The sequence below is a fragment of the Solanum dulcamara genome, chromosome 9 (genome assembly GCF_947179165.1).
Source record: "Solanum dulcamara chromosome 9, daSolDulc1.2, whole genome shotgun sequence".
Classification (NCBI taxonomy): Eukaryota; Viridiplantae; Streptophyta; class Magnoliopsida; order Solanales; family Solanaceae; genus Solanum; species Solanum dulcamara.
This window is the reverse complement of record NC_077245.1, coordinates 32,180,016-32,252,104: the sequence shown is the minus strand read 5'-3', so window position 1 is coordinate 32,252,104 and position 72,089 is coordinate 32,180,016.

Here is a 72,089-nt window from a genome sequence, read left to right as displayed (position 1 = left end):
GAAGATGAACCAGCTATCGACCTAGTAGGCTGAGCTGCACCACTTGAGTTACCCTTAAGTGGGAAATCTCTCATAAAATTACCTTAACGGTCGCAAGTGAAACAACTACCTCTATTCATCTGTGAGCCCAAGACCCTGGAGATTTGTTCAGCTCCTATATACCCTGCACTATCAAGTCTCCTGCCTACAAACTGTAGGGGTGTACTTTGAGCCGGCTGAGGAGGATATCTGTTATACTATTGAGATTGCCTGCCTCAAAACTCACTATAATAACCAGTTGGCTTAGTTCTCTTCCACTGGTATCTGTTATAATCTTGATCAGACTGATGCCCTCTGTACCGATCCTCCACCCCTTACATGTACGCCTGTACTCGAGCAATATCCATGCTCGTCTGAGAAGCCATCACCATACAACTATCAATTAAGTAATAATCTAGGCCCATCATATATCGATGCACCCTGTCCTCCATGTTAGCTACAATAGTAGGTGCATGTCTCGCTTATGAGTCAAACTCAAGGCTGTAGTATATAACACTCCTACCATTCTGTTTTAACTGTAAGAATTTATCAACCGTGGCTCGCTTAATTTCTGGATGCAAAAAATAGCTAAGAAAGGCTTCTACAAACTCATACCATTCAACTGGAGGAGCACCCTCGCCTCTCGACAATTCCCAAAACTCATACCAGTTAGCGTCTACGTCACGTAACCAATATGAAGCCAATTCCACCGACTCAATCTTTGAGGCCCTAATGATTCGCAGTTTGCACTGCATCTGCTAAGTGAACTCATATGGATCTTCTGTAGGTATCGACCCATGAAATTCTAGGGAATTGCAGGTTAGAAAGTCACGGACACTCAAACTTTCCTGCCTATTTTTATCATCTAGGCCATGCCTTCGAGCCTGTCATGCCACTAGTTCGGTTAGCAACTGCACTGCGTTTCCCATAGCTCTATCCTCTTCCCCTTGCTGTAGGGCTGGAGGCTCCGCTACTAGGGCATCAGAACCTGCATCTCCTACTGCCTTAAACTCCCCAGAAGGTGACGATGTAGTAGAGCTCTTCGACTAAGGCACAATCCTTGACATAGACTAGACAAGATCCCTAGTAACTCTTAAGGCCCAACTGGTTTCTCCCATCACTGACTTGCCCATCTGGGTGGTTGTTTCTTTTCATGGAGGCATTACTCCAAACATTAGGGTAGGTTAGTGAAAGGTCATCCTAAGAATATAGCTCTATCGCAAGATCTAAGACAAGAAAGAAAAGTAACAAATTAAATGTCTTGTAGCCTCCTCTTTAAAAATGTGGTGCACCACATACCAATAAACAAGACTCTACTAGACACGGTTTGTAGATATTCCAACGACCAAACCACTCTGATACAACTTCTGTCATGACCCAACCCCATAGTCCATGAAGGGTGCCCGGACTGGGCACTCACATATACCACTACTTACTATAAGTAGACCTATCTCTTATTTGCGTCATTAGGAATCAACAAGCACGATAACATATAAGACAACGAGGCTTTCATGACAAAAGGGAACATCCCTAAACATAAGTTTTATAGGCATCACTCTACACACACATATACAACCTACATACATGTCTACAGACCTCTAAGAGTAAGAACAGTAACATAAGGCGGAACAAGGCCCTCGTCATACCCGTAAACAAATAAATATAAACATCGAGAGTTAGTACTAAAACTAGGCTCCGGCATAATGTAGCACTTCTAAACTGCTGAGTAGAACTCATACGCTGGCGGATCCCTAAAGTATGTATTTGTACCTGCGAGCATGAATGTAGCCCCCCAAGAAAGGGGGGTTAGTATGACATAGGTACTGAGTATATAATCATAGACATCATAAGGAAATTACTGTTGGCATAGGGATGCAGGGGCAAGTATGACATCTAATCATTTAGTGCACCTATAACTTATAACATAAAGTCATACATACTATCATCACGTATTATACCCGACCCGTTAGGGGACTTGGTGTAACAATTACATCACTGTGTTATCATAAGCTTCTATATACTATTAGAGCTATCTCATATAATAATGTTGAGGAACGTATGGCCTGATCCATATACCATATAGTAATGCCGAGGAACATTCGGCCCAATCTAGATACATATAATAATACCGAGGAATATTCAACCCGATCTATATATTATATATACATATATACCCAACCCTCTATTGAGGGACTCAGTTAGTTGTTCATGTCATTGCATTATTATGTTCTCATATAGCGTACCCACCCCTCTAGTGAGGGACTCGGTGATAGAAGAGTTACCGTATACACGATTAGAGTAGTGAGTAACCATATCTATTTTAGATCGTATTTGAGAATAGATGGAATACTCAAAATGTGTTATTATTCAAAAACCAAGAGAAGAGTCATATGAAGTACCTTTTGATTATCACTATAGATTAGGTCAAAATGAAACTTTTGGAATCATATTCCCCTATCAAGTCATCATCAAATATCTTTTGGGAATCAAGAAGTTGTCTATCCTAGTGGCTTTAAAAAGAGGAACTTCCTTGGTATCGTACACACTTAATCTATTTGTTTCATAAAGATCATTCCAAAAAGAAAGAAAGATTAACTTTACATACTTACTACTTCCCAATGTATAGAAAAACATGAGAAGCAATAGCTCAATTATCGTAAGATTTCCAACATTAGAAGATGAATAAGAAACACTTAGGAAAGGAGTAACCTCCGAGATTGTAGCATCTTTTACGTACATCTAGGACATGCCAAAAGAAGAGAAAGGATAGACTTTATATACTCTCTACTTTCCCTCATGGAGTCATCAGATACATATATCATCATATACTTATGTCGAGACATGTCAAAAGGGAAGAAGGGTATCTTTACTTACTTATGCCAAAAACATGTCAAAAGAAAGGAGGTAGCTTCACATACATCTTTAGAGATTAATTGTAACCCAGCTTGCCTTTATATCTCCTTAACCTATTTAACATGAATGTAATACTAAGATTAATAACCTTTCATTTTCAAATTTCCAACTCTACACCCAAGTATTCATAGGAATCATTCCCTTATCCCTTTCCCTTGACTAGTTTATTACTAGTTCCAAAGTTACCGAAACTCGGGAAGCATCTCCCCAATAACTTGCCCTATCCAACTGCTAATCTTAGAAGACATATTACCAAAAACAACCAGCCGCTATATATACAATCAAATCACTTCAACATTACTCAATACAACTCCAAACAACTACCTCAAAACTATAATACCAAAATAGAGTTTTTAACCTTTATTTCGTAAAACCTTTAACAATACGAAATGGAGGGTTGTGTGGATAAAACGAAAATCACCCACAATCTTTTTAGAAAAATTTCCAGAACTTCAAAACACAACCAAACCATCTTCAACCGAAGCACCACAATCACAACACACTACTTGACTTCTATTTAACTATAACGACTTCAATTTAGTTTATTTCTAACGTCAAGCATTCTTATGAAATTTTTCCACTTCCAACCTTATTTAAGACATGTAATATACATAATAAACACATCATAAACTCCAGTTTGAAAGGAAAAACCTTACCTTGCCTGAAACTCACCAAGACTCGTCAAACCTCACCTCGAAAGTTCTTTTAGCGCGGCTAAAACTTCGTGGCTGTTTTTTAACCTTTTGGTGATGCTCCAAGCCATGAATTTACATTAATAATAGCTTTATACAATCATTATATAACCTATATAATTAATTCATAAAATGAAATCATAAAAGTTACCTCTTTTCCCCTCTTGGCCGCCACTATTTTCTCTCTAGTTCTAGGGTTTCTTCTCTTCTTCTTTTTTTCTAGAATTTTCATGAATTTTGGAGATAAGAATGACATTTTTTGATTAGAATGAATCATAAAACATATATATATATAGACCACTTTATGAGGTGACATGTGTCAACCCCTAAGTGGTGACACATGTCAAGCCCTCATTGGGCCAACGAACCACATCCTCCAACCATGAGTATCCACATAGCATGTGGGGTCCACCCACTTGATCCAGCTGCTTCCACATGGCACTTCCAGCTGCTTCCATGTGGCACTCTCTAATGGTGCAATTTTTCACCTTCTTTTCCCCCTCATGGGTTCCTAATCTAATCTTACTTATGAACCTATGTAATCCTTGCTACGTAAACTTGGTATGTACTCAAGTAGAGTAAGTATGTAAGCTTTCTATGTTGGTAGCATATGCAAGTAAGTCGAGTCCTATGACTCATTATTTGGTCTCCAACTTCTTCCCAATTCTTACAACCCTATTTCCAATCCTCTCTATTATAGTGTACCTTATTCTCCCTTTATTAGAGTTATTTGATGGAGTTATAGATTATCCGGCTCACATGGTGAATTCTAAGAAGCTTAAGAAGCTTTAAGAAGCTTAAGAGCCTTTCAACAACCTTAAGAAACTTATGAAGCTTAAGAACCTTTCAAGGTACAAAAGTATGGGGTATAACAAAGGGCATGCCGATCATTTAAGGAATGTGTTGCAAATTCTCAAGGAACTTCCGCTGTATGCAAAGTTTAGTAAATGTGAATTTTGGTTAAGGTCAGTTGCCTTTCTTGATAAAATTTTCTCTGGTGAAGGAATTATTGTTGATCCAAATAAGTCTAAGGCAATTAAGAATTGACCTAGACTATTGTCCCCTTCTGATATTCAGAGTTTCTTGGTCTTAGCCAGCTAGTATAGATGGTTTGTCTAAGGTTTCTCTTCTATTGTGTTGCACATAACTACTTTGACTCAAAAGAAGGTAAAATTTCAATAGTCCAAGGCAAGTGAGAAAAGCTTCCAACGATTAAAGGATAGACTCACCTCCATTCTAGTGTTGAATTTATGGAAAGGTTCAGATGGGTTTGTTATATATTTCGATGCTTCATGAGTTAGTCTTTCTTTTTGTTCTAAAGACCCATGACTATGTTTCTAGGCAACTCAAGGCCCATGAGAAGAACTACCTAACCCATGACTTAGAGTTAGCAGTAGTAGTATTTGCTTTAAAGTTGTGGAGACACTACTTGTATGGTGTCCATGTGGATATTTTCACTAACCACAAGAGTTTGCAATATGTGTTCACTCCAAAGGACAGGAACCTTCGACAAAGGAGATGGCTTAAGCTGTTAAAAGATTATGATATAAGTGTGCTATACATATGGGAGAGGGAAATATTGTTGCCAACACTCTTAGTATATTTTCCATAAACAGAGTTGCCTATATTGAGAATGAGAAAAAATATCTAGTTGGGGATGTTCACAGATTAGCCCATTTGGGTGTTCGATTGATTAATTTCGAGGATGGTGGTTTGATTTTTCAAAATTGTTCTGAATCATATCTTATGGTGGATGTAAAGGAAAAACAAGACAGTGATCCTACTTTGGTTGAATTGAAGAATACGGTTATCGAAAAAGACATTAAGGCTTTTTCCCAAGGAGATGATGGTATTTTGAGATACCAAGGCCGATTATGTATTCCTAATGTTGATGACTTGAGAGGTATGCTGTTCGCAGTATTCTATTCATCCGAGTTCCACAAAGATGAATCGAGATTTGAGGGAAGTATATTGGTGGAATGGCACACAAAGTGATATTACAGAATTTGTGGCAAAGTTTCCAAATTGTCAACAAGTGAAAGATGAGCGTAAAAAAATAGGAGGTTTGGAATCAAGACTATAAGATCCCGAAAGTCAAAAAGTTTGATCAAAAGTAAAACTCAAGAAAACATTGATTAACCTCAAGTTTACCAGTCCCTCTACAACTCATAGGGGAAAGTCGTAGAGTGATCTCTTTTGCTTGTTCAAGAAATATCTTTGGAGGAGACCTATGACTAAATAGGATGAGTCATAGTCCCATTCATGAGTTATAACATTGAATTATATCAAAAATTCAGAGGATTAGAATTTGTAGGTTTTTAGGCATGTATGACGAATAGGGTCTACAACACATAAACCCATTGAAGATTCAGAAGAACTATTTGTAAATGCAACTTTGGAGACTCAACACTTCAGTGATTTTAAGACAACTCGAGTTGACGAGTCCTAGAAGTACTAACAAATTGTAGAACCTAATATGTAGGGTCAATTTTCAAAATTTAATGAGGGATAATATTATCTTTTCCTAAGTTTGATTCAATAAACCTAGACACTACTGTGGCCAAGTTCAAGCCTATAACTACCAAACCCTTCAAAATTCCCTCTATTCTAACATTCATTCTTCTAAAATTCTCTAAGGCAAGATCAATCAAAATTCCCTCAAGGTTCTCTCAAGGCTCTCCTATAAATTTCCAACATAGGGTTTCAAGTTCCTAAAGATTCTTATCCAATTTTGAGTTTATTTAACCAAGTTATATGGAAATTTATCCATGGGTTTCTTCCACCCATTAGGTCCCAATGTTTTCTTCAAATATCTCCATAAATTTCATTGGTTTCTAACCCTAAGTTTTATTAATTGCATTAGACTATTTCAATTTCATTTTTATTTCTATCAATGATCATTCTAAGCATGTTTTTACATTAATTGCATGATTTTAAGTTGAATTATAAATGCCCATGCATATAACTATTTCAATCATGATTATGAAGTTCAAAGATAAGTAGCAAGAATTTTGATTATGAAGTTCTATGATTTTCAAAGAAAAGCTTTTATGAATGAAGTTTAGATTTATGATTGAATGATGAAAGTTATGATGATGGTCAATGATGATCCAAGAAAGTGTTATGGTGTGATAAGTATAATTCTCTCACAATCAGGTTTAGATGGTGATAAGAACAACTCTCACCAAAGTTATGAGTTCCTATGAATAACTAAAGTAATGAACTATTCCAATAATTATTTTCATGTTGAAGTTAAATGATGATGTTTTGATGTTTCTAATGAATTTCATTGCGATAGTGACTAAGCACCGAGAGGACTTCTAGGTAGGGTTTGATTTATTAACATAGTTTGTTACCCAAGGGAATCCTAGTAGCAACCTAAAGTCCCAAACTACATTGCCCCCATAGGTTCCCTTTATGTCCTATCTAGTGGATCCATGTAGATCTTGAAGTTAAACTTATTCTCATGGAGTCTGCCTTGGAAATTAGCCTCTCTTTTGTCGATGTGGGAGTTACATCGAATTCCATGTTATAACTCACATGGTCCTCAATGCCGATTAAGGGTCTTATCCCACACAAGTTCTACGAAATGTTGTAAGTTTTTCTATGACGTTTATGATGCATTGACCATAAGTTTTTATTATATTTCAAAAGATTTTAGGTTGTTTCATTCACATTATGATTGGTCGTGCATCCTATGACATATTACTCATGTTCTATTCTTTTTTCATGCATATCTGACAAACTTAGTCCCTTATATGTAGTAACACATATTTTGCCTACATTATCTCATAATGTAGGGGCCGACAACCACATTCTTCCTACTCTTGGCTAAAGTTAACTTAACACTCTCAAGTTGTCATTGGTAAGTCCTCATTTATCGAGGATAGGACTTTCTTTTATGTTAATTACTTTGACTTTCTTCTATGGTTCAGGCGAGCTATGAGCTTGTCCTAAGCCCCCATCAAGTATAGACTTAGAGGCATGTTTAGATGATTAGAAGGATGTTGTCCATTTTGGACATCGAGCTGAGTTTATTTTCTATTTGAACCTCTATGTTAAGTTGTTTCTTCTGCATATTTCATTATGTTTAATTGCCTTGAGTATGCTATCTATGTTAAGATTGGTTGGTTGAGATCCTTCAGGTTTTTGATTACCGTGTCACATCTAGGCCCTAGGCTCAGGTCCTGACAAAGACATTGAGATTCCTAATTAGAAGTAGGAAGATTTGAATATGGGCTTTATTATTAGTTTGCCTCATACTCGAAGGCAACATGACTCTATTTAGGTGATTCTGGACCAAATGACTACATCGGCTAATTTTCTTCCAATTAAGACTTCATTTACAACTAAAGATTATGCTAGATTGTATATCTGAGAGTTGGTTAAACTTCATGGTCTTCCATCGTCTAGCATTTTAGATCGAGGTACTCAGTTCACATCCTAGTTTTGAAGATCATTTCAAAAGGTCTTGCTAATCAAGTATAGCTTAGTATAGTTTTTCACCCTCAGATAGATAGTTAGGCTGAGCGTACCATTCAGACTCTAGAGGACATATTGAGAGCCTACATTATTAATTTTAAAGGAAATTAGGATGATCATTTGCCATTAATATAGTTTTTCTATAATAAGAATTATCACTCTAGCATTAAGATGGCTCTATTTTGAGGCTTTGTATGGTAGGAGGTGTAGATCTCCTACGGTTTGGTTCTAGATTGGTGAATTTGCTTTGATAAGACCAGAGTTGGTATTTGAGGCTCTGAAGAAGTTTAGATTTATTAGAGAAACATTAAAGACATCTCAAAGCTGAAATATGTCCTATTCGGATGTGAGAAGAAGAGAGCTTGAATTTGATGTTAATTATTGGGTTTGCTTGAAAATTTCACCTATTAATGATGTAATGCTTTATGGTAAGAAAGGGAAGCTAAGTCCCCGCTAGGTTGGCCCATATCATATTTTCGGTGTATAGGTAATATGGCTTATGATTTGGATTTACCTTCTTATTTGTCATCCGTTCATCCGGCTTTTCATATGTCTTTGTTGAGGGCACGTAAGCCGATGAGGCTGCCATACATATAAAATTTTACAACATTTTAAGTAGACCCAGCTGAACAATACTTACACATACAACTCACATATATATGTATGTAGATCTTTAACAATATCAATGACAATATATGTCAGGAAAGGGCCCCCGCCGTACCCCTAAATAACAAAATAATACTATACATCAACGACCAGTGCCAAAACCTAGGCTCCAATACAATGGAGCCTCTTCCAGCTGAGCTGAGCGGGATCCTAAGATGACGGACTCCCAAAACCTATATCAATACCTGCAGGCATAAAACGCAGCCTCCTCGATAAAAGGGGTAAGTATGACATATGTACTGAGTATGTAAAACATAACACAATACGACTAGAGGCATATCTAAAATAGAGAAGCAAGGGATAAAATATCAAATCAGAAATTTGTACCTGGGGAAGTAAAATCATGCATGCTCAATTTTTACAATATAACCGGCCCTATCAGGGGTCCAGTGAATCATATTTGTCAAACCATCATAGTCCCAGTTCTATCACCACCTTATTACAACATATCATATATATATATATATATACTATTTCTATCCCTATAGTGAGAGCGTGATGAACAATGTAGTGAATGGTACACATTTACTATTCCCGACCCGGGCGAAATGAAAGAAGTGTTACAGTATACACGAGTAGAGTAGTGAGAAACAAAATACAGTTTAAATCATTATCAGAGACTCAATGAAGTCATCAAGTAAACCATCACCTGGAGATCAAGGTAGGAGTGTAATTATGTCAAGTGCCCTATAACTGTCACTCGGGGCTGTACCAATTAGGATCTCAGGGACCCTAGACATGTACTAGAGTAATGCTAACCACTTATGAATCCAGAAGTATTTGTCATTATTTAGTCTCTCAGACTAGGAGCCTGGATAACTATTACCTCATTAACATATATAAGTTTCCAGGGAACTTTTTTTTTGTTTTGTTTTTTTTTGCTCCGTGAATTAATTATCTAGGGTGTACCATGATGTTATTTTTTATTTTTTATTTTATTTTTAAGTAGCACCCCAAGCCTTATTATACATAAAGTAAAAGATATAAGAAGGGGGACATAAAACCTTACCTCCAAACCTAAGTTGGTTTGTAAGTCGGCTAACCTACTAAGGTTTGCTAACTCATCCCTGATACAAAAAGTTGCTATTTACTAACTAGAAAAAGATAAACTTATGAGAGGACTCCTCTTTGTACACTGTGACTTAGAAAAAAAATTAAATGAGGGAGACTCTCCCCTTCCATTAGAATACAATAAAGTAGCCTATACTAGTCCTATTCAAATAAGCTACATATCAACATACCTAGTATGAACAAGAGAAAGTATACAAAACTTCTATTTCGCATGGATCGAGAAAATTCTTTTCATCTTTGTTTTTCTTAATCTTGTCATACCAAGATTGTCCAAGAAGTGGAGGAATTAAGTCCCTGCAGCTTTGCAAATACTTAGTCTAGGAGCTATGAATGCTCCTCTTGTTGAAGAGTGAAAGCTGAAGATGTTAATATCCAAAGGATGGCCAAAATGCAGCTTTAGTTCTGTCCCAATGTAGCTTAGTATTTCAGGAGTTGTTGTTGTTTAAAGTTGTTGTTGTAAGTTGCAGCTAGCATCCAAGGGATCCCAACTGCAATATCTTTGGAGTTGCTGCAGGAGTTGAGTTTGCTGTAGCTGAGTAGTTTATTGGTTGGAGTTGGTGTTGTAGCTCTGCAAATGCAGATGTGTCCTTTCTAATCCACCTCAGCTCCAGCAACCTGCATCTTTTGTAGATCTGTGAAACTATTGGTTGAGTTGTTGTAAGTCTTAATGTTGCAATTCTAGAGGTTGGTACAGGTTTTTGGTTATTGAAGAGCTTGTTGTTGTGTGGAAACATACTGTAAGTCCATAACCAATTGTTGTAGCTCCTTAATGTACCTACAGTAACAAACAAACAAAATTACAAACAAGAACTTGTAGGTGTTCCTTGTGTGTTGGAGGTTGCTTGGATTTTTATTGAAAGGAGTTGTTGTTGGATCCTGCTGGCCTTCTTGTTGGGAGCTACAATTGTGCATATTTGCACTAATACTATGTGCTGGATCTATAACTTAGTGTACCTGCATAAATAAACAAACAAAAACAAGAAAGGAATTGCACAAGCTAACAACAAGAAAAAGAGATCCCAGATTACTTTGGAGATATCCTAATTATTTGCTGAAGCTTATTGCATCTCTTGATATTGTTGCTGGTTCATGTATATCTGCTGCTTAGTGTATCTTGTTAGGGAAAACTTCAACATTTTGTGTGGATTACCAAGGATATGTGTCTGTAGTAGCCACCTCAAAACAAAAGCTACATCTCTGCAAAATTCATGCATATCACGGAAAAAAGAAAACTTCTAAGTGATGATTGAGATGTTGCAGTTTTGCAATGTATTGCTTCAGGTGTATTGGTTATTGTAGGTTGTTGGATTATGAAGATGTTGTTATTGGGTGCTCCAAGTTTTCAAGTGTTGCACTATGCCACTTTTGTACCAAGGTAGAAATAGGACTGGGCCTTCAAGTGTTGCAGGTTTGCATGTACCTACACATCCAGGAAAGGGAAGAGTAGAAGAAAAAACTAATTTATTCCTTACCTATACTGGTAAGTTGGTTAGTCTAGGAAAGCAATAAATAAGGGAGACTTCCCCTCTTACAAAGGTCCTAACTATGAAGTCTTCAAAGTAGTTATAACTATGTATAGTAATACCAAGTTGAAGAGGTAGTTACAACAAGAAGGAAAAGATTCAGGGAGGTTTCTTGATTCTCTTGAGCCTTCTTCTTTTGAAGCTAGTCATACCCAACTTTTCAAGTTCTAAGTGTGCTCTAGCTTGTTTAGGGAGGTCCTGATTGGTGAGGTAAATTTCTGGAGAAGTGCATTTGTAACTGTGCTTTGACAAAGCATCAGTAGTGGAATTGGCTTCACTAAAGGTATGGTTGCATTTGAAGAGTTGGAATTAGTTAATGATGTTATTCAACTTATCCAGGAGCTCTTTGATGGACCAGGGGGTTTTGCTTATTATTGCAGCCACCTGATGAGAAGCTTAGAGTCCACTTCCAGCTCTACTTGGGGGTGTCCAAGCTGAAGGCACCAAGAAAGGCCAAAGATAGCAGCTTCAATCTCAGCTTGGTTGTTTGAACCTATACCTAAAGGGACAGAAAAGGCAAAGATGAGATGTGAATGAGCATTTCTAAGAATTCAACCTCCACCTATGTTGCCAAGGTTATCAAGGGCACTGCCATCAGTGTTCAATTTGACCATGTAGCCAGTGGTTTAATCTAGCTCACAAGAGTGATTTTGATAGCATGTGAACACTGATCAATCAAAAGGACCAGTTCCTTCCAGCTGATTGGCCAAGTAATATAGGAGAAAGCAGTGTTGAGCAAGTTATGAGTATCTTAGTAGATAGAGAACTTCACTCTAGCAATATTGGAAATTTTTTCACCGTATGTAGAGGCAAATCTGTTTTTCCAAAGGTTCTAACAAATGAAGATGGGGGTAGCTTGTAAGATTAGCTTGTGGGCCTGATTCTTATGCTTTGATGCCTACCATCTCATCAATAGGGTTCTAAGGGGTACGTACTCCTTAATAATGCCCAAAGAATCAGAGAAAAACTTCTAAATATTAGTAGCAAAGGATCCAGTAACAAAGTTGTGATCAATGGTGTTTGGCCAGGAGTGTAACAGCAATAGCATTGAGTGGGACTTTGCCAAATCTGGTAAGCTTCTCATTGGTGGGAAATTTCCCTTTAAGGGCTCTCCATACCAGGAAGGAATATTTAAAGGGGATGAGCTTGTGCCAGGTACAAGTGTTGAGTCTAGTCTTGGGCCTTTTGTCTCTAATAAGGTCCCAAGCAGTAGAGAAACTAAACTCCCTAGTGATGTTAAGAGTTCAGCAAGGTTGGTCTTGTTGGAGGGGTTGATAGTTGATGTTGGTAGCAAGAATGGTAGAAACAAATTGTGGATGGGCTTTTTGAATGATAAGATCAATATTCCATTGGCTATTGTTGATGAAGGATGACACCTAAGTATTGTTGAACCTGCAGCTACTAGAAGAGTAGTGTGCTAAAGGACTAACACCCAACAAGTTGTCCTTACAAAAAAGACAAGAACCAGACAGAATTTGCCATTGAATATGGCACTTTATGCTATGCTTGTTGTGCATTAGATGCTTCCAAGTAAGGGACTGACTAGTATGCCATTTCTTGGTGATGATATTAGCCCTCTAACAACACTTGGCTTTAATGAATTTTCCCCATAAAGTGTTCTTGGTTCTAATAATCTACCATTGCTTGTATTGAAAGGATTTAGCCACATCAAAGATTTTTCTAACCCCTATGCCCTCCTCATCATAAGGGAAGCTCAGGTTCTTCCAGGAGGACCAGTGGTACATCCTCTTATCATTATTCTAGCCCCAGAAAAAATTAGCAATGATACTCTGAATTTGTTTGATAGTGGTAAAGAGAGGGGTACTAGCTGAAAAAAGGTATATTGGCATAGTTTGTATGACATGCTTGACAAGTATAGCTCTTCCTCCATAGCTCAAGATATTTGCATGCCATCGAGTGATCCTATTAACAACCTTTGCAATGAGGTTTGAGTAGTAGATAACCCTTTGCCTACCAATATAAATCGGATATCCCAGGTAAGTTATGGGGCTATTCTTTTAGTTAAAACCAGTAATACTCTTGATCCTCTTTACAGTAGAATGGAAGAAATTGGAAAGGACCATGAAATGGATTTTGTACTTATTGATCAATTGTCCAGAGACCTTTTCATAAGCACCTAAATTCTCCATGATGAGCTACAGAGTCTACTTTTTACAAGAAGCAAAAACAATGATATTATTAGCAAAGCTAAGGTGATTGATCTGAGGACCCTTTTGAGCCATATAGAAACCATGGAATTGAGGGTGTTGATGAAGCTTATTCGTGAGTCTAGACAGCACTTCAGCACCAAGGATGAATAAAGCAGGGGAAAGGGGGTCACCCTATTTAATACCCCTAGTAGAATGGAAGAAACCATGCCTTGAGCCATTCACTATGACTGAGTACCAAATATCTGACATAATTCTCCAAGCCATGTCTATGAATGTTTCACCAAATCCCATTCTTCTCAAGACCAGATAGGTGTAGGACCAAGAGACCCTATCATAAGCTTTGGCCATGTCAAGCTTGATCACAACACTGCCTCCAATGTTAGGCTTTTTGATCTGGTGGATGATTTCCTGGGCAAGCATGATGTTCTCAGAAATGCTCCTATTTTTAACAAAGTCTGTCTGGTTGAGGGAGATAAGGATAGGAAGAATAGGGGCAAGTCTTAAACATAGAAGTTGTGAAATGATCTTGTTGGTGAAATTACTAAGACTTATGGGCCTGAATTCAGTGATTTTGGTAGGGGTGGTTTACTTTTAGGAGAAGAACCAGCAAGTATGGGTAAAGTACTTAGGTATGGTTTATCCACAAAAAAAGGAAATGACAACCTTAAGAAGTCTTCTTTGATGATATCCCAGCACATTTGGAAAATTTTTCCATTCATCCCATCAGAACCAGTAGCTGAATTGGGATTCATGGCAAACACAACAGTCTTCAGTTCCTCTATAGAAGCCAAGGCTTGGAGTTCTTCATTTTCCTTGTCAGTAACCATAGGAGGGATATATTGAATAGCCTACTGCTGGATATACTTCTCCTCCCAAGTAAATATTTATTGAAAGTGCTCACAAGCTACTTCAGCAATTTCAGCATCACCTTAAACCCAAGAGCCATCCTCATTTTGGATCCTGTGAATGTACAACTTTCTCCTCCTTCCTCTAATCAAAGCATAGAAATATTTATAGTTCATATCACCTTCTTTGAACCATTGTAGTTGAATCTTCTGTCTGAGAATAGCATCTTCCATTTTAAGATATCTAATGTACTCAGCATTGATGGCATAAAGCTTGGACCTATTTTTATTAGAATTCATGTTGATCAGGTTATCTTCAGCTTGTGTAACTTCCTCCTCATACTCTTTAACCTTAGCATAGATGTCTCCAAAATGATTTCTGGACCAACTACTAAGAGTAGTAGCAAGTCTCTTTATTTTTTGGTGAAAGACCAACATTGGATTACCTTCTAGAGATCTGTTCCAACAATTCTGAATAATATCCATAAAGGAAGGTTGCTTAGACCAACAGTTTAAGAATTTGAAGTACTTGATGGGATTGTGATGTTGATCAATCATTTCCAAAAGCAAGGGACAATGATCATAACCCACAAAAGGGAGATGAGTAATGGTATTATGGGGCATGGTTTCCATCCATTTATCATTAACCATTCCCCTATCTAGCCTCTTCCAAATTCTGAACATAATGCCCCTCTGATTGCACCATATGTATTTCTGACCATTGAAGCCAAGGTCTTGCAAACCATAAGCCTCAATAATTCTAATGAACTTAAAACTCTTTCTCATATTATACATGACACCTCCAAGCTTTTCTTCAGGGTCAGTGATAATATTGAAATCACCTAGGTTACACCAAGAAAGAGGAGTAGATGACTGCTGCAGGAAACTATCCCATAGAGGCCTTTTGAGATGGTCCTTACAATGATAGAAGTTCTACACCCACATTACAAGAATCATATGACTGAACTATTCTTATGAACAAGTTTATGAAGTATGACTATGAAAAGCCTATGATTTTTGACAACTATGATTTATGATATGATATAAATTCCGTGGGATATTGACTTGTATCGAGAGGATTTTGAGGTGGGGACTCAATCCAAGGGGTCCTTAGTAGCAATCTCTAGTCCCTTAACTACATTGCCACTATAGTCTGCCAAATGACCTAGTAAGATGATCCATATATAGAACTTGTTCATGTTATATGAAGTCTACCTTGATAAGTAGCCTCCCGCTTTTTGATGTGGGGATCATCGGATTCCAGCTAATAGCTCGGATGGTCTTAATATCAGTTACAGTTATTTCCCACATATGTATAGTTCTTATGGTAATGATATTTTGATCATTGACCAATTAGTTTAATGTTATAATGTTCTCATGACTTATTTCATATTTTAGATATATTAATCTCGCATCTCATGATTTATATTAACTATGTCCTATGTTTATTATTCATGCATGTTCTCTCATACTTAGTGTGTTTTATGTACTCAAGCATACTTTTTTACCCCACACTTTTGAACCTTGACACGTGTCCCTAATCGTCTTGAAAGTATCCATGAGACCCTTACTGTCCACATATACCAAACAACTCTAAGGAAAGAAGATTGTGATATCTCGCGAGAAGAAAGGTTGCAAATAGAGTCATAAGAATCTGAAAAGAGTTGGAGGCTAAGAAATGAGTCGTAGGACTCGATTTACCTACATAAGACACTAAGTTAAGAGTCTTATACACTTAAGTTGCTTAAGTATATATCAAGCTTACGTAGTTCGGATTACATCAGCTCTGAAGACAAGACGAGATTACAAACCCATGGGGGAGAGGAGAAGGCGATATATGAAAGCAAAAGGACGTGCCACATACCAGCCTAGGGAAGTTCCACATGGCAGCAGGTGACCCACCTGCTTGGGGTCAAGTAGGTGACCCACCTACTTGGGGGTGGGCCCCACCACGGATACGTGGCAGGCTTGAAGGCTAAGGATGGATCCATGGTCCAATAAGGGCTTGACACGTGTCACCCTTAGGGGATGACATATGTCACTTCCTAAGGAACCATATATATATGTGTTAATGACTCATAAGTGATTTGGAGTCCAAAAAAAAATCAGCCAAACATAAAGACAAAACGTGAGAGGAAGAGAGTACTATGGCAGCCATGGTTCAAGGAGAATTAAGCTTTACAATTGGAAGTTTGGAAGAAAAAGAAGAGAAAAACGTTAAAATGGAAAGGAAGGAGGGCTACGGGTTTGGCCCTTTTGGGCAAAGAAGTAACACAAACAACCCACTCAATTTCAACGCGTTTGGAGAAGTTCTGAGTTGCGCTTTGACAATTTTGGCTAAATTAGGGTAAGGTAAGGTTTCTCCTTTCAATTTGGACTTTATGGGGTTTTTATGGAGTGTATTATACAACTTTTTTGTGGCTGGAAACATGAAAAAAGTATAGAAATGGTTGGCGTTGAAGACAATCCAAATTGTAGTCATTATAGTTGAATTGTCGTCGAAGTTAGGTGTTGTTCTTGTGAGTTGCTGCTGCAGTGGTGTGATGTGTTGTTGCAGTGCCTAAATATGTTCTAATGTGGGTTAGTTTCTACTGGTTGAATCCACATGACCCCTCGTTTCGTATAGTTAAAGGCGTTACAAAATAAAGGCTAGACGCCCTATTATGATATCATATTTTTGAATAAGTCATTTGGAGTTTATGTTGTATATTGTTGGTGTGAATTACTGCAGGTTTTTTTTTTTTGATGTAGGTATTAGGGACCTAATTGGAAATTTGGATAGGGTACATTATAGAGAGGTGCTGCCCAATTTTCGTCGACGCCTTAGCAAATAACAGAACTAGTCGGGGAAACGACTACGGAAATAAATTCCAATAATACTAAAGCGTAACCTAGGGTGATGGAAAGTAAAATGGGTTTATATTCATATTAATTTCATGTTGAATAGGTTCAACGAACGACAAGGCAAACAGGATAAGGAATAATTCAGGCAAGGTATGTGAAGCTTTCTTTTGGCATGTTTTTGGCATAAGTATTTAAAGCCTATCTTGTTTCTTCTTTTGGCATGTCTTCAAGTTAAGTAATGAATGATATGATATTGAGGGTAAATCTACTCATAAATGCCAAGCATAATTCACGGTCCTCATTTACTTCTTGATGAAAGCACTCATACCATAATTGAACTAGGGCTTCTCAATCCTTCCATATGTCAGGAAGTAATGAGTATGTAAAGCTATCCTTCCCTTCTCTTGGCGTGTCTTAGTCCTAAATATGATGTGTATATAACATGTGGGGACGAATCTACTCACGAATTTCCGAATATGATTCACGACCCCTACCTACTTCTGGAGGTGAAAGCTCCTATGCTAATTGAGTTAGTATCTCTCATGGTCTCATAGATAATGGAAAGTAGAGGGTATGTAAAGATAATTCATTTCTCTTGGAATATCCTTGATAGGAGTGCAATATGTATATCTGCGTATGCAAGTGGGGATAATCCCATTCATAAGGACCTGAGCATACCTCCTGATTCTTATCCACTGTAGAACACTAGGATGCCTACGATAGGTGAATTATTGTCTCTCAAACTCCTTTGGGATACGAAGGGAGAAACAGGTGAGGCCTACCCTTTATTTCATTTGAAATGTATTAAAGAAAACGATACATGATACGAGCTCTAAAGTAAGTCCATTCTTAAGCTCTGAATACGCTATATGTCTCATATTCACTCCTTGGCAGGAAAACTCTCATCGTAGTTGATCTACCTTTCTTGAACCGTCTATATGTCGATTAATAGTGGGACTTAGAGCTCCTATTCCTAAGGACTCTGTGATGACAGATGCTTATAATTTCCTTAAGGTGGTTGGCATTACCTTAAAATATGTCTATAATTTCTGAGACTTCACTTAATATAGTCCTAGTGGCACTCAAAGGGCACCTGAGACGATTATTTTCCTGATACACAAATGATAGTTCAGTATGATTACCCTAGTGAGTCTCAGATAATGATCTACCTATATATGATAATTATGACACCGAGTCTCCTAAAGGGCTGGGTACGGTATATGATGATATGATGATAACACCGAGTCCCCTAAAGGGCCGGGTACGGTATATGATGATATGATGATAACATTGAGTCCCCTAATGGGCCGGGTAAGGTATATGATGATATGATGATAACACCGAGTCCTGTAATGAGAAGGGTACGGTATGTGATGATATGATTATAACACCAAGTCCCCTAAAGGGCCAGGTACGGTATATGATGATATGATTATAACATCGAGACCCATACTGGGCCGGGTATGGTATGATATATAATAATAGATAGGCATGCATATGAAAATATAATAATGTAATCGTACCATATGACACAATGACGTATGCAATGACATGGTAACACCGAGTCCCCCAGCGGGCCGGATACGGTATGTGAAGATGGTGTACATGCCCTTATGTTATAAGATGTAGGTATAGTGCCTTATTAACTGTTATACTTGTTTCCTTCATCCCCATTTCAGTTATTCTCTTAGTTTTGATGCGTATGCTTTATATACTCAGTACATATATCGTACTGACCCCCCGTTCCCCGGGGGATGCATTTTATGCCTGCAGGTACAGATGTTCATTCTAGAGATCCGTCAGATTAGGAGTTCCTCTCAGCTATGTCGGAAGGGCTTCACTGTTCTGGGTCTTAATTTTTTATACTAGTCACTTAATGTATATATTTTTATATTCAGGGGTACGGCGGGGGCCCTGTCCCACCATATGTTGCTGTTACTATTTCTAGAGGTTTGTAGACATATGGATGTGGGTTGTTTATAAGTTTGTTTCGACTATGCCTAGACGGCATGTTGTAAATGTTTTAATGTTATGTCAACCTCGTCGGCGCATGCCTTTTCATGATATGATACGAATGAAAGAGGCTATAGGCACATGAAAAAGTTTTAAACTATTGGGGTTTTTGGTGTATAGTATCACATCACACACGATTCCACTCAAGTGTAGCTGATAAATATGCATAAGAGGGTCCAGGTCAGACCCCAGTCGCATCCTACGGAGTTGGGTCGTGACATTCATCCTCCTCATGCACATGGCTAGATTCATCGTACTTTTGTGCTTGTAATGAGTCCTAAGAGTTTTGAGGACATAACACTTTGTTTTTTATGAGATTGTGACTTCTTTGGTTATTATATTAGGTAATCTAGTAGCTTATCTTATGCCATATTTTTTATTAAAGGCCTGTTAAATAGCAAGAGACAATGTTGTCGCTTTCACATTTTGAGACTTATGGTTTTATTGAGATGTTGCATATGTATCTTTGATCCTGCGTATTTCCTTTATTTAGCTTACGTATGCTCATTAATTATATGTTTAGAGTCTTGGTTGGGGTTCTTTTGGATTCTAATCGTCGTGTCATGGCAAGCCCCTAGTTCGGGCCGTGATAACTTGATATAGCATGCTGGACTCCCTAGGACACATCAAAACTTTGTACTCTGATACCAAATTTGTCACAACCCAAACAAGGGTCTAGATGTGATACGGTGATGAGGATTCCCGAAAAACCCCCAATCAAGCCTCTTAGCATATCATAAGCATACATAAGGTAACAAATAAGCAAAAACTTATAAAATTCCAAGAACATGGCATAGCTATAAAGAAGTCAGATGACATAGACTCCATACACGTATATCCAACATGCATATATAGGACTATATAGGCTAGGACTATGAAATGTTCGTAGCTCACCCTCCAAAAAGTAATGAAATGCCATGAAATAGTCTCATTGTACCAACATAGTCAAAGAATAAAAAAAAAGATAGTTTTCCATTGAAGCATGAGGACTCACCACACAATCTTCAATAGGTCCCCAACTAGCCACGAAAAGAGGATGGAGTGCCCATCCCTACATTGTGATATAATGTAGGCAACGGAGTATGTGTTACTACATTTAAATATACTAAGTAAGCAGGCAATGCAATGCATAATAAACCATGTTGTACAAATGACCTGTTCAAATAGCATGAAAAAGTAATTAGTAAAATCATAAGTAACCATAAGAAGGATTAATGCATCATAAACCATAAGAGTATTATATAAAACTAAGGGATAGGATTAGTCAGTTTAAACATTATACAAACCATACATATACAACAACAACAACAAACCTAATATAATCCCACCATATGGGGTCTGAAAGGTTAGAGTGTACGCAGACCTAACCTCCACCTTGAAAGGTAGGGCGACTGTTTCCAAAATACAAACCATACATATGTGGGATATTAAAAGTCATTTTGAGAGTTATAAGCCTTTGTGAGAGATATTATTAACCTACATAAATCATTGAGCTATAACATGGAGTCCGGTGTTTACCTCACACACCAAAAAGAGAGGGTCCATATTTGCCAAGGTACGAACCATTATGCCTAAGTGTATCCACTAAGATATTGAGGAATCAAGCCTCATCTAACAGGTTTACCCTTTCTAAGAAAGCAAGCCTCTACTAACTGGTGATCCTTTTTTCTATGGTGGTATGTAGTTATGGGACAATGGGATTTATAATAACAATCTCATACCTCCTCTAATGGGTGGCCATATATCACAAGGTCCACTCGGTGCTAGGTTAGGTCTCAATGGAATATCATATATAGTATATCATAAACTCGTTCATAAGAATTACTCACTATCATGTGATTTATATAATATGTGTGAAGGCTTTCATCATTATGAATCCTTTTCCATAAAAAGTATTGTTAGGGTATTAAGTCACCCTCTTCATAAAACTTGCTTGAAACATTATTAAAATATCATTCAGGACTTTGTATAAGTCGTTCACAATCATTTACTGAAAATCCCTTATTGAAAAGCCCTTAAAATTCCATGATCTAGAATTATAATTTAAAATAAGGTGAAAACATGAATATATGATCCATTGACTTGAAATTCATCAAATTGGATTGAAAACATGCACGATGATAATACTTTTTACCAACCTATACATAATTCATAAAAATAATATCAATTGGAAGCATAATTAAAAATACTCATAATCCATTTATCTTCTAGGATACTTGACCTAAAAATCCTCTGAGACAATTTTTTCAGTGTTTAACCTTCTAATAACAATTTCCAACATTCAAAAACCCAGGGTGTTACACATCTGCTCAGGATGGATTGCCGGGTCAGCATTTCAAACTGTGGTGGAATATCATTATCAACAACATTCCTTTAGTTCAAAGTTCTTTTGGAAGACATGATATAAAATTGTGAAACATGCCAATTAGAAAGATATTTCATAGAATTAAACTATATAGCACAAACTATAGTTTGAAAGAAGTGAAATAATTCCTAAAAGTCTTATAGCCTCCTTGTTATAAATATAGCATGCTTCACAACGATAAAGAGGACTCTACCATATTCGGATTAATAGATATCCTAAGATTCTCGAGCTCTGTGCTTTGATACCAAGTTTGTCACTCTCTGAGTCTACACCCCTAGGCATGGAAGACACTCAGAAATCATTTCTTGTTCCTAAGCAAATTCTTGTGCTCGCTAACTAACTAAGAAAAAGATTTACTTATTACAAGCATACTCGGATGGGTATAAATAAGTATAAGAACTTAACTTCTCAAAATAATATCCAGTACTCACATATATATATAACTCAATGTTTTGAAAATATAACTCAAATAAATAAAACCGAATAAATTTCAACTCTATCCTACTAGTCTATGAATAGATACTGGTATAGTCCCACAACTACCTCAAGATGTAATACTAATACTGAAATGAAAGATTGAAATAAAAACTCAAGAGTGCCTCAGAATATAAAGTGGTCTCACCAAAATGTTGGATGGAAACTTGATGTTCAACGATACGCCTATTGAGGATTTGTATCACATGTGTCTACATTAGAAAATGGGGCACCGCTAAATAGAGTTAGTACATGGAATGTACGGTATGTAAAGTAGCTGGAAAGAACTTACTCAAACATACTCAACTCAACTCACAGAAGTCAACTCTAAAATAGCTCAACTCAGTAAAGCATGTAATATATGTAAAAGAGTGCTTTAAAAGGTATACATAAGAAAATGCAACTCACTGTATAAAAATATAATATTTTACTCTTGGGGAGTTTCTCTAACAGAAAATCATCAATTATTAGATACATGGTGAAATAACGAACTATTGTTGTTGCCACAACCATCCAATACCTTTCCATGGTAAGGGACACAACTCATCTCTAGATCTAATAAAAAGTCCTCTTTAGGGACTATGAGGTGCTACTCAAATGAAAGGTACAATCCTATCCTATGCTGACTACGTACGTACTTATTGAGATTCGCGTTGTTCTAATATCTTACCCAAATTGGTTCTCAATACTATTTCTAAAAATTTATTTACTTTGCTCATATCTCAAATGAGTGTATGTACTCAATTAACTCATTTAGTATTTTTTAGACTTAGGTCAAAACTCAACTCTTCTCAACTCATCTCTTCTTTTTAAAATAAATATGATCTCAACTCAGTAAATGCATTTGAAAGAATAATTTAACTTCTTAACTCATCTCAAAATAGGTGTTTAAATGTACTAATAATCATGCTCAAACTAATAATTAAGATATTTCTCAAATCTCAACTCATGCTCAAACTGATAATTAAGAGACTTCTCGTATTGAACTCATGCTTAAACACTTTCTCAATTAAATGATGAACATAATTGTCCTTTAAATCAAAACAATGCGTAATATAATTAATCTCAACTAGGGTTCATGTGAATTAAAATATGAAAAATGTCTCAAGATACTTAACTTATGAAGATTATCAAAGCATAATCAATTATATATAAGAACTTAGTAAACTTTATAAAGATTACTCAAGAATTAAATTTTTCGAAGTTGAAACTCAAACTTGACTGAATGAAGATTTAGGGCATGATAACGAGCTTAGTCCAATGTTATGATAGGCTTATATACCTGGAACACAGATTATCTAAGTGAAATTATAAGATCATGCTTGAAACTCTTGAATCCTAGCTCTTCTACTTCTCTCCAATTCTTTCTCTGAAAAACATCTAAGTGTTAATGAAAGAAAAACCCCATTGGATACTTATAAGGGACTGATTTTAGTACCAAAATGTATTGGGTTTAGTTTGGGAAAGGTGGGAAACAGAACAATGTTTCCCTTATTTAAAACTATTTGGGCCGCTAAGAGCCCCGTCCTAGGGACCGTAGGAACTCCTATAGACAATAGGTCCCTTTTGTAGAAATCGAGGTCAAATTTTGGACCTCACTAATGGGTCTACAACAAAGTTTCTATGAGTCTTAGACCCATTGACAGGTCATGGAGGACCATTCATGGACTTTGACTAGAAATTAGGCTTGGTATAGACCCTTTTCTAGAGCTTGTACCTACTCTTATGGGTCATAAAAACCACTCATGGGAACTTGTTGTTACACACCACACTCTTGATCTCAGAATGTCTCTTAAGTTACTTAAACATTATTATGTGAGCCGGATAAGCTACGAAACTATCAAAGGACTCTAACGAAATGAGAATGTGATACCCCATAGTAGAGAAGGTTGGAAATAGAGTAATAAGAATCTGGAAGGAATTGGAGGCCAGGTAATGAGTCGCAGGACTCAATTTACCTACGTAAGCTCCTAACTTAGAAGTCTTACATACCTAAGCTACATAAGGATATGCTAAGCTTACGTAGTATGGATTACGTAGGCTCTTAAAATAAGATGAGATTACGTGGTATCCAATGAGAGAGTGACATATGGCATCACTTCAAGCAAGGAGGTGACCCACCTTCTTGGGGTCAAGTAGGTGACCCACCTACTTGGGGGAGGTGGGCCCCACTATCACGTGGCAGCCCCTCCTTTAATGAATGGACACGGTGGCCCAATAGGGGCTGGACATGTGTCTCCCTCAGGGGATGACATGTGTCACCCCCTAAGACCACATATATGTATGTATATGTAACATATACTTCATCTTTCATTCATTAAATCTTCAGCAAACAAAAAAAAGAAGAACAAACCCTAAAGTGGAGAGAAAAACGTGACGGCTTGGAGCAAAAAAAATAAGTTAGTCCCGATTTCGTTCTATAAATTAACTATCCATCATATACCAAGATAATATGGAGGTATTATAAGTATAAAATTATGTCTTGGTGGAGACAAAATGGATAGCAAACTGTCTGCAACTGTCAGCACGCTAAAGAGGTTTCCGAGGCATAATTTTGGCTAGTTTTGGCCAATTTCGGGTAAGGTAAGGTTTCTCCTTTAAATTTGGACTTTTTGGGGTTTTTATGGAGTGTATTATGTACCTTATATACTGATTTAAGTATAAAAAAGTCATAGAGATGCTCAGCGAAAGAAATAATCTAAAGTGAAGTCGTCGTAGTTAAATTATAGTCGAAGTGAGGCATTGTGTGTTTGGAGGCGGCTTCTGGTTGTGTGGTGTGTGTTGAAGGGACTAAATGAATTATAAAATATGTGGGGGATCATATGGTTGCATCCACACAACCCCCCGCTCCGTACGGTTAAAGGTTTCGCAATATAGAAACTAGAAACCCTATTTTGGATATCGTACTTTCGAGCGAGTCATTTGGAGTTTATGTTGTACATTGTTTGTGTGAATTTCTTAAACATATGCTGCAGGTTGTTTTTCTTGGTTTACTGTAATGTTTAGGTATCTAATTGGGAATTTGGATATGACACGTTATAGGGGAGGTGCTGCTCGATTTTCGTTAACTCTTTAACTAGTTAAGGAACTAGTCGAGAAGGCGATCGAGGGGATGAGTTCTATAAATACTCATGTGTAACCTAACGTGATGAAAAGCCTAAGGTTGTTGATAATTGTATTTCTCCCATGTTAAATAGTTTTGGAGGACGACGACGTGGACGTGATTAAGGGAAGTCCGGAAAAGGTATGTGAAGCTTTCTCTTGGCATGTTTTGGCATAGGTATGTAAAGCTATTCTTCTTTATTTTGGCATGTATTATATATAAGTTATGAATGGTTTGTATATGGAACTTGGGGATAATTCCCTTCGTAAATCTCTGAGTACAGTTCATAATTCTTATCCACTTCGTGATGGTAGAACTCTTGTAATAGTTGAGCTATTTCCTTTTTAAGGCTTCTATAGGATAAAAGGTAATATATGTAGAGCCTATAGACTCGTATTCACTTCTAAATGCTAAGGCTCTTAAGGTAGCTGAGCTATCACCCTCGAGCCTTCTGTACATGAAACAGTAACCGGATGCATGGGAAGCATGAACTATAACTCCTATTTATTTCTTAATATCAAAGATCTTGAAGTAGTTGAATACTACCCTCAAGTCCCTATATGATTAATACTAATTGAATATATAAGCTCCTGTACCTAAGAACTCTATAATGACAAGTGTCTCTAATTGCATAAGTCATTTGATATTACCTTAATAAAAGTCTAGGACTCTTGAGACTCCGTCGATATGGCCCCTAATGACATTTAGAGGATACTTGAGATGATGATCATTTTGAGCCTCATATGATAGTCCATGATGATTGTTATGCTGAGTTTCACATGATGAGCTAATTGCATATCATTCCTTGCTACTCTACTCGTGCAGCCTGTTAATACATCACTCACCACATCCCTGAAGGGCCGGGCAGAATAAACTTACCGCGTCCTATGAAGGGCCGGGCAGGATAAACTCACCGTGTCCCATGAAGGGCCGGGCAGGATAAACTCACCGCATCCCATAAAGGGCCAGGAAGAATAAACTTACCACATCCCGTAAAGGGCCGGGCAGGATAAACTCACCGCGTCATGTGAAGGGCCAGGCAGGATAAACTCACTGCGTCCCATGAAGGGCTGGGCAGGATAAACTCACCGCATCCCATGAAGGGCCGGGAAGGATAAATGCACCACATCCCATGAAGGGACGGGAAGGATAAACTCACCGCATCCCATAAAGGGTCGGGCAGGATAAACTCACTTCATCCCGTGAAGGGCCAGGCAGGATAAATTCACTGCGTCCCTTGAAGGGCTGGGCATGATAAATTCACCGCATCTCATGAAGGGCCGGCTATGATAAATGATAAAATGTTGATTCACTGCATCCCATAAAGGGTCGAGTATGATATATGATGAAATAATTATTCACCGCATCCCATGAAGGGTCGGGCATGATACACGATGAAATGATAGCTTCACTAAGTCCCTCACTGAAGGGCCGGATACATTCTATAGACATGCATATGGAAATATAGTGACTAACTTGTACCACCAAGTCCTATAGCGGGCCAGGTATGGTATGTAAGGAAGATATACATGCTCTCATGTCATAAGATGCAGGTAGAGAAATTCGTTAACTATTATATTTGATTCCTACATCCCTACTTCAGTTGTTAGCTCATTTATGTGTTGTTATGCTTTATATACTCAGTACATATATCGTACTAACCCTCTTTATTCGGGGGGGCTGCGTTTTATGCCCGTAGGTACAAATGTTCATTTTGGAGATCCATTAGCTTAGGGTTTCCACTCAGCGATGTTAGGAGCGCTCCACTATTCCGGAGCCTAACTTTTGATACTAATCATGTAATATGTATATATTTATTTGTCCAGGGGTACAACAGGGGACCTGTCCCACCACATGTTGTTGTTACTATTCATAGAGGTCTGTAGACATATGTACATGTGGGTTGTTTATAAGTTTGTTTTGACTATGCCTATATGACATATTGTAAATATTCTTATATTATGGCAGCCTCGTCGGCTCGCGTGCTCTTTCATGATATTATACGAATAAAAGAGGCTATATGTACATGAAAAAGTTTTAAACTATTGAGGTTTTTGTGTATAGTATCACATCACACATGGTTCAACTTAAGTGTAGCTGATAGATACACATAAGGGGGTCTAGGTCAAACCCCAATCACGGCCTACGGGGTTGGGTTATGACACTTGTGCACATTCTAGTAGCTACTAGAATGTGATACTAAGGTCTATTATTCATCCTACGGTTCGTGAACATCTTACAGTTCGTAGCTCTAGCTAATAGGAAATAGTGTCAACTCTTGAAATTTGGTTGTGTTTAAGAGTCCAACTATCCCATCCTATGACTAGTAGAACCTTATACAGGCCATAGAGTAGGTCGTAGACCACTTGCAATATTTTTCTTCTCAATTTTTCATGGTTCTCAGAATCTATCTAATTTAAAATAGTAGTGACTGTTACTCAAGATCTTCTTTTTCAACAAAGCTAGGGTTTGAAGGATTCAAGTCTCCTATTCAAAGTCCAAGGTAGAATTTAGTGAAGTATGTAGGAATTTTATTCGTGAATCCCTTTCCATCCATGGAGTGCCAAAGAATCTTTAAATTTACTTTATAACTTCACCAAAAAATACAAGGTTTTGATGATTGCGCATTGTGTTCAACGATTGGCTTTTATTTACTTCTATTGATCTTATTATGCATGATTTGATCTTGATTAAAAAATTTTAAGAATTGTTACTTGAACCCATGCATTATGCTTATTCTATTATTATGAACTATGTTTTGATAACATGCATGCATCATGAATTGAAGAAACACTGATTTAAGGATGATTTTTGATAAAGTATCGAGTATGTTTTATGAAAACAAGGTTACTTCAAATTAAAGTATTTCTCATCATGAAGGATTTGAATGATTTTCTATGAAAAGATTATCATAATATAGGTGATTTACGTAAGTGTTTTTTATGACTATGTTATGAAATCATGATCTATTTAAAGGATCTATTGTTATGATTCAATTATGTTATGATGAACTTGTATTACTAGATTCTTACTATTTTCAAAGATTGTGATACATTTATGTATGATATTTCATTGGGAGTTTACTTAGCATCAAGAGGACTTTGGGATGGAGGCTCACCCGTTAGTAGAGAAAACATTATTTAGTAGCAATCCCCTAGTCCCAAAACAATGTGCCCACATATGATTTCCTAATTGGAAAAATCAATTTACGCTAGTGGATCCAGAAATAGATCATGTTCATGAGTCGTTCCTTGCAAGTAGGAAGGTTATCTTCGGTGTGGAGAAGAAACGTGACTTTATGTTGTAGATCACATGGTTTATTTCAGTGAATGGTATATTAGATAGAAACTTATAATTTTTATTTATGTTATGCTTTGATTATGATTTCTTAAGAGTTTTACATTGACCATGTTTCACGTTTCTAAAGATATTTTAAAGATTATGGCATGCTTTAGCTTGGTTATTGCATTATAATATTTCCTATTATACATTGCACATTCTTCATACTCAGTACATTCTATAGTGTTGTCTTCATACTTCTTTTACCTATATTATTTTATAATATAGGTCACTACGCTACATCTCATGCTTGTAGTTAGTATTGGATCTTATCAGTGTTATACTGCTTTGGTGAGTTCTCATGTTCGAGGGAACAACCATATTATTAGTTTTGTTATGTCTTTTCAGACTTCTTAAAATTTTCATATTATTTTGTGAGCTAGGGATTATCCTATGCCACCCCTATGATAGTAGAAGCTATGTTAGACTTAGTATGATTTTTTCATTATCTCTTGTTATACTCAGATTCTTCTTATATTGAGATTGCTATTTTGATACTTATCTTCCGCTTTTCTAATTACTTGTTTATGTTGCTTATCTTAGTGTTATGCTTATGTCAAGTGGCTTGTTTAGGATCTTTTGAAAACCTACTCACCATGTCACGTGTAGGGGGTATCTTGGGTCATGACAAAATTCATATCAAACCTCTAAGTTCAAGTGTCCTAGAGTGTCTTACAAGCCGCATTGAGTAGAGTCTTGTTCATCAATGTAAAATGCGCTACATCTATGAATCAGAGAGTACGAGACATTTAAGAATCTTCACTTGTTCCATCACTATTATGTTGTGAAATATGGTTGAATTCTATAAAGTTTCCTTCTAACTCATTTGCTATGTGTTTCGGAATCAGGCCTCCAAGAAGAGCTCCATTAAGAAGGAATGTGAATCAAAATGAGGATTAATAAGCACCTCAAGCTCTGATTGATCCCTTGGTCAAAAAAGTCACTCATGTCATGTTTAGGGCTTTTTTCAAATGCTTTCCCTAGATATGATGTAACATTCTAAGAGAGAGATAGTGGCTACCATGAATCCAAACGTTGGTACAACAACCACAAGGGTTTGAGTCTTTGATCGGATGAATCCTTTAGAATTATAGGGCTCTAAAGGAGATGAAGATCCGCAAGAGTTCATTGAGGGAATCCAAAAGATTATCAACATCATGGGTTTTCTCAATTGAAGGAAAAGATGGATATTGATGCAAGTCTTTTGTATTAAGACTAGTTAAATGGTTCTTTTCTAGATCGATTATTTCCCCTTGATATGACAGACGCTAAAGTTTAAGAACTCATAAACTTTGAACAAGGAAACATGAGTGTAAAGGAATATGCTTCGAAGTTTACTCGATTGTGTAAGTATGCTCAGGCAATGGTAGTCGACTATAGAACTAACATGAGTAAGTTTATTTTCGGGGTCTTGAAAAAGGTTGTCAAAGAATGTAGAATCATTATGTTGATCAAGGATATGGATATCTCAAGGTTGATGACTCGTGCTCAATAAATTAAGGAAGAGAAGGTTAAGAAGAGGGGTAGAGATCTAAGAGGGCAAGGACAAATAGTGGTGACTACTCTAATTAAAGGTTCGATAATGGTGGTCGTTATCAGTTGCGATAGAAATCCTCTGGCCCGACTTCATCTTGTGCTATGATTAGAAATTTCAACAAAGATAGGGTATCTAAACCTAACCCTCAATGGAGTACTCCAAGTTGTCAAATTGTCCCCGTATATAAGAAGTGTGGGAAGAACCACCGAGGATATTGCTTAGATGGTTCTAATGCATGTTATGGCTGTGCTAATATGGGTCTTAAGGGGAGATATTACCCTTCGATTTCTAGTAAGGACAAATATAGTCGTCAGAAGACTCAGTTTGATTCCTTAGGTTTCCCGGCTTAACAAGGTACTTCATCAGGTTTTGGTGCTACTCAGCGTCAAAACAGGTTGTATGCTCTTCAAACTAGACAAGACTAGGTAGATTCTCCTGATGTGGTCATTGTCATGTTATGAGTCTTTTATTTTGATGTTTATGCTTTGTTAGATCTTACAGCGAATCTTTGTTTCATGACTTATTATGTTACTATGAAGTTTGATATTAGTCCCAAAATCTTACTAGAACTTTTATCAGTCTCTATTCATGTCTATGATTCAGTTTTAACTAAATGTGTTTGCAAAAATATCCTAGTGTAAGTTTTTTAAGAAATCAGTTGAGTCGATCTAGTAGAGTTAGATATGGCTGGCTTTGATATTATTCTTGATATCGATTGGCTTCATGCTTATTATGCCTCTATATACTGGAGAACCCCAGTTATTAAGTTTCAATTTTTCAATGAGCCAGTCATATAATGGAAGGGTAGTAATTCAGCATTTAAGGGTCATTTTATCTCATGCCTTACAACTCAAAAGATGATTTCCAAAGGTTCCATCTATCATGTAGTTCAGGTTAGGGATACGAATTCTAAAACCCCCACTCTTGAGTCAGTTCTTATTATGAATGAGTTTCTCAAAGTATTTCTTGATCATCTTCATAGTACTCATACCCAAGGGTAAATTGACTTTGGAATCGACCTTCTCTCAGATACCCTTCCTATCTCTATTCCTCCTCATGAAATGGCTCAGATAGAACTTAAGAAGTTAAAAGATCAGTTAAAGGATGTTTTGGATAAGGGTTTCTTTAGACTGAGTATGTCTCCATAGGGTTCTTTAGTTATCTTTGATCCAAAGAAAGATGGTTCTCTCCCCATGAAGATTGATTATCAACAGTTGAACAAGGTCACAATTAAAAATAAGTATCTCATCCCAAGAATTGATGACTTGTTCGATCATCTACATAGTTCTAGTTTCTTTTTGATGATTGATATTTTATCTGGTTATGAACATTTAAGGATTGTCTTACAAGTTTTTAAGGATCGATAGTTCTTTTATAAGTTTAGAAATGTGAATTTTGGTTCCTTGTCTATATACTTCTTGTGATGGTATTAGAGTTGATCCTAATAAGACCGAGGCAGTTAATAATTGATCTAGACCTCTTTTACCCTCAAATATTCAAAATTTCTTTGGTTTAGTCGGTTACTATTTTCATAACCCGACCTAGGGCCTAGTCATAACACGGCGATCCAAACCCCAAAGGGATCCAACCAAGCCTCTTGTACATATCATAAGCATACATAAGGTAAAATATAAAAGTTGAAACATCATAAAAGAATCTAAAAAATGAATAGAAATTTGAAAATGTCTTATGACAACATAGACTCAAACATATGTCCAACGAGATGCCTCTAAACATGAGTAAGGGCGGGGTCTAATACATGTCCTTAGCTCACCATTAATATACAACGCAAAAAAAAGTATTTTTAAAAGGAAACAGTAAGTAATATGAACTAGTCCCCGATTAATGAGGACTCACCACAACACATTGGGATAAGAACGCCTACTAGTTACATGGATGATAAAGATCTTCAACCTTAACCCCTATATTATGAGACAATGTAGGAAAAAAATATTCATTAGTACGTTGGAATATACTAAGTATGAGGGCATGATATGCAACGTAAATCATGTAATGCAAAGGTCAAGTAAAACATATGATAAGTTAGAATACGCAAAGTCATGAGAAAATCATATTGATCAAGGCATTTAAAAACATAATTTCGAAATCATAACATACTTGAGAGATCATACATATGTGGGATAGGAACCATAACCTACAATATGACCATGCGAGCTATAACATGGAATCCCATGATCCCCACATCGAGAAGGGGAAGGCTACTTTGCCAAGGTAGACTCCTAATCATGAACATATGCTATTTGTGGATCCACTAGCTAGGCCATAAAGGCAATCCTACGGTGGCACATAGTTATGAGACAAGAGACTTTATATAAGGACCCCTTGCTTCGATCCCCCACCTCAAGTCCACCTTCGGTGCTAAGTCAAATCCCATGGAATACATACATAACATAAGATCATAATTTCATATATCATAGTCATGATCATAAGCTTGAAATCATAGATTAACTCATTTTCATACCATACTTCTAATGTGAGAATTGTCCTTTCATCATTAAAATCATTTTTGCATTATTCGTATCGTTAGGCCTTAGGTCGCCTTACTTCATAACTTGCATGAAAAACTATAATTTAAAACAGACATATATTTCTGGATCATAATGAAAATACATAGTCATAATTCATACTTTAAAAATTCATGACCATAGCATGGACTTGAAATTAGGGTATGACACGAATGCATGATCAATTTACTTGAAAATCATGAAATTAATTTGAAGATATGCATGATCATAAACTTTATATCAACCCATACATAATTCATATAGATAATATCCTTTAGAATATAAATCCAAATACTCATAATTTACATCATGAACCCTAAAAATCAAAATAGGAGAATTTATGGGAAAATTCTTCAATTTAATTCAATAACCATCAATTTATATCAAAATAGACTTGTGATCATACTTTAAATCAAAATTCATTTAATTGGAATAGAGATCACAAAACCCATAAAGTACCATACTGTAATTTGATAAAAAATCTTGAGAAATTGATTGGGCTTCATGGATGAAAGGAATCATGAATCAATATCCACATACCTGGAGTGAGAACATCAACTAATTTTGAAGAACTTGAGAATTTTAATGGAGAAATTGAGTGAATTTTCTTGAAGTCTTCAATGGAAACCCTTGAGAGCCTTTTTGTAGGGAGAGAAATATTTGATAGATAAATTATAGAAGACTGAATAAAATTAGAGGTTTAGGTTAATTTATAGTGTTGAATTAGGTCCTAATACTTCCTAGGTTCATTAACTAATAATTTGTGAAAAGTCTAAAACGCCTTTAAAAAAACTAAATTCGGCCAGAAAACCTTCCCAGCTCCGCTATACGGTCTTTTCGCGGACCACTCAGCCAGAAAATTATCCTTAGGTCCGCGACGTGGTCCTGTCGCGGACCACACTATTTTGTGGATTCTTCAAAAATCCTTCTTCCATTCTACGGGTCCTAAAAATCTACCGAGACCATTTTCCCACAGGTTTTGGCCCCCTGATCAATATTCCGAATTCGGATTTTCGAAAAAGATTAAGGATAATGTGTTATAGGAGCGGACTATTTTCAAGTCATTCTTAAGTAAATTATGAGCATTTTGTGATAATTTTTTTATTTTTTTGAGGGATGTTACAACTATAGACGGTTTGTGAAAGGATTTTTCGATATTGTTTCGCCTTTGACTACTATGACTCAAAAGAAAGTGAAATTTCAAAAGTCCAAAGCTTATTGGAATAGTTTCCAAGAGTTAAAGGATCAACTTACTTCAACTCCAGTTTTGACTTTACCAAAACTATCAAATAGTTTTATTGTATATTTCGACACCTCTAGAATTGGTCTTGATTGTGTTTTGATGCAAAATAGTAAATTGATAGCCTATGCTTCAAGGAATTACCCGACTAATGATTTGGAGTTAGCATGGTATTTTCTTCGAAGATATGAAGATACTATCTTTATGGTGTTCATGTGGTTGTGTTCACCAATCTTAAGAGTTTGCAATATGTATTTAAGTAAAAATATTTGAATCTTCTCCATAGAATGTGGCTTCAATTGTTGAAGGATTATGACATGAGCATGTTGTACCATCCAACAAAAGTTAATTTGGTTGTTTACGCTTTTAGTAGATTGTAAATGAATATTGTTGCCCAAATTAAAGATGAGAAAAAAGAGTTTGTTTGTAATGTGCACCTACTAAATCATTTGGGAGTTTGTTTTGTTGATTTCAAGGATGGTGGTATTTTTAGGCAAAATGTGTTAGAATCATCTCTTTTGTCGAATGTGAAGACAAAACAAGATAGTGATCCGACTTTAGTTAATTTAGAGAAAATGGCTTTAGAAAAACCTACTGAGGCTTTCTCCCAATGGGAGATGGAGTGCTTTGTTATCAAGGTCATTTTTGTGTTCTAGATGTTGATGGTTTGAGGCAACAAATTCTATCAGAAGCTCATAGTTCTTGATATTCTATTCATCAAGAATTCACTAAAATGTATTGTTATTTGAAGAAAGTCTATTGGTGGAATGTCATGAAGAAGGATATTGCAAAATTTATGGCTAATTGTCCAAATTGCCAACAATTAAAGGTTGAGCATCAAAATTCAGAAGGTTTGGCTCAAGACATTAGCATTCTTACTAGGAAGTGGGAAGATTTAAATATGGACTTCGTTTTGGGTTTACATCATGCTCATTGTCTGCATAATTTGATTTGGGTTGTTGTGGACTGAATGACTAAATCATTGTATTTTCGTCCCATTAAGATTTATTATTCGGACTAAGAGTTATTATTCTGTTGAGAATTATTCTAGGCTTTAAATTTGAAAGTTGGTTAAGTTGCATGGTGTTCTATTGTCTACCATCTCGGACAGAGGTACTCAGTTTACTTCTCTATTTTGGAGATCTTTTTAGAAGGATCTTGGTACTCAAGTTAAGCATAGTACAACTTTTCATCCTTAGAACGATGGTCAAGACGAGCAGACTATTCAAAATTTTGTTGATATGTTGAGCGCTTATGTGATTGACTTCAAATGTAGTTATGATGATCATTTTCCTTTTGATCTTCGGGGCACTTATGCTTCTAATTGAAAAAATCACCTATGTTCATAATAGAGTTTGAGAGCAAATTCCTCTAGTTTAATTCATTTTTTAGAATACTTGTGTCTGATTGTAGCTAACCAACATGATTAGACACTTTCAGGGCATAATGAAGAAGAATGGATATTCAAAAGATGATTGGATTGGAAGTGGAGCATGAAGTTAGAGTCGGGAAAAATATGAAGGAAATACACTATACTAGAGTGTATCTACATTGCGCAGTTGGCTTCAACTATTTAATTCTAACACTTGGAATTTATCTGGATTAACAGAGGAGTATGCGATACGGACCTGGTTAAGTATAGAAGGAATTCTATCTAGTGAACAAAATGCAAATTTACACTACGCAGAAACATTTTTGCATCAAGAACTTTACTACAGGGGTTGAAACTTTTTATTTTTTGAGGCTATAAATAGTATACTGGTATTTTATTTAAAAATATTTATTTTTTATTTCACGTTTTGAAGAAGGAAGACGAAAGGAGAACTCTCCTAGAGTTTTATTTCCTATTCTCTTTCATTTGTAAGTGATTTTTTTTATGCCATTAATTATGTTTTGGATCTTTTTATGAATTACGAGCGGCTAGAATTCCTTGCTCTAGGGTTGTAGCCACAAGATGAATGTTTTAATATAATTTACTTTGGTTGAAAATAGTGTCTTTCATATAATTGCTCTTATATTCTCATTTATGCTATTTTGATGCTTGATCAACATTAAAATACATTAGTTGTCTATCCGGAATTCAAGAGACGGAAATGAGAAAGAACACTAGAATATAGGGAGTTTGTTTGTTCTAGAATTCCCTAGGATAATTCATGTATAGGATATTTGTGACACATACCTATGCACCACGCTTGGTTATTAGACAACATGATATGATTAAAGCATTTGTGTTGGTCCATGCCCATCCCCGCTGGACGATGTAGTCAGGCTGTCAACATAGGTAGGAAATAGAAGTCGAGAGACCATAATTTAAAACCAACCCTGCAAATAAGTAATTGAAAGACACATTAAAATGCCAAAGTGAAATATGTTAGACTTGAAATCTACAAGTGCTACAACCCTGGAATCATTTACTCATTTGATTACAACTCACTAAATTTCTAAATTATGTCTTAGTGATAGAATTGAAATCAACTCTTTGCAACACACGCGAATAATTTAGTTGATTAGAAATATTAGTCAAGCCTGATTAAATTCCTTTGGGTTCGACAATTCAGTTCTGAAAAGAGACACTGTATTACTTGTAAGACTGCGTACACTTTCGTGTGCTTAGGTGGCAACTAGTTTTTGGAGCCATTGCTAGGGACTTTAAATTTGGAAATTATTTATTTTTCAACATTTCTTAGATGTTTGTGATCGTGTTAACAACTTGATCTTAGCTGTGACTTCTTATAGGAAAATTTGCAAAGGCTTATTGGGAATAAGTGAGAGCGTTATAGAGGAACTAAATGAGCCCGAGAGAGATTTCTACATCAACAAAGGAGGAGAGCGACTATTTTATAGCCAGTACCACAGGTCAATATGGGTGATAACAACGAAGTACCTATAGAGGTCCCTGCAAATATGGATGCTAGCACAGTACGCGATATGGCAGTCCCACTCATAGCGCATGTCACCTCTAACATTCATAAATTGCCAACTGGAGGAATATTTTAGCTAAAATAGAAAAGGGTGCAATTGTTGCACACTAATGGGAATTTCACGGGGTTGCCTCAAGAAGATCCCCAAGTCCACATACAGAACGTTTTTGAAATTAGTGACATTTACACGCCAACTAGTGTGTATCCTGATTATGTGAGGCTGACCTTATTTTCGATTTTTTTATTGCGAGAAGCTAGGAGGTGGTTGAAGTTGGAACCACCCAATTCCATTACTACATGCAAGGATTTGGCTCACAAATTCCTAATCGGGTTCTTTCCCTCGAGGAAGACAACAAAGTTAAGAGCCGAATTTCTAATCTTTAAGCAGAAGTCTGGCAAAAATTTATACCAAGGCTGAATGGATTCAAATCTCTACTCATTAGTTGTCATCATCATCACCAAGCTACTGAGGTGTTTGTCCATTCCTTCATTGAAGGGTTGGAAGCCAACACCAAAATTCTTCTTGATTCAGCAGAAGGTTGATAGGAATTGAAGAAGATATATGATGAGCTCTACACATTGTTGAACCGCATATCTCAAGGAAATCTCTAATGGAACAGAGGAAACTCTAGACCTGTCGTCCAAAAAATGGCAGGTTTACTTGAAGTTGATGCTATGCCAACTATGACATCACAGATTGTAGCAATACAAAATATGATGTCTGCACACTTTAGTAACTTAGTAATGGGGCAACAACAGGCTCGAGTAAATGTAGTTCAACATTAATAAATGTTGTGCAAAGTGTGTGGCAGCAGTGAACTGACATCAGAATTATAACATCCCCTAAAAATGTTGTGTACAATGTTTCAATTCTCTTCTAAAAATGATACAACCTCTGTATTTTGGGTATAACGTTTAGTAGGTTTGTCCAAATTATGTGATTCAAATTTCTGAGTAAACACACGATCATTGCCTACAACTTTTGTGAATACCATATTTTAAGTTTCGGAGGTTATGTAGGTCAAAGAAATTAATTGTTGTAAGACAGGATGCTGTGACGGAATGGAGTATTTATAGAAGAAAAATCATATCACTGTAGGATTATCCATATTTATTAATTCTTGAATGATATGAAACTAGACTTCCATATCTACAATTCTTATGAAGACACAAAATCCTAATAAAGAATTTATATTATTCAAATGCAGCTCCAAAAAAAGAGTATTCTGTTAAAAAGTACTCATCTCACCTACCATGGAAAGATCTAGATAAATTTGACATCACTCATGACATCAATTTTCCTCCATTTAACATCACCCATGACATCACAATTTTCCATTAATTTTTTAGATTTTTTCTTTATAATTATTTTATTTATTGTTATGTCCCTCCTCCACACATATAAATACCTACCTTATTTCCTCATTTTATTCATCAAGCTTTCTCAAGCAACTCTTCTCTCTATACACTTCTTTACTCATTCTCAAATATAGTTTTAGTTCTTAGTAGTGAAGAAATACTATTCCGGAGATTCATATACTCCGGGTAGTACAAAAAATATTCCGGCAGGGAGAAAAACTAGGACTGAAGAGTGTTCATTAAGTCCTTCGGTTCTAACTAAAGCTTCGGATTTCAGGTATGTAAGGCTTCAATGAGAGTATTTCTTCCACTCTCATGTCTAATTTTTTTTGATTATATGATAAATTATATTTATTTTCTTTAAGTTTTACTCTAAGTTATGTGGGTGTTTATCCATGAGTTTTTCCACCTATGTAGTTCAAAAACACTTTCAATTAAGTCTGTTGATTTCAAGTAATATTTTCTTATGGTAATTCTTATGCATCATGGTTAAACTAATAATTATCGGTCTATTTTGATGCAACATAATTTCATATATATGAATTGATGGATTGCAAGTAATTTATTTATTTATCTCTTTAAAGGTTCTTGAAATCCATGGTGGATTGTCTAAAGCATGACTTTTAATTAATGGATTTCAAAGTATTTAAGTATATTTAGTTACATACGTGTTTTCAAGTTGAAGTGATTTGAACTCACCTAGTTTTAATATATTTTCAATAAAGTTTGACTTGAAAGCTTTGAATCCAAATGAATATTTATGAAAGCCCTTAAAGTTAATGTTAAAGATATGAATGAAGTTGACGGATTAATACCTAACAAGTAGTCTCTCCGGCCAACATAGGAGGTTATGTTGGATTCCATGTAATAGCTCGCATGGTCTTAAATATCGGTTATGATTATTTTCCCACAAAATGAATGTTTTAAGCGATATCTATAAGATATATTATGCATACATTATATTATGTTCCATATTACATAAATGTTTTAATATTTCCTCAATGTTCATGCATCCTTACATACTTAGTACATTCAAAGTACTAACGCATACTCTTTTACCTACATGCTATCACCATGTAGGGACCAGTGCTCCTCCTCGTTCTCCTCCACGTGGCTAGTTGAGATTTCGTTGAAGACTACTTTTGGTGAGTTCCCATGTTTCGGGAACAATAATCTTTTATCTTTCTAGCTTATGATATATTGAGATATTTTACTATGGCATTTCTTCTATTATGATTGAGGGTGAGCTAAGGACTTATCTTATCCCCATTAAATCTAATAGTTAGAGGTATTGTTGGACATATGTAAGTTAAAGATTTACTATTATGATTTCCGCTTATTTATTTATCATCATTATATATGGAAGGCTAAAAGAATGCTAAGAGGCTTGTTTGAGGAACTTTTGGGTTCCTCATTCGCCATGTTACGTCTAGGCCCGAGGCTTCAGTCATGACAAACTTGGTTTCAGAGTCTGAGGTTTTGAATGGTTCTTGGAGTCCAACATAACGCGTCGAATAGGGTCTTGTTTATGGTTGTGAGGTGCACCACAATTATGAAGAGGAGACTATGAGGCATTTAGAAAAAATTTCACTTCTTTAAAATTATGTCGTGCCTTAGAGTGTCCTATGCTTTCCTTTAACTAATGACCCATTTTGTGTTCTCTAGATAATGACTCATGGAAGAGCACCTCGAAGAGCAAGGATTGATGATGACGACCAAACTCCTCCGGTTCCCAATGTCAAACATCATGAGGATGGGGTAACCCATGCCGAGTTTCGCAGTATTATTACTTTTTTAGCTCAAGTCATATCCAACCAAGGGAATCTAGGTGTTCTTCCTCCCTAAATGCAAAATCCAGCCTCTAGGATTTGGGATTTCCAAAGGATGAATTTGCCCGAGTTTGACGGTTCTAAACTAGATAAGGACCCTATGGAGTTCATTAATGAGGTGTATCGGATTGTGGCTATCATGGGTATGCCACCAAATAAGAAGGCCGATCTAGTGGCCTATCAACTCAAAGATGTGGCTCGAGTGTGGTATGAACAATGTGTTGTTGAAAGAGATGAAGAAATAAGGTTGATAGGATGGAAAGAGTTTAAAGGTACCTTCCTAGACTGCTTCTTCCCATTGGAGCTAAGGGAGGCCAAAATCCAAGAGTTCATCAACCTCCATCAAGGGAATATGAGCATGAGGGAGTATGCTCTCAAATTCACTAAGTTGCCAAAGTGTCTCCCTTCATGGTCTCCGACCCAAGACTAGGCTGAGCAAGTTTATTTCTGGTGTCTCAAGCCTGGGGTCTAAGGAGTGCAAAATGTCCATGTTGGTCAAGGAGATGGACATCTCTCGGTTAATGACTTATGCAGAACAAATTGAAGAAGAGAAGCTTAGAGACAGATCAAGGGGGTTCAAAAAGGCTAGAGTAGATGGTGAAGGGTTTAACCTTCAAAGGTCTGATTATGGAAACAATGGACAAGGACAATGTGGCCAATGATTTATGGGACAAGGTTCCACAAATACTCCTCCTCCAAGGTTCAACAAGGACAAGGGTGGTAAACCAATGGTACCAAGAGAAAATGTTTCTACTCGAACTTTTCCCACTTGCAAGAAGTATGGAAGGACTCACAAAAGGGAATGATTCGGTGGTGAAGGGTAAGTTTATTTTTTATCTTAAGGCCCGCAAAATTATTTCTAACGGTTGTATTTACCACATTGTGAGGGTTAGGGATGTCAACTCTAAAATTCCTTCTCTTGAGTCGATTCTTATAGTCAAGGAATTCCTCGATGTCTTTCCCAATGACCTTCCTGGAGTCCCTTCCAAAAGGGAAGTTGATTATTGTATCCATCTCCTCCTCGATACCTAACCTATTTCTTTTCCTCCTTACTGTATGGCCTGATAGAATTGAAAGAGTTGAAGGAACAATTAAAGGACTTGTTAGAGAAGGGGTTTATAAGACCAAGTATTTCGCCATGGGGTGCTCCCGTGTTATTTGTGAGAAAGAAGGATGGGTCGTTTTGAATGTGTGTAGACTACCGGCAATTAAATAAGATGACCATTAAGAAAAATTACCCACTCCCTAGAATAGATGACTTGTTTGATCAATTGCAAGGCGTAAGTCACTTCTCCAAGATCGACCTTATGTCCGGCTATCACCAAGTACGGGTGAGGGAGTGTGATATTCCCAAAATGTCTTTTCGAACAAGGTATGTTCGCTTTGAGTTTATGGTGATGAGTTTTGGGTTGATGGACTTGATGAATAGGTTGTTCAAACCTTACCTTGATACCTTTGTGGTGGTCTTCATTGATGACATTTTTATTTACTCTCGGGGTGAGGAATAACATAAAATTCACTTGAGAGTTGTGCTTCAAATATTGAGGGATAGGCAATTATTTGCAAAATTTAGTAAGTGTGAATTTTGGTTAAATGAGGTGGCATTTCTTGGTCATGTAATGTCCGGTGATGGGATCAAGGTTGATTCTAAGAAAGCAGAGGCTGTCAAAAATTGGCCTAGACCATTATCTCCTTCAGACATTACGAGTTTCTTGATCTAGCCGGGTACGATAGAAGGTTCGTCAAATGTTTTTCTTCTATCTCATCTCCTATGACAAAATTGACCCAAAAGAAATACAAATTCATATGGACAGATGAGTGTGAGAAGAGTTTCCAGACCTTGAAAGATCGACCTACCTCTGCTCCTCTTTTTACTCTCTCAGAAGAATTAGAAGGGTTTGTAGTTTATTGTGATGCTTCAAAGATTGGTTTAGGGTGTGTCGTAATGCAAAATGGCAAGGACATAGCCTATGCTTCTAGGCAATTAAAGGTGCATGAGTGTAACTACCCTACCCATGACCTTGAATTGGCGGCCATTGTTTTTGCTCTGAAGATTTGGAGGCATTACCTTTATGGGGTGCATGTGGATGTGTATACTGATCATAAAAGTCTTCAATACGTGTTAACCCAAAAGGACCGTAATCTAAGGCAAAGAAGGTGGCTAGAACTCCTTAAGGACTATGACATGAGTGTGCACTTTCATCCGAGTAAAGCTAATGTAGTTGTTGATTCACTTAGTAGAGTGTCTATGGGGAGTGTGGCCCATGTGGATGAAAGTAAGAGGGAGTTGGTGAAAGATGTTCACCGGTTCACTAAATTAGGGGTGAAGTTGTATGGTACTAACGATGGTGGTATGGTTGTTCAAAATAGGTATGAATCCTCATTGGTGGTGGATATTAAATCAAAGCAAGATCTTGACCCAATGTTTGTAGAGTTAAAGAACTTGGTAAAGGAAAAGAGGTTTGAGGTCTTTTCCCAAGGGGGAGATGGGGTGCTATACAATCAAGGTCGGATGTGTGTTCCAATGTTGATGGCCTAAGGAGTTTGATCATGATGGAGACTTATAATTCTACATACTCCATTCATCTCGGATCAATGAAAATGTACCAAGACTTAAAGAAGTTGTATTGGTGGGGTGGCATGAACAAGGACATAGCAAGGTTTGTGTCTAAATGTACAAATTGCCAACAAGTGAAGGCCGAACATCAAAGGCCGGGTGGACTAGCCCAAGATATTAAAATCCCTACTTGGAAGTGGTAAGATGTGAATATGGATTTTGTAGTAAAATTGCCTCAAACCTAGAAGCGTCACGACTCGATTTGGGTAGTTATTGATAGAATGACTATGTCAGCTTACTTCCTACTAGTTAAAACTTCCTATAATGTCGAAGACTATGCCAAGTTGTATATTCGGGAGTTGGTGAGGTTGCATGGTGTGTCGATATCTATTATTTTGGATCGTGGTATCCAATTCACTTCTCACTTCTCGAGATCATTTCAAAAAGGCATCGGTACTAACGTAAACTTGAGCACAACATTCCATCCTCAAATGGATGGGCAAGCCGAAAGGATGATTCAAACACTAGAGGATGTAGATCACCGGTTGGTTGGTTTGTGTTAAGGGCTTGTGTGTTGGACTTGTGTGTTAAGGGCTTGTGTGTTGGACTTTAAAGAAAATTGGGATGACCATCAACCGCTCATCGAGTTTGCCTATAATAATAGTTACCACTCAAGTATTGAGATGGCGCCGTTTGAGGCTTTGTATGGGAGATGATGTAGATCACCGGTTGGTTGGTTTGAAGTAGGCGAGATGACCTTGTTGGGCCTCGATTTGGTACTTGATGCTTTAGAGAAGGTGAAGATCATTAGAGAAAGGTCGAAGACGGCACAAAGTCATCAAAAGTTCTATTCTGACAGTAGAAGAAGGGATCTTGAGTTTAATGTGGACGATTGGGTGTATATGAAGGTTTCACCAATGAAAGGTGTGGTTCGATTTGGTAAGAAAGGGAAATTGAGCCCTAGGTATGTAGGGCCTTATAGAATCGTGAGACGTGTTGGTACGGTTGCATATGAGTTTGAATTACCATTGGAAATGGCCATGGTTCATCCGGTATTTCACGTGTCTATGTTGAAAAAAATGTGTGTGATCCTAGTTCCATTGTACCTATGGGAGTAGTGAATATTAAAGAAAACTTGACCTATGAAGAAGTTCCTGTGGAAATTTTGGACCGACAAGTTAAGAGATTGAGGAACAAAGACGTTGCATTTGTTAAAGTCCTTTGGAGGAACCAACAAATAGAAAGTGCAACATGATAAGCAGAAGCGGATATTATTAAGAGATACCCTCATCTTTTCCCGTCAACCCAAACCTAAGGTATTAAGTTGTCCTTGCTCAATTACTTCAAATCTTTGCATCTCAACTTTTCTTGTCATATGCTTGCAAAATTATAAAATATATTTTAAACAATATTTTAAATTAAACTATTGCATTAATGATGGGTTATTGGTTTACACTTTACTCTACTCAATATAAGTCTTTTCGCATTCGAGGATGAATGTTCCCAAGGGGGAGATAATGTAACATCCCCTAAAAACGTTGTATACGATGCTTCAATTCTCGCCTAAAAATGATACAACCTCTGTATTTTGGGTATAACTTTTCATAGATTTATCCAAATTAGGTGATTCCAATTTCGGAGTAACCACAAGATCATTACCTATAACTTTTATGCATACCATATTTTAGATTTCGGAGGTTACGTAGGTCAAAGAAATTAATTGTTGTAAGACAGGATGCTATGATGGAATGGAGTATTTATAGAAGCAATATCATATCTCACTGTAGGATTATCCAAACTCATTGATTCTTGAACTATATGAAACTAGACTTTCATATCTATAATTCTTATGAGACACCAAATCCTAATAAGGAATTTATCTTATTCAAACGCAGCTCCGAAAAAGAGTATTCTGTTAAAAATTACTCATCTCACCTACCATGGAAAGATCTAGATTCATTTGACATCACTAATGACATCAATTGTCCTCCATTTATCATCACCCATGACATCACAATTTTCCATTAAATTTTCAGATTTTTTCTTTATAATTATTTTATTTATTGTTCGGTCCCTCCTCCACACCTATAAATACCTACCTTATTTCCTCATTTTATTCATCAAGCTTTCTTAAGCAACTCTTCTCTCTATACACTTCTTTACTCATTCTCAATTATAGTTTTAGTTTTTAGTAGTAAAGAAATACTATTCTGGAAATTCATATACTCCAGGTAGTACAAAAAAGGTTCCGGCGGGGAGAAAAGCTAGGATCAAGAGTGTTCATTAAGTCCTTCTGTTCCGACTAAAGCTTCGGATTCCAGGTATGTAAGGATTCAATGACAGTATTCCTTCCACTCTCATTTCTAATTTTTTTTGATTATATGATAAATTATATTTATTTTCTTTAAGCTTTATTCTAAGTTATGTGGATGTTTATCAATGAGTTCTTCCACCTATGTAGTTCAAAAACACTTTCAATTAAGTCTGTTGATTTCAAGTAATATTTTCTTATGATAATTCCTATAAATCATGATTAAACTAATGATTATCGGTCTATTTTGATGCAACATAATTTCATATATATGAATTGATGGATTGCAAGTAATTTAGTTATTTATCTCTTTAAAGGTTCTTGAAATTCATGGTGGGTTGTCTAAAGCATGACTTTTAATTAATGGATTTCAAAGTATTTAAGTATATTTATGTACATACATATTTTCAAGTTGAAGTGATTTGAACCCACCTAGTTTTAATATATTTTCAATAAAGTTTGACTTGAAAGCTTTGACTCCATATGAATATTTATGAAAGCCCTTAAAGTTAATGTTAAAGATATGAATGAAGTTGATGGAGTTCTACCTAACAAGTAGTCTCTCCGGCCAACATAGGAGGTTATGTTGGATTCCATGTAATAGCTCTTATGGTCTTAAATATCGGTTATGGTTATTTTCCCACAAAATGAATGTTTTAAAGGATATATATATATATATATATGATTTATTATGCATGCATTACATTATGTTTTATATTACATAAATGTTTTAATGTTTCCTAAATGTTCGTGCATCCTTACATACTTAGTACATTCAAAGGAGTAACGCATACTCTTTTGCCTAAATGATATCACCATGTAGGGGCTAGTGCTCCTCCTCGTTCTCCTCCACGTGGCTAGTTGCGATTTCGTTGAAGACTACTTTTGGTGAGTTCCCATATTCCGGGAACAATACTCCATTATCTTCCTAGCTTATGATTTGTTGAGATATTTTACTATGGTATTTCTTCTATTATGATTGAGGGTGAGCTAGAGACTTGTCTTATCCCCGTTAAATCTAATAGTTAGAGGTATTGTTGGACATATGTAAGTTAAAGATTTACTATTATGATTTCCGCTTATTTATTTATCATCATTACCTATGAAAGGCTAAAAGAATGCTAAGAGGCTTGTTTGAGGTACTTTCGGGTTCCTCATTCGCCATGTTACGTCTAGGTCCTAGGCTTGGGTCGTGACAAGAATATTATGGTGCAAATCTTGAATTAGTAAATTTCATAGGGAACGCATAGAGGGGTGGAGGTCAGCAATAAAATTATTGAAATACTTATAATCTAGTTGGAGGAACCATCCAAACTTCTCTTGAGGTGGAAACCAAAAGAATCAACACCAAGGCTAAGATTAATATAGACAACAGAGAGGAGGCCAGACTACATTTAGTAAGGCCAGAATAGCAAATAATCAAGTAGTACACGAAACATGAGTGTAGAAAACATGCTTAAGAAATTCATGGCTGACCAAACAAAGCTTGCTGCGAATTTCTGTCAATATCCAATCACTAGTAAGAATTTAGAGAAACAAGTGGGATATCTAGTTAGTTCTCACAAGTATCGCCCATAATGTTGTTTAGCATGTAACACTGATCCAAACTCCAAGAAGATAAATGTTGTGAGTAGACAAAGTGGACGCCTAGTAGATGAGTTAGCTCCACAAAGCAAATATAATGAAGGTAACGGTAAATATGTGGATATTGAAGCCGGTGTGCCTAGAATACCACAGAAGAAACAAGAGCCAAAGACAAAAGCATCTCCCTCATTCCCACAAAATTTTTTAAAAAAGAGAAATATTATGAAAAAATCATAGATATGCTTACGCAGGTGCAAATTAACTTGCCTTAAGATTGATGAGTTGTAGGGTATTCCAAAATATGCTAATTTTGTCAAGGGTATTGTGTCCAACAAGAATAAGTTAGCTGAGTTTGAGCCAGTAGCACTCACTGAAGAGTGTAGTTCAAGAATCTTGAACAAAGTAAACCTACCAGCTAAGCAAAAAGATCCAGGTAGTTTCACATTACAGATAACCATTGGTAAGTATAATAATGCAAGAGGTCTCTGTGATTTAGGTTCAAGGATAAACTTCATTCCTAGATCTATGCTTAAGAAATTAGGGTTGGGAGAGCCTAAAACAACTACCACTTTGTTACAATTGGCTGATCATTCTGTAGCTAGGCTTGATGGTATTATTGAGGATGTGTTAGTTCAAGTAGGATCCCTCATCTTTCCTTTTGATTTTGTTGTATTAGATTTTAATATTGATTCATATGTTCTTTTCATATTGGGATACCCATTTTTGTCAATTGTAGGTGCACTTATTGAAATAGATATAGGTAGATTAACTATGAGAGTACATGAGATAGATGAGGTGTTTTTCATATATCAGGAACTGAAATTGCCTGCAGTCTATAAATAATTGTCTGTTATAACTGTCATTGATGAGGAACTGGCAACTCAGTGCATTTTAGCAAAAGACTCTTTACATAGATTATTGAGGGGTCAAGTTATGTAGGGACATGGAAGCTAAAGAGCTAGCTAGTGTTCTCCACATTCCAAATGTCAATATGTGGAGCCATTAAATAAAGAATTGGGTCCTTCTGCTAAGCCATCTCAAGAAAAAGCTCCTAACTTAGAATTGAAGCCACTTCCATCCCTTTTCAGGTATGTTTTTCTTAGTGTAAATAATAATTTACATGTAATTCTCTCATCGTCTTTGACTGATATACAGGTTACAAGATCACTTAACATTTTAAAAAGGCACGAGAAGAAAATTGGATGGAAAATGGCTGATCTTTATGGTATAATCCCAGCTTAGTATATGCATAGGATGTTCACGGAAAAAGGTCATAGGGCGAGTGCACAATCAAAGTACAGGTTAAACCCTGTCATGAAAGTGGTAGTTAAGAAATAGATAATTAAGTGGCTAAATGCAGGCATAATATACCCAATATCATATAGCAAGTGGGTAAGCCCAGTTCAGTATGTACCTAAAAAAGGGAGAATAACTGTGGTGACTAATGAGAGAAATAAGCTAATTCATACCAGAACAGTGAATGGATGGCATATCTGCATGGATTACATAAAATGTTAAATGATACCACCAGAAAAGTTCACTACCATGGTCTTTAATGTCGGTTATGGTTATTTTCCCACAAAATGAATGTTTTAAAGGATAACTATATGATTTATTATGCATACATTTGATTATGTTCCATATTACATAAATGTTTTAATGTTTCCTTAATGTTCATGCATACTTACATACTTAGTACATTTAAAGTACTAACACATACTTTTTTGCCTACATGATATCACCATGTAAGGGTCAGTGCTCCTCCTTGTTCTCCTCCACGTGGCTAGTTGAAATTTCGTTAAAGACTACTTTTGGTGAGTTCCCATGTTTCGGGAACAATACTCCTTTATCTTTCTATCTTATGATATGTTGAGATATTTTACTATGGCATTTCTTCTATTATGATTGAGGATGAGCTAAGAACTTATCTTATCCTCGTTAAATCTAATAGTTAGAGATATTGTTGGACATATGCAAGTTTAAGATTTGCTATTATGAATTCTGCTTGTTTATTTATCATTATTACCTATGAAAGGCTAAAAGATTGCTAAGAGTCTTGATTGAGGAACTTTTAGGTTCCTCATTCGCCATGTTACGTCTAGGCCTTGGGCTTCGGTCGTGACAAACTTGGTATCAGAGCCCGAGGTTTTGAATGGTCCTTGGAGTCCAACATACCGCATCGAATAGGGTCTTGTTTATGGTTGTGAAGTGCACCACAATTATGAAGAGGAGACTATGAGGCATTTAGGAAAATTTTGACTTCTTTCAAATTCATGTCGTGCCTTAAAGTGTCCTAAGCTTTCATTTAACTAATGAACCATTTCGTGTTCTCTAGATAATGACTTGTGGAAGAGCACCTCGAAGAGCAAGGGTTGACGATGACGACCAAACTCCTTTGGTTCCCAATGCCCAACATCATAAGGATGGGATAACCCATGTCGAGTTTCGCAGTATTATTACTTTGTTAGCTCAAGTCATAGCCAACCAAGGGAACCTAGGGGTTTCTCCTCCCCAAATGCAAAATCCAGCCTTTAGGATTTAAGATTTCCAAAGAATGAATCCGCTCTAGTTCAATGGTTCTAAACTAGATGAGGACCCTATAGAGTTTATTAATGAGGTGTATCGGATTGTGTCTATCATGGGTGTGCCACCAAATGAAAAGGCCAATCTAGTGGCCTATCAACTCAAAGGTGCAACACGAGTGTGATATGAATAATGGGTTGTTGAGATGAATGAAGAAATAGGGCTGATAGGATGGGAAGAGTTCAAAGGTGCCTTCCTAGACCCCTTATTCCCATTGGAGCTAAGGGAGGCCAAAATCCAATAGTTCATCGACCTCCATCAAGGGAGTATGAGCGTGAGGGAGTATGCTCTCAAATTAACTAAGTTGTTAAAGTATGCTCTCTTCATGGTCTCCAACCCAAGAGCTAGGATGAGCAAGTTTATTTCTAGTGTCTCAAGCCTGGTGTCCTAGTAATGCAAAATGGCCATGTTGGTCAAGGAGATGGACATCTCTTGGTTAATGACTTACATATAACAAATTAAAGAAGAGAAGCTTAAAGAAAGATCAAGAGGGTTCAAAAAGGCTAGAGTAGATGGTGGACGGTTTAACCTTCAAAGGTCCAATTATGGAAACAATGGCAAATGCCAAGGTGGGAAATGATTTAGGGGACAAGTTCCACCAATACTCCTCCTCTAAGGTTCAACAAGGACAAGGGTGGTAACCCAATGGTACCAAGAGAAAATGTTTCTACTCAAACTTTTCCCTCTTGCAAGAAGTGTGGAAGGACTCTCAAAAGTGAATGCTTAGCCATCTCCAATGCAAGCTTTAAGTGTGGCAAGCTGGGCCACCATGGAAAGGATTGTATAGATGGTGGTGGTAGGCCTCAAGGACAAATTGCTCATGGTCAACAGGTCTAAGGAGGTGTCTAATACACCAACCGCTTTTACGCCTTGCATGGGAGACAAGAGGTTGAGGATGCACCCAATGTCATTACCGGTATGTTAAAGGTCTTTTGTTTTGATGTGTATGCACTATTAGATCCGGGTGAAAATTTATCTTTTGTTACTCTATTCCTTGCTAATAGATTTGATGTTTTACCTAAAATGTTATTAGAGCCCTATTTGGTGACTACCCCGTTGGTGAGTCAGTTATTGTTAGAAAGGTCTATATGGGTTGCCTTATGTCTATCTTGTACAAAGTTATTCCTTGTGATCTCGTTGAACTTGACATGATAGATTTTGATGAAATTCTTGGGATGGATTGGTTACCTGTATCTTATGCTTCCATAGATTGTAGGACACATCGAGTCAAGTTCCAATTTCCAAATGAGCCTGCTATTGAATGGGAGGGTCGTGATTCGGTGGTGAAGGGTAAATTTATTTCTTATCTTAAAGACCGCAAAATGATTTCTAAGGGTTGTATTTACCATATTGTGAGGGTTAGGGATATCAACTCCAAAAGTCCTCCTCTTGAGTCAGTTTCCATAGTCAATGAATTCCCCAATGTCTTTCCCGATGACCTTCCCAATATCCTTTCCACAAGGGATGTTGATTTTGGTATTGATCTCATCCCCGATACCCAACCTATCTTTATTCCTCCTTACCGTATGGCCTGGCCGAATTGAAAGAGTTGAAGGAACAATTAAAGGACTTTTTATAGAAGGTGTTCATAAGACCAAGTATTTCTCCATGGGTTCTCCTGTTTTATTTGTGAGAAAGAAGGATAGGTTGCTTCGAATGTGCATAGACTACAGCCAATTAAATAAGATAACCATTAAGAACAAGTACCCACTCCCATCAATAAATGACTTGTTTGATCAATTGCAAGGGGCAAGTCACTTCTCCAAGATCGACCTTCTGTCCGGCTATCACCAACTACGGGTGAGGGAGTGTGACATTCCCAATATGACTTTCCAAACAAGGTATGGTTACTTTGAGTTTGTGGTGATGAGTTTTTGGTTGATGGACTTGATGAATAGGGTATTCAAACCTTACCTTGATACCTTTATGGTGGTCTTCATTAATGATATTTTGATTTATTCTCGGGGTGAGGAAGAACATAAAAATAACTTGAGAGTTGTGCTTCAAACATTGAGGGATAGGCAATTATTTGCAAAATTTGGTAAGTGTGATTTTTGGTTAAATGAGGTGGCATTTCTTGTTCACGTAATGTCCGATGATGGGATTAAGGTTGATCCTAAGAAAACAGAGGATGTCAAAAATTGGCTTAGACCAATATCTCCTTCAGACATTTGGAGTTTCTTGGGTCTAGTCGGGTACTATAGAAGGTTCATCAAAGGTTTTTCTTCCATCTCATCTCCTATGACAAAATTTACCCAAAAGAAATCCAAATTCATATAGACAGTTGAGTGTGAGAAGAGTTTCCAGACCTTGAAAGATCGACTTACCTCCGCTCCTATTTTGACTATCCTCGAAGAATTAGAAGGGTTTATAGTTTATTGTGATGCTTCAAAGATTGGTTTAGGTTGTGTCTTAATGGAAAATGGAAAGGTCATAGCCTATGCTTCTAGGCAATTAAAGGTGGATGAACGTAACTACCCTACCCATGCCCTTTAATTGGCGGCCGTTGTTTTTGCTTTGAAGATTTAGAGGCATTACCTCTATAGGGTGCATGTGAATATGTATACTGATCATTAAAGGTGGCTAGAACTCCTTAAGGACTATGACATGAGTGTGCACTTTTATCCGGGTAAAGCTAATGTGGTTGCTGATGCACTTAGTAGAGTATCTATTAAGAGTGTGGCCTATGTGGATGAAAGGAAGAGGGAGTTGGTGAAAGATGTTCACCAGTTTGCTAAATTAGGGGTGAAGTTGTGTGGTTCTTACGATGGTGGTATAGTTGTTTAAAATAGGTCTGAATCCTCATTGGTGGTGGATGTTAAATCAAAACAAGATCTTGACCCAACATTTATCGAGTTAGAGAAATTGGTAAAGGAAAATAGGATAGAGGTCTTTTCCCAAGGGGGAGATGGAGTGCTATACAATCAAGGTCGGATATGTGTTCCAAATGTTGATGGCCTAAGGAGTTTGATCATGATGGAGACTCATAATTCGATATACTCCATTTATCCCAGTTCAATGAAAATGTTCTGAGACTTAAAGGAGTTGTATTGGTGGGGTGGCATGAAGAAGGACATAGCAAGGTTTGTGTCTAAATGTACAAATTGCCAACAAGTGAAGGCCGAACATCAAAGGCCGGGTGGCCTAGCCCAAGACATTAAAATCCCTACTTGGAAGTGGGAAGATGTGATTATGGATTTTGTAGTGGGTTTGCCTTATACCCGGAAGCGTCATGACTCGATTTGGGTAGTTGTTGATAGAATGACTAAGTCAGCTTACTTCCTACTAGTTAAAACTTCCTATAATGCCAAAGACTATGCCAAGTTGTATATTCGGGAGTTGGTGAGGTTGCATGGTGTGTCGATATCCATTATTTTAGATCGTGGTATCCAATTCACTTCTCATTTCTCGAGATCATTTCAAAAAGGCATTGGTACTAATGTAAAATTAAGCACAACATTCCATCCTCAAATGGATGGGCAAGCCGAAAGGACGATTCAAACATTAGAGGATATGTTAAGGGCTTGTGTGTTGGAGTTTAAAGAAAATTGGGATGACCATCTACCGCTCATCGAGTTTGCCTATTATAATAGTTACCACTCAAGTATTGAGATGGCGCCGTTTGAGGATTTTTATGGGAGACGATGTAGATCACCGGTTGGTTGGTTTGAAGTAGGCGAGATTACCTTGTTGGGCCCCGATTTGGTACTTAATGCTTTAGAGAAGGTGAAGATCATTATAGAAAGGTCGAAGACGGCACAAAGTCATCAAAAGTTCTATTCTGACAGTAGAAGAAGGGATCTTGAGTGAAGAAGTGAAGAAAATACTTCAAAACAATGTGAACGCTATACTAAAATACTAGACTATCATGCCAAATGAAGATTTGTTGGCCTACCAAACTACGTACAAAACAACAATTGGCACTTCACCATACCATATGGTGTTTGGAAAAGCATGTAATCTTCTGGTGGAGATAGAAAACCAAGAATATGGGCCATTAGAAAGCTGAACTTGGACCCAGAGTTGGCAGGTAGAAAGAGTATGGATTAACTTCATTAACTGGAAGATTTCAAGCACCACGCTTACGAGAATGCGAAATTATATAAGGAGAAGATGAAGAAATAACATGACAAACACATTGTCGATCGCACATTTGAGCTAGGTCAAAAGGTATTAATCTTTAATTCTCGTTTGCTCTCTTTCTAGGTAAGCTTCGAACCAAATGGAGTGGACCATTTGAGGTGGTGAAAATATCGGCAATGGAGCCATGGAACTAAGGGATTGACCCAAATTAACCACATTTGTGGTTAATGGCCAATGAGTTAAGCACTATTTTGGGCAAGTTATCGATCGTAAGGAGAAGGAAATTGAGCTTGAGAATAATTAAATCCAGAGCTAAGTCATGCCACAATGATAAATCATGTGTTATGTGGGAGGCAACCCGTGAGGTAGTGTAAGAATTTGTAGTCATAGGTTATAATTTGACTTTTTGAGTTTGTTAAAATTTCATTTTTTTAGTGTATAATTAAGATAGTATAGTTTGTACACTAAAAATAAATTAAAAAATTAAGGATTTGATGAGCTCTAAATAGTAGAGTCTACGACGTCTTCTCCCACAGACCTAGTTCATCCCAGTTGAAGTTTTCCCAGGTATGTTTTTAAATTTTTTTTGATGAAATTAAGTCTCAAGGAAAGTGCACGCCAGGTCCGCGATGCGGATGTGGCTCAATCCTATGTTATTTTATTTTTTTAGAATTTAGTATTCTAAATAGAAGAGTCTGTAATGCAGACACGTCATGGACCTGCATATATTTTCGAGTGCGTTCTAAATAAAAGATGGGTCTTTACCCTTTTTTACTCTTTTAACCCGGCCCTATTCCCCTTTTAACCCCTAAAATTCCCCTTACACTTTACATTTTCATCTTTTTCACCGAACTACACCCATTCAAATCTTATTTTTTTTATTGTTCTGAAGTAAATCCTCGACGCCCTCTTCAAATTCAAGTTTTTGAGTTTTCATCTTCAACACCATAAAGTATGTTTTCTTTCTCTATATTTTTGATGTGGGTGACAAAGTGCATATGGGAAGTTATGTCATCCAATCGAACGCATGGTAAAGAACTAGCGGCTTCTAGAAGCAAAAACTGAGACAAAAGTGTGCCCACCATACCACCTGCACCCTCCATGCCATGAGGAAAGACTCGTAGGTTTGGGTTGAAGGCAGTGAATTAGGGAGGAAAGAAATGGTACAAAAAGGACATATAGTCTCGCTATATTTTCTATATGCCTACAGAGGATGAGAGCTTGATCGAGGAGTACTCGCAGATTATAAGGAGATTAATACTGCTCAATGTGAGATTTTTAATCGCTAACCCAAAGCCGTGCAACTTGCAGATAGTGAGGGAATTGTACGCAAACTACTAGCCCGATACTCACACTAATTATAACACAGTGCAGAGAGTTGAATTTCCTTTATCTCCTATGTCATCAATGAGTCATTGGGAACTCCTGAGTTATCTCCAGTGACACTAACAGAGCTAAACATTCGCCCTCCCTACCAAGATATTCACTATATTTTATATGAGCCCAAATCAACCTCTAAGTAGGTCTATCATGGGCACAAAGGCTACCATCAAGTATATCGATATACCCATTTGAACAAGGAAGCTCGGGTGTGGGTTAAGATTGTTATGTATAGCCTTATTCCTGATTTACATTATACTGATGTGACTAGGGGCGGGGTTTGTTTGGTATATTCCCTTGTTAAAGGTATAGATATAAATATATGTGTTGTGATCAAGTCGACTATTCGTAAGTGCAAATTCTACTACAATATAGGCTACAACTTTAGAGGCCTAATCACTAAGTTATTCTCTAAGGCTGGGGTCTCCGAGGAACTATATGATTATATTCCCCCTTTTACCTATGAGGCTTATGATGTGACTAAGATTAAGGGGCCGGACACCACTTATGGACCAGTCGTCACAGTACTGGAGCACAGAAAGCACGATGACATGATCCAGCCTGCATATTTGCCTTGAGATGCTCCAACACAGCATAGGAGGCCGCACATCAATGGAGGAGAAACTACAGGAGGTAGAGAACCAATATCTACTCAATGAGCATGCTCTAGTTGTACTAGGACTTAGGCCAGATTTTTATGATCCTACTGAGGATGATGTCCCCATTGATAAGGCTAAAAGAAGGGTAGGTTCAGATGTTGAGTAAGTTTTTCAGGCTGAGAATTTAACCCAATTGGTTGTTATCGATCCAATTGTTGTATGAGATTTCGATGAGTACACAAGTCAATCTCCTACCTCATTTATTTTGGATGTTTAGGTATTATGACGCTGAGGGCATTGTCAATTCTTTAAGTGTGGGATAGGGGATTGAGTGTTTACTTCTGTATATATATGTGTTATTTTATGGAACTATTTTAGTCATTGTTATCTTAGTTGAACTGGTTGAGATGTTTTGTTTTGGGATTCACGGTATTTCTTTCAGTTCTTTGGCCGTGTATAGTATCCTTGAACCATACAAAAAATATGTTAGTTATATATACTATTTTCTTTCTTTACTACTAATATGGTAATGTGTATGTAAGTGTTTTTATAGACAATATTATTGCATAAATATCTAGCAAATGAATTGAAAATAATGTAATCAAAGAATGCATTGACTAAGTTAAGACACCTACAACTCTTTCGTTAAACTTTGAATACGTAAGCTTAATTTGTAATTCATGTGATTGATTTGGTTGAAATTTCATGAAAGTTGTCATTCTTAAATTAAGCATGTTTCATGTGTGTGAGAGGTTGAATTTGTGTAGTCCTTGTTACTCTTGATAGTGAGAACTTGCGCAGTGAGTTTGTGTAGCGAAAACAAAGGAAATTGAGAATTAGGAAAGGGATCTAGGGATTTCTTTGGTAGCCTCAGTTAAAAAAATTACTATTTGTGAAAAACTATCGTGATGCAAAGTCATAGTTAGCCATTTTGAGCCTTTGACTTGATTCTTTGGTAGCCTCATCTGAATCCTATACCATTATTTTTCTTAGACCATAATTTTTATACATAAATCTTAAGTGCTTTAAAAATGAATAAGTGAAAAAATGGGGAGGTCACAAGCTTGTGCTATTAAATGAAAAGCCATTGGTGCAAGAAAAATGAAATCTTGTGTTAAGGAAGAAAAGTATTTTGAAAGTGAAAATAAAGACAACCACGAAGTGGTTGAGATAAAAGAAAAAAAGAGATGAATTTAATAAGAATAAGAATACATTCCCTGACACGGATAATTGAACTTAAAAGAAAGAGGGTAAGATTGAGAGAGCATAAAGTGGTGAGAATGAGCTTATGAAAAACTTGCATGTAATGAATAAATGTAGTGTATTAAAAGCCTTTGGGAACCTAGTCACTATACTTGTCCAAGATAAGACCTACCCTTCCCGTTTACCTATATTACAACCCGAAAAAATCCTAAGTGATTCTTAGTTCTTAGCTACCTTAATTGAGCTGCATATTACACTAAGGACAAGCCTGTGGTTTATCTCGACTAACTTATGTGTTATTGGCATTGAATATAACTATGAGAGTATATGGGTAATTCTTTCTTTTTGAGGGCACTTGTTTAGTTTAATAATGGTAATATTGAATGAGTTTTGATATAGTAATTCATGTGAGTTTGTTGCATGATAGATTCAACTCTTGAGGATAGGTTGTTTTGGGTCAGTCGGATGTTTGAATGAAGTCAACATGCAATGAAAGTAAACTATTTTTGAAAGCACTTGTGGTTTGGTAGGACTACTTTACATTCATGGTGTATGTTTTTGGGTGCGTAGGATTGAGATTTTTCAAGGAGGAACAAAACTATAAGTGTGGGGTGGTGATTGTGGGTACATTTATGTATCCAATAGACAAAATAACCTATGTTCATAGAAGCGTTTGAGAGAAAATTCCCATTGTTTACTTCATTTTTGATAATACTTGTGTGTGATTATAGCTAACCAATATGATTACAAACTTTTAGGGTTTAATGAGAAAGAATGGACATTCAAAAGAAGATTAGATTAAAAGTGGAGCTTGAAGTTAGAGTTGGGAAACAATGTGAAGGAAATATACTATACTGGAGTGTATCTGCGTTGCACAGTTGCCTTCAGCTATTTAATTCCAACACTTGAAATTCATTTGGCTAAACATAGGAGTACTCCCCAGGAATGCAGACCTAGTTAGGGGTAGAAGGAATTCGACCGAATGAAGAAAATGCAAAATTACACTATGCAGAAAGATCTTCGCGTCACGGACTTCATTACAAGCGTTGAAGCTTCGCATTTGTTGAGGCTATAAATAATCTACTTGTAATTTATTTTTAAAAATTAAGTTTTTATTTTACATTTTAATGAAGGAAAGCGAAAGGAGAACTCTCCTAGGATTTATTTCTTCTCTCTTTCATTTGTAAGTGAGTTTTCATGCCATTAATTATGCTTTGGATCTTGTTAAATAATAACAGTGGCTAGAATCCCTTGTTGTAGGATTGTAGCCACACGATAAAGGTTTTAATGTAATTTTCTTTGGTTGAAAATGGTATCTTTTATATAATTTCTCTTATATTCTTATTTGTACTACTTTAATAGCTGATCAACATTAAAATACATTAATTTTAGAAAGGAGATAAAATAATAGAATATAAGAATTGTGTTTGTTCTAGAATTGCCTAGGATAATTCGTGTATAGGATGGACATGACACATACCTTTACACCACGCTTGGTTAATAGAAGAGATGATAGGATTTAAGCATCTATGTTGGTTCATTCCCATCCCCACTCAATGCTATAGTTAGGCTGCCAACATAGGTAGGCAATTAGAAGTCGATAGACCATAATTGTAAAATTAACCCTGTAAATTAGTAATTGAAATGCCTATTAAAATGCCAAAGTGAAATATGTTAGACCTAAAATCTACAAGAGTTACAACCCGGGAATTATTTACTCATTTGATTATAACTCACTAAATTTCTTAATTGTTTCTTAATGATAATATTTTTATATAATTTAGTAGGAAATAGAATTGAAATCAACTCTTTGCAACACACGCGAACAATTTAGTCAATTGGAAATAGTAATCAAGCCTAATTAAAGTCCTCTAGGTTAGAAATTTTGGTTCTTAAAAGAGCCACTATATTACTTGTTAGACCGCGTACACTTACATGTGTTTATGTGGTAATAACTTTGATTGGGACCCTTATAACAATAGTTATCTCTCGAGTTTTAATATGGCTCTGTTCGACACTCTCTATGGTAGGAGATGTAGGTCTCTTATTGGTTTGTTTAAAGTTGGTGAGGTCGCTTTGATAGGGCCCAAATAATTTCTTGGGGCTATGGAGAAAATTAGACTTATTAAAGAAGGTTGACAACTGCCATGACAAGGCAGAAGTCCTATACCGAAGTGATATGAAGAGAGCTTGAATTTGGAGTTAATGATTGGGTTTACCTGAAAACCTCACTAATGAAAAATGTGATATGATTTTTTAAGAAAGGGATGTTAAGTACCTTCTATGTAGGTCCATATAATATTTTGAGGCATTTATATAAGGTGGCCTATGAGTTGGATTTTCCTTTATAATTAGCATCGATGCATCCGGTGTTTCATGTTTCATTGTTAAAAAAGTGTATTGGTGATCCTACCTCAATAGTGCCATTGGAAAGTGTTGGTGTGAAAGAAAGTATGTGTTATTCAAAGGTTTCGATTGAGATTCTGGATCATCAAGTTCAAAAGTTGATAGAAAAAGAAGTTACTTTCGTGAAAGTCCTTTGGAGGAATTAGTTTGTTGAGGTTGCTACTTAGGAGGCCAATGCCAATATGATGTCCCATTATCATCATCTCTTTCCTTACACTTTAGTTTCTGATTAAGGTATTAGTTCCTCATATTTACTCTTTTGGATTCATGTATTTTATCTATTCTCATGTTTCCATATGCCTGAATGTTTATGATATCAATTTTTAAGTTCATGTTTCAGCCTAGGGTCGGTTACTCCTTGGCTTTATGCATTTTGATATGTTTCACATTTAGTTGGGTTGTTAAATCTCTCTCGCCACTCTTTTTATGCTATCTTGAGTTAAATTCGAGGACGATGGTCCTAAGGGGGATATATTTTAAGACCGCAGAAGTTGAAAAGTTGAGTTGGGAAGAAAATACAGGAAAAGTTGCTGGTGCAAGGTTTTACGAGGCCATGTATAGAGAGTACAAGGTTGTACGGTCTGTAGCGGCTGTCATAGATAAGTCCGAGAAAAATAAAATTATTTTAGTCATGGTATGTAGAAGGTTGTATGGTTCGTATAAGGTTATATGGACCATCGACTTGGTCGTAGAAAAACTTCAGACAATTGAAAAGAAAAGGTTGGTAGGGCAGACCATGGTTGGTTCTATGGAATGTGGAAGGGTCCGTTGACCACACACTAACTTGGAAAAAAAATAGGTTAATGAAGGTTTGACAGGAGGTTTATACGACCCGTATAAGGATCCACATACCATAGAACTAACCATAGAAACAAAAGTTTAGAAATATAGAATTTTGGGATTTTCATAGTGTGATAGAGTCTACGGACCGAAGAAGTATCTACGGCCCATAGAAGGTGGTTGTAAACTTAACTTTACAAAGTGTATTTATTTCCTTTGATTTACAAGGGACCTTGGAGAGTCAGTGAAGGGTTCTACAGACATTGAAGACGTCTGTATAACCAGTCTGTCAATTATTTTTCAAATGATATTTCAGTCTTTTTCTAATTTCCTAATCCCTAAGCTAGGTCGTTTCGAAGCTATTCCTAAGATCTATAACTTCTTTTACCCATCAAAATTTTCCCATTTTTTATTACTCACTCAAAACTACGAAGGCTCTCAAAAAAATCTCTCTCAAGATATTCTTCTTCAACAAAGCTAGGGTTTCAAGGATTCAAATCTCCTCTTCAAAGTCCAAGGCTAGAATTCATTGAGGTTTGTAGGAATTTCATCAGAGGATCTCTTTCCATCCATGGAGTCCCAAAGAATCTTAAAATTTTCTTTATGATTTCACCCAAGAATCTAGGGTTTTCAAGATTATGTAGTGGGTTCAATCAATTGTGGCTTTATTTACTCATATTGATCTTATTATGAATGATTTGATCTTAATTACATGTTTTCAAGGAATTTTACATAAACCCATGCATTATGCCTATTCTATGATTATGAAGTATCTTTTGAGAATTATAAATGCTTCATGAATTGAAGAAACAATGATTTGAGGATGATTTTAGATTAAGTATCATGTATGTTATTTTTATGAAAACAAGATTTCTTAAAATTGAAGTATTCTTATCTTGAATGATTTCCATGATTTTCTATGAAAATCTTATCATGATCTAGACGCTTTAGATAATTTTCTTTTATGAGTATATTATAAAATCATGATTTTTTAATGGAGCTATTCTTATGATTAAAGTATGTTATAATAAACTTGGAATTACTAGATTCTTACCATTTTCAAGAACTATGATATGTTTATAAATGATATTTATTTGAGAGTTTACTTAGCAATGAGTGGACTTTGAAATGGAGGCTCACCCGTTAGTAGAGATAGATTTCTTTAGTAGTAATCCCCTAATACCATAAATACGTTCCCCCGTAGGATATTCTAATTGGACAAATTAGCTTAAGCTAGTGGCTCAACAAATAGCTCATGTTCATGGTCATTACCTGACAAGTAGGACAACCTCTTTTCCGCATGGGAAAGAGACTGGAATCCATGCTATAGCTCACATGGTTTATGTCGATTAATGGTATATCTAACAAAGACATATGATTCATATTTATGTTATACTTTGATTATGATTTTCTTACGAGTTTTACATTGACCATGTTTCATGTTTCTAGCGATATTTTAAAGATTATATCATATTTTAACTTGGTCATTGTACTATCATGTTTACTATTATACATTTCAATTTCACCTTACTAATTACACTCCATAGCATTGACCACATACTTCTTTTTCCTATATCGTTTTATAATACATGTCATGATGCTTAATCTCACTCTATCAGTTAGTATTGGATCTTATCGGCATTGCACTACTTTGGTGAGTCCTTGTGATTTGAGGGAACGACCATATAATGAGTTTTTTTATGTCTTTATAGACTTCTTTCAGTTTTTAGATTATTTCACGAGATAGGAATTGGCCTTCACCACACCTATGATAGAAGAGGCTATGTCCAACTTACTATGATTTCTGCATTATCAGTTGTTATACTAAGATTCTCCTTATATTGAAATAGCTATTTTGTGACATATCTTTTCCTTTTAAATTACTTGCATATGTTGCTTATCTTATTTTCATGATTATGTCAAGTATCTTATTTAGGGTCTTTTGAAATCTTATTCGCCATGTCATATCTAGGGGTAACTTGGGTCTTGACATAACTGCTTCATATTTTTATTTAACTGCTGAAATTAATATGTTAGCCTTGCATTATGTTTATAATATTCTTTTAAGTTTCTTACATTTGATATCATAAATAAAATATTGAATGCAAGTAGTGACAAAAAGAATTCCTTTATAATTAATTGATCATTCAAACCAATTTTTTCATATACTCATTAACTCATCAAATGGCTAGTGCCCAAAAGGTGCAAAACTTCTAAGAGAACATGTATATCTATGAATTTAAAAGTTATTTTTCCAATCCCGCAACCCGCTCCCCTCCCCCCATAAAATTTGGAAAAATATATTTATACACACCACACCCTGCCCTGTCCCTACAAAATCTTCAACCTACCCCACCCCAGAAACACCATAATCCAACCTGCCCCACTCCTTCCGGCCCCATTTCCATCCCTACATATCTGATAAGGGTTAGACTTGGAAACCCTTAGTGTGTACAAATGGATAAAATCGAGAAGCCTTAGTATGTATTAAGGGTTTATCTTGGAAACCTTAGTGTGTATATAGAGTTAGGCTTGAGAAGTGTATATATAGTTAGGCTTGGGAAGACTTGGTGTATTATAAAGGGGTACTCTTGGGATGCCTTAGCATTATAAGGGAGTGGACTGATAATTGATAGAGGTTGCAGCGGAACAAGGTAGGAAGATGGGAACAAGTGTACTAGTTATGGATAGAATATCCGGGATAGTAGGAGCATGATGACAAGGTTTGGAGTGCATCATTATCATACTGCATCTTAGTCTTCCAGACTATTTTCATGTTATTATTTGGTGGGATTGGGTTTACTGATGATGCCTATCAGTATGTGTTACTTGTAATGATACTACTCTTGAGAGACCATTTGGTATAGTCTGGTGCAGGATGAGTAATGTTTCTTAGGTGAAGATGATGATTATCTCCGATAGATTCTACTCCTCTTTTTCTTATGATGGGAGTTATGTCTTAATTTTCATATTTAACACCCTCTTACTATCTCTTGTACCTATTTAGACAAGTCCCTTGGAGGGATTTTATGGTATTTGATGTTAGACCTCGTACTTTGGTACCTTGGAATACTTCTTAAGCTTCTTAAGTTTCTGGGAAGGCTCTTAAGTTTCTTCGAAGTGATCATGTGAGTCGGATAATCTATAAAGCTATCAAAAAACTCTAAGGAGGGGAGAATGTGATACCCCATAGTAGGAAAGGTTGGAAATAGAGTTATGAGAAGTCGGAGGGAGTTGGAGGCCAAGTAATGAGTCATAGGACTTGACTTACTTGCATAAGCTACAAACTTGGATGTCCTCTAAAATTTAGCTACTTGAGTACACATCGAGCTTAAGTAACAAGGAATGCACAAGCTCTAAAAGTGAGATAAAATTATGAACCCACGGAAGAGAAATAAGGAGACGTAGCACCTACTTGGACCAAGTAAGTGAAGCACCTACTTGGGGTGGACCCCACACTGTAACGTGGTGGTTTTGGATTGGGTGTATGAACGAGGTGGCACCTTAGGAGGATGCCACGTGTCACCCCTTAGGGGATTCCACATTTAACCTCCTAATTACATGTATATACATGTGTATTAGGACTGAATTTCTCACAAAACAGCCTTGAACTTAAAGGAAAAGAAAAGGAAACCCTAGGAGGCTAAGAGAGAGGGGCGACGGCTTGGCCAAAGTGAAAGGTGAGCCTCAATTTATTTCCATGAATTAATTATCTAGGATATACCACAATGATATGAAGGTGTTAATAATGTAAAGTTATGGATTGGAGAAGCACAAAACAGATAGCAAACAACCACAATGTTTCAGCCGCATTAAGGAACTTCCGAGATGAGTTTTGACAAGCTTTTGCCAATTTTGGTTAATATAAGGGTTTTTATTTCTATTTGGAGTTTATGGTGTTATTATGGAGTGTATTACACGTCTTATATGAGGCTATAAGTATAAAAATTACACAAGGATGCTTGACGTTGGAAACAAACTAAACTAAGGTCGTTATAGTTAAACCGAAGTCGAGTAGTGTGCTATGGTTGTTGTGCTGCGCTTTAAGGTGGTTTGAGTGTGTGTTGCAGGGATGAAAAGTGTTAGAAAAATGGTGTGGGAGCTTCTGGTTGCAGCCACACTACCTCCCTTTACGTATGGTTAAAGGTTATACGAAAGAGAAATTAAAAACCCTATTTTGGTATCATGGTTTTGAGCGGGCTATTTGGGACTTGCTTTCGGAAATGTTGCAGTGGTATGGTCGTGTATTGCCTGCTGTTTAGTGTGGGTAATATGTATTCTAAGGTTATAATTTGGATAGGGAAAGTTATAGGGGAGATGCTGCCCGAATTCTGTTAACTTCTAACTAACTAATAGATTAGTTGAAAAAGGTGAATAAGGAATTGATTCCTAGGGGTAATTGGTGGGACAATTACAAGCTGGAAATTTGAAGGTCACTAACCTTAGAATTTCTTTCATGTTAAATAGGTTCAATAGACGACAAGGCGAACATGTTAAGAGTAATTTGTAAGAGGTATGTAAAGCTAACGTTTCCTTCTTTTGGCATAATTATGTAAAGCTTATTCCTTCTCTTGGCATGTTTTGACATAAGTATGAAAAGCTAATCTTTCTTTTGGCATGGTCTTTATGACATAAGTATATGACTTTTATATGATTCTAAGAAAGTTCCTATTTGTAGAGCCTCTAGAATGGCCAACTCCTTGATTTTCTAAAATATATTTTGTTATGCCTTGATATGTGTATATGATTCCCAAAAGTTCTATTTTGATAAAACCATAGCGACTTTTAAAAGGTACTTGATATGACTCTTGTCCTGATTTTTGAATGATATATCATTTTAAGTACCCCATCAAGTCTCAAATATGATTTAAATTGCATCTAGTTTCTCACTACGCCACCCGTGGATACCTCAATGCTTATTTCACTGAGCCCGGGACAAGTTTGTTATTGTGCGTACCTCTCTGCATTGTTCGTCGTGCCCCGACATGAGGGGGTAGGTATGACCTATACATGGTATTTGTGGAGTTATGATATGCCATGTACACATATGATATGATATGATATGATATGACCACCTGATATGATATGTTTTTTACGGAGATATTCCCAACTCTAGATGTATATTATGCTGTAGCGACCACGTCTCTTCTACCGAGTCTCATAATGGGGCCAGATATAGCATATGTTTTTCTGCATGCACTATCAGTGTTTATGATAAACATTATGATATTCTGGATATTTCTCTCATTTTGGCACATTCTGTTCTGATAATGACTTTACTTGTTACAGTCTGTGCTTTACATATTCAGTACATTTTCCATACTGACCCACCTTTCTTCGAGAGGGATGCATTACATGCCTGAAGGTACAGACGCTTGGTTTTCTGATCCACTCACTTAGGACATCCACCCTGTTGGTTGGAAGTGCTCGTTTGTTCGGAGCACTATTTTGGTACTAACTTTTCTGTTGTACATTTGTACATATTGGTTTAGGGTACGATTGGACCCTTTCCCGTCATATGATTATGCTATCATTCTGTAGAGGTTTGTAGACTTGTGTTGTGGGTTCTATATAGGTGTTTTGGGCTTGTGTTCAGTGACTACCTTAACAACCTTCGTGTTACATATCTATTTTCATGCGCTCTCTACCGATCTATTTTGATTTCCTCATTTGTTTATTCTGCTAACATACTCAATAGGGTTAAAGGTACGTATGGGTGCCCAAATTGGGCACCAGTCATGACCTATAGAGTTGAGTTATGACAGAAGTGTTATCAGAGCAGTTCGTCCTTGGAGTGTTTATAGACCGTACTAGTAGAATCTTGTTTATCGGTGTGTTGTGCACCACATCTATAAATAGGAGGCTACAGGACATTTAGGATGTTACCTTTTTTTCATATCTAAGATCGTGCAATAGAGCCGAGTCATAGGGAATGAAATTCCTCATACTAACTTGTGATTTCAGTAGAAGGACAACATCGATATAGGAAAGTAATTGATGATATTAGAATTTACAAAGCACGCAGGTAAGAAAAGGCATGAACGATATATGTCAGGTGAGGTATTGAAGTACGCTTGACATGTAAAGTTAAAAATGGAATGGAAAAGTAGACAGGGCAGGGTAATAAGTGCAGTTTAAGTTGGGCAGATGAGGTAAGTCCATCATTTTTTCACTGTTGTTGATATTGGGCACCCTGTGTGGCTGTAGTATGATACGATATAAATATATATGTTGGGCCTGTGAGGTATTGTTGGCATTTTCTACGTGTAGGTGTTGAGATAGTAAGAAATACAGAAAAAACTCTGGCCAAATTTTCCTAGAAATAAATAGAGAATGAGATATAGGATTGTAATATATCTTGAAAAGGCAATACTGGTATGGTAAAACGAAGCTGGAAAAGACTTGTGATCCTAATAAGATGATTTAGAGATGACACCTAGATCTAGATAGAACGACATATTAAGGCACTAACTGAGTTGATACACCGGGATAAATGGTGATGAGCTAATTATTGATTGGGACGAATGGAATGTGGCTTTAAATGCACTGCTACAGTAAGGATATTACTCAAGTACCAGGGTTCAGACTAGAGTTGGTACTGTATATTGAGGATTCTAATTACCTCATGATTGTATTAAAGTTTTGTACATGGGTAACCTAAAGTATAGGTGATGTAAATGAAGATATGGAAATAGCGCAGTATACTAAATAGGTTGGAAAGGATTCATATGCATTTGGAAAGTTAGAAATAAATAGACAATGACATGGATACACCCTAAAGGGGGGAAGTAGACAAGAGAAGTACAGGCGTAAGAGAAAATCAACTAACGCTATCATATGTAAATAGGAACGCTTAAACTTCAAACGAGATCCCATAAGGGATGAATATGATCATACCAGCACTAAGAACCAGATCCCATCAGAACTCTAAAGTTAAGCATGCTTGGGCAGTAGTACTAGGATGGGTGACCCCCCGGGAAGCGAAAAAGGAAATGAAACACAAGTATCCATACATTTTCCCTATGTCTACAAGTAATTCTAACCTTTGGAACTCTGATATTGATTGCTCGATGAAAGTATATATTATGGAAACAGGATAGAAGAACTCTCCATATAGTCGATATAAGGTCCATAGAAAGGTTTAGGTTCATATTCGAGGACGAATGTTCTAAAGGGGGAAAGGATGTTACACCCCATACTTTAGTACCTTGGAATGCTTCTTAAGCTTCTTAAGTTTCTGGGAAGGGTCTTAAGTTTCTTTGAATTCATTATATTAGTAGAATAATCTATAACGCTATCAAACAAATTTAAGGAGGGGAGAATGTGATACCCTATAGTAAGGAAGGTTGGAAATAGGGTTATAAAAAGTTGGACGGAGTTGGAGGCCAAATAATTAGTCATAGGACTCGACTTACTTGCGTAAGATACAAACTTGGATGGCCTATAAAATTTAGCTACTTGAATACACGTTGAGCTTAAGTAACAAGGAATGCACAAGCTAAGAAAGTGAGATAAAATTACGAACCCACAATAGAGAAATAAGGAGACGTAGCACCTACTTAAAACAAGTCGCTGATGCACCTACTTGGACTAACTAGGTGATGCAGCTACTTGGACCTAGTAGGTTACACACCTACTTGAGGTGGAACCCCACGCTGCCACATGGCAGTTTTGGATTGGGTGCATAAATTAGGTGGCACCCTAGGAGGATGCCACGTATCACCCCTTAGGGGATGCCATATGTCACCTCCTAATTACATGTATATACATATGTATTAAGGCTGAATTTCTCACAAAATAGCCTTGAACTTAAAGGAAAAGAAAAGGAAACCCTAGGAGGCTAAGAGAGAGGGGCGACGGCTTGGACAAAGTGAAAGGTAAGCCCCGATTTGTTTCCATGAATTAATTATCTAGGATATACAAAGATCATATGAAGGTGTTAATAATTTAAAGTTATGATTTGGAGCAAAACAAAATAGATAGCAAACAGCCGCAACGTTTCATCCGTAATTAAGGAACTTCTGAAGCGAGTCTTGGCAAGCTTTGGCCAATTATGGGTAATGTAAGGGTTTTTATTATAATTTGGAGTTTATGGTATTGTTATGGAGTTTATTAAACTTCTTATATGTGGCTGTAAGTATAAAAATTGCACAAGAATACTTGACGTTGTAAACAAACTAAGCTAAGGTTGTTATAGTTAAACCGACATCGAGTAGTGTCTTGTGGTTGTTGTGCTGCACTTACAGGTGATTTGAGTGTGTATTTCAGGGAAGGAAAGTGTTCAAAAAAGGGTGTGTTAAATGTTGGTTTCATCCACACGACCCCCAGTTACATATGGTTAAAGATTTTATGAAATAGAGATTAAAAACCTCTTTTGGTATCATAGTTTTGAGCGGGCTATTTGGGACTTGCGGTGGGTAATGTTGCAGTGGTATGGTAGTGTATTGACTGCTGGTTATTGTGGGTAATATGGCTTCTAAGTTTATAATTTGAATAGGGAAAGTTATAGGGGAGATGCTGCCCAAATTCTGTTTACTTCTAACTTACTAATAGACTAGTCGAGACTAGTCGAGAAAGGTGAATAAGAAATTGGTTCCTAGGGGTGATTTGTGGTAGTATTACAATCTGGAAATTCCAAGGTCACTAACCTTAGAATTGCTTTCATGTTAAATAGGTTCAAGAGACAACAAGGAGAACGTGTTAAGAGTAATCCGTTAGAGGTATGTAAAGCTAACATTTCGTTCTTTTGGCATGTTTTTTGCATAAGTATGTAAAGCTTATTCCTTCTCTTGGAATGTTTTGACATAAGTATGAAAATCTAATATTTCTTTTGGCATGGTCTTTATGAAACAATTATATGACTTTTATATAATTCCAAGTAAGTTCCTATTCGTAGAGTCGCTAGGATGGCCAACTCCTTGTTTTTCTAAAAGATATTTTGTTATGCCTTGATATGTTTATATTTTTCCCAAAAGTTCTATTTTGATATAACCCATAGTGACTTTTAAAAGGTACTTGATTTGACTCTTGTCCTGATTTTTGAATGATAGCTCATTTTAAGTACCCCATCGAGTCTCAAATATGATTTAAATTGCATCTACTTTCTCACTACTCCACTCGTGGATGCCTCAATACTTCTTTCACTGATCCTGGGCAAGGTTTGTCATCGTGCATACCTCTTTGCATTGTTTTTCGTACCTCGATATGAGGAGGCAGGTACGACCTGTACATGGGATTTGTGGAGTTATGATATTTCACGTACAAATATGATATGATATGATATGATATGACCACCTGATATGATATGCTTTGTTATAGAGATATTTCCTACTTTGGATGTATGCTGTACTGTGGCGCCAGTGATGGAGTGGCGACCACATCTCTTTCAGTCCTATAATGAAGCCGGATATGGCAAATAATTTTTGGCATACACTATCCGTGTTTATGATAAACATTATGATATTTTGGATATTTTGCTCATTTTTGCACATTTTATTCTGGTAATGACTTTACTTATTACAGTCCATGCTTTACATATTCAGTACATTTTCCGTATTGACCCCCCTTTCTTTGGGGGGGCTGCTTTACATTCACGCAAGTACAGACGCTTGGTTTGCTGATCCGTTCACTTAGGACATCCACTTTATTGGTTGGCAGTGCTCCTTTGTCCGAAGCCCTATTTTTGTACTAACTTTTTTGTTGTACATTTGTACATATTGGTTAAGGGTACAATGGGACCTGTCCCATCATATAATTATGCTATCGTTCTGTAAAGGTCTGTACACTTGTGTTGTGGGTTCTGTATAGGTGTTTTGGGCTTGTGTTCAGTGACGTCCTTAACGGCCTTCATGTGCCACATCTATTTTCATGCACTCTCTAGCGATCTATTTCAATTTCCTCATTTGTTTATTGCGCTAACATACTCAATGGGACTAAGAGTACGTATGGGTGCCTAATTCGGGCACCAGTCACAAACTATGAAGTTGGGTTGTGATATTTTCTATACTATTTTATTGATTTTCTTAAAGTTTTATACTGAAAGGGTTAAGGTTGAAACTACTTATTATTTGTTTACAAAGGTTAATTATCATATTTTTACTCATTTCGTATGACCTATTTTGAAATGGATGGAAAATTTCTCCTAGCTAGGTGTTATAGTAAGTACCCGCACAGGTCGATAGGTTGGGTCATGACAGACTTGATGTGAATTTGGATATTTTTTCCTGATAAATATTTTCTTGATTTTTCATAGAAACCCATCAATTTTAATGAAAGTTGGCCAAAGCGGATACTATTATTCCCATCTTTGGAAAAATAATTCGACCTCAAATTTGTATCACATAAATATAAGAAGACTTGCATAAGTAAACAATATCTATTACTCGAAGGAAAAAATGGTAGGAAAAAAAACATAATGACCATGTATCCACTTAATCCAATTAATGTTAGCATGTATAAATACACTCTTATAAAGCATGTGGACATCATCATCTCAATAGAAATTTTCTTACTTATATAAGCATAACAAAATTCTGGTCTAGATGTCATTGGAAATAATAACTGCAACTTCAATTTAGTTTTATCAATAATGTACTCCAACGTGAATGACAGAGATGATACAATATCCCTAAAACATGCATCAAATTGGATATTTTTATGATATATCCAAGCATCCTTATTTATATCACTCACAAATTCTTCTATACATGAGCTATTCACATAAGCATTCAAGTGCTCATACACAGGTAACTCCTCATCACTAGCAGCAAACACCTTTTTAAATTTACAATCACCAACACTGGAAGACCTTTTACTAATCACATATAAAGAATTATATTTCAAAACATTTTCACACAAAAGCTTATTAGACAATAGAATAAGACAAGACCTGTATACCTCATTCAAAATCCTCCTAACACAAACATCACACCTCTTTTCAACAAGTAAAAATCCACAATCAGGTATGTAATAATCAATTCTAGAAGAGATCGAATTACTCTTATTGAACTAGTAATGAAAAGTTAGGTCATTTTGAGATCAAGTCCTCTCTCTTTCATAAAACATTGCTTTCGTAAATTTAAATTAGAAAGTTTGGACATTTCGTAACTATGGTTAATTAGTTGCTGGCTGATTTTAAATAATTAATTTAATTTATGAACTAAATTTTTTATTTATTAATACTCTATACAACTTGTATGAAAATAAATTAAAGTTAAATTAGATTGATATTATTCTTAGTTATAGAACGAAAGAGCAAACTCCTGCGATGAACACTCACTTACGAAAATAAATCGTGGGTGCTTCAGGTATGCAGTTCTGTTTTTAAAAAATGAGATTGAAAATTTGATACTTCAATTAGTCCTTGAAATTTTTTAATGATTACCTTCATAGAACTTGAGGTGATTATGACTAGTTAATTGATAGTTAGATGTTCATAGCAAGTATATTTATTTATGTGAGTTTCTTTAGGGTTACTAAGAGACAATATAATATATATATATATATATATATATATATATATATATATATATATATATATATATATATATAATTTGATAGAGTTATCATTGAATAATCATGAGATCATGATTTGGAGGTGGTGATAGGTGTGATTGGATTATTTCAAAGGGTTCAGTTCTGCATATAGGTTTCATAGCTACCGTTCTTGATATATGTTAGTTTTGTATATTTATTCTTTTGTGGTTTAAGATATCATATCGTGAATCAAATTTTGGCAAAATGAGGTAGTTAATTAAATATTAGGTGTATTATATTATATAAATATAATTAGAATTATGTTATTTAGAGGAATTAAAATTTAACCCTAGGCTTGAAATTTGAAAACAAATATATGGGAGTTGACATATTAATTGACATCAAGATTAGGAACTTCATTATAGATTTGGGTAAGTTTTTGGGTCTATACTAGATATATCGTGATGTGGGTATTGTTATTTTTAAAATCTTATTGTGATTATTTATTTGATTAGATTACATTGATTTGGAAACCTAACGAAAGAGGAAGGCTTAAGTCCTAGAATGATTACTTGATTATTTGAGGAAAGTGAACTTCTAAACCTCTGTTTAAGCTTGTATATGCTAGTATTTCCTTGTTATGTGTGTTGGGGAGTTATGGATATTGGATTGGATTATGGACTGTATGATTGACGTTAAAAATTGAGATGAGGGATATAAAATGGTAATCTAATAATGTGTATTAGTGTGATCAATGTGATGAGATTATTGACATATCTTGGACATGTGAACATATTATATTGATATGATATATAAAAACTATTATTGATATAATACTATTATTGTGAATTATATAAGCACGAATTGGTTGTATTGGTTCTGATATATTGTGTTGCGACTGGAAATGATATGAAAAAAAAATGGGCTGGGCCACATGCTTTGTGGAAGTATATGTCTATTGAGGGGATGGGCCACACGCCCTTTGGTAGGTTACATGGACAGAAATGTCCCCCATTGGTTCCGGACTGTGATTTAGCAGATGTGTACGAATATGAGAGACATGCAATATTTCATTGCATTGCATCACTCCTTTTGATATTTGCGAATTTGTCTTTACCTCTTGTTGCTCCGTATATGTTGAACTTCACTTGATATGATTCATTTGATGAGCGTATTGATGGGTGTACGTGGACTAAAT